Source organism: Pyxicephalus adspersus, chromosome 2 (genome assembly GCF_032062135.1).
Source record: "Pyxicephalus adspersus chromosome 2, UCB_Pads_2.0, whole genome shotgun sequence".
NCBI lineage: Eukaryota > Metazoa > Chordata > Amphibia > Anura > Pyxicephalidae > Pyxicephalus > Pyxicephalus adspersus.
Genome location: NC_092859.1, coordinates 119,336,448 through 119,408,536, shown reverse-complemented (window position 1 = coordinate 119,408,536; position 72,089 = coordinate 119,336,448). Strand labels below are relative to the sequence as shown.

General features: G+C 37.1%; 1 long non-coding RNA gene across 1 annotated transcript; it reads left to right on the top strand.

Moving 5' to 3' along the window:
• The first annotated feature begins 48,019 nt into the window (after positions 1-48,019).
• Positions 48,020-64,525, top strand: LOC140322159 (uncharacterized). The gene is made up of 4 exons (XR_011919156.1): positions 48,020-48,653; positions 49,929-49,969; positions 63,092-63,247; positions 63,846-64,525. It is a non-coding gene; the product is annotated as an uncharacterized lncRNA (long non-coding RNA).
• The last annotated feature ends 7,564 nt before the right edge of the window (positions 64,526-72,089 follow it).

The following is a 72,089-nucleotide window of genomic DNA, read 5'->3' as shown; positions in this document are numbered from 1 at the left end:
ATAAGGGCCAGTTATGATGCCAATAAAATTGGCTAACATTTCCAATAGCCAGGTGTGCATTGCAGCTTACAGTGTACGCTTAGCATAGCCACAGGTCAGCAGATCAGCAGTCCTAATGATGAATACTACCCCCATGGAAAAGCATCCTGATTGGGCATGTGAGTGTAAGAACTAGACCATGAAGCAATGGAAGGAGGTGGCCTGAAATTGAACCATAAATAAGGTAGTATAAACTAAAGCATGGGTCGCCAAGCCCTGGTCCGCAGCCCACTATTGGCCTGCCAGCATCTGACAAGTGGGGCACAGCTCTGGCCGGTGAAGCCACCAGTGAGGTCAGGCGAAGGGGGGTGCACTGGCCAGAGCCGAGGACCATGCCCACCATACGGATCACAGGCTGAAGGCGGTGGGCGGGTTGTGTCTCTGGACTGCCCACTCTTCTATCGTAGGCTCAGATCTGTGATGGGAGAGTGGGCAGGTTCTGGCATCATGTCATCACTCTGGGGGAAGTTCCTTACCCTTTGAGTGACACATGGCTCCTGGCACATGCGTGGTCAGGAGTCTGTGAGATTAGTGGTCAGTGAGCTCTAAAAGGTTGGGGACCACTGAACTAAAGGTTCTGCTGACAAAATATTGGTATCTGATACCATAGCACACCTTCACTGGTTTTATGGAGCCCATGCCCCAGGAAGTCAGAAATGTTTTGGCAGCACAGGTGCAACTTGCACAATATTAGGCAGGTAATTTTAAGGCATTGGTATGTACTTTAGTGTTAGGACATGCAAATGAACATAAAAAAAGTAACACTCATTAAAGGCATTTATGGAATTGTGAAAAATGGGGGGCACCCTTGGAGAGAATAAGAGTGCTGAGAAATGTGGGCCACATGGCCACATTATGCTGAACTGTGGGTGTTACGTCAAGTGGAAGGGGTAAGGCTAAAATAAATCCCCATTGTGGTGAGTGGGCTTTTACCATATTGTGCAAGCTTGCACAGTGCTGCATTGGCATTGGTTTATTTTCCTTGACGGCCATTGCTGACATGTTCACCTGGTCAACTGTCCAGGTTTTCCATATTTGTTGACTGGATCAAATTGACATAACCCCTAGGCATATGCATTGGAATCAATGTGTTCCACCACCTAGGGCATACTGAGCTTGTACACTAATATGTGCATGCTTGGCTAGGTGTGCAATTAAAAGAACGTTGCTAGCAGGAAAAATAAGGCGTTTTTATTGCAGAAGAGACATACAGAGTCTCTTCTGCAATAAAATGTCTAGCTACCAGCAATTCTTAAACAAGCCTTTGGCTCTGCTTTAAATAGAAGCCGAAACTACTTGCTGTTTACACAGCAAATATATTCCACAGTCCTTGTACTCAAAAAAATGCCTTACTGTCTGTGCCACAAGTAATCTTCTCACGGGCACACATTATACCCATAGACAAAGGAACTTTTTTTTAAAAATATGTAACTCTTTCATTACCTATGCTCCTCTGCACACAGAATGTGGTTAGTAGTGAAATGCCCCTAACTTTTCCCATTAGTGCCCTTTACTTTAGTGGTCAGTAAAGGATTGCCGCTAACAATGGCTGCCAGTTCTATGCCCAATTATGTTAGTAACCATTTGTGCATGGATTCTTTTTATTGATGGTCAGGGAAGAATGCCACCCTCAGATTTTTTTAATTTTATGTTAAAAACAAAGTCCAACCAGACTTTTTTTCTTTGGGTTCCTGGGGTTTGATAGACAGCAGAAGAGAAATGCATGGAGTCTGGAAGGAGTATATTGGAATAGTACAGGCAAGGTCAGACTGGAAATCTGGGCCCCGGTAGAAGTAAGCCAAGGGACTCACTATGGTGCACACCACAGTAAAATATCAGCATGGCATATTGTGAGGAGCAAGGTTAAATAGACTTAATTTAACAAATGCAGCTATTATTATTTATATGTAACATAGACTATAGTTATAGACTACTCAAATATTACAAAGGACTGCTAAAGTGTAACAGTTCAATTACATATGCTTTTCTTTACCCATAATATAGACATAGAACTAATTTCTAAGTCTACCTTTACAAAGAACTTTGTTAAAATTGCTTGGAAATACTTATCAGCCAGCAAACATCTGAGACAATAACAGGAGGATGCAACATATTGCATAGCAGGGTTTAGGGGTTCCTTGATCAATGAGCAGGTTGTGACTCTCAGGTCAGCTTAACTGACACCAATGATGCGTAAGAGTGACATTGTACCTAATGGCCAGGAATGTAGGAGGCATTCTTCCCACTGACCGGCAGGCTAATGTACTGTGAGCTTTGTATATAGTAATTATAGCAGTTCCCTGAAGACCTGACAGTTATTTCATGGGACTCCCTCATGTAAAAAGGTTGAGAAACACTGATGTACAGGATGCAGCAATTGGAACTAGTACAAATGTACACATTTATACTTTCTATCTCATTTCCAATCCAATAAAACAATCAGATCTGAAGGGAATTAGGAGGCTGGTGACCAGTAGGCCAGCCCAGTACTGTGAATGGATAAGTTATTTGTTGTTTTGCTGTCAGTAGGACTATTTATATACAGATTGATTTAAATTTTGTGTATGATATAGTATATTGATTTTATAATCCTCACTAAACAATGCCTTGCATATACTGTAATTCCTTATGAAGAGGTGGACTATACATCTAGGAAATGTGTTGAGGAGGTCAAACAGTATTTATATAGCACCAGCATATTATGCAGCGCTGTACATTAAATAGGGGTTGCAAATGACAGACAGATACAGACAGTGACACAGGAGGAAGAGAAGACTCTGCCCCGAAGGATTTACAATCTAAAGAGACTCCATTATTTTCTTTGTTTTTGAACCCATTGAGCATTATATATTATATTTTAGCAATTTTTAAAGTTTTCTGTATTTAATTTGATGTCTAGTAAATCCCATTTCAATCTGTAAAATTACAATTTGGCTCATCACATCTACCACATCATGGAAATGACAGTCATGGCCTTATGGGAACATCAATAGAAATGTGTTTGCCATGTTTCTAGGACTGATTGTTGAAAACTAAAGAAAATGTTACTAGTTTGATTTTTTTTCTCATATTCTTCTTAGGTTCTTCAAATTCCAAGGGCTGTGGCTCCTGCAGACATTCTAAAGTGCATTTAAATTTTGGTTTGGCTATATTGTCTCAGGTCATGATGATGCTGGGATTCTGGTGCTATTATGCCATAGCAAGAGGATATCAGGTACAGATGCAAAAAATGTTGTGTTACCACACATTAACACATATCTGGGTATGTCTCTGGGTAAGTCTGGGTATGATGGAATGGATTGTGAATAGTTCAATGGCCATTTAAACAGGCGCCATTTTTATTTTTTGCAGGTATACCTTTAAGAATGCTTCTTCTCCACACTGCCCGAATATTTATATGGTAATTGTAGGAGAAACTGCAGGGAAGTCATACTTGTATGTTTTGTTTTACAGAAAATCAACAATAATTTATTTTATTTTGCAGTTTGTCTGCATTTTGGAAGTTTCTGGATAATAGATTGTAGATTTGAAATGTTCCTATATAAGAAATAGTTTGTTTACTTTGGTTGGATTACTTTGCTACTGGAATTCAATTTGTCTGTAGCAACAACACAACAAAGTAAAAATATTAAATATAAATATCTAACTTTACACTTGCGTTTCGTCTCCAGTTTAGCATTCCCAAAATGTAATTTGCTTAGGTCTAGATGAAACTAATAACCAACATTTTGCTGTCTATATATGTAGCTGGGAGAAAAAGCCAATAATCAAAAATCCAATCATCTATGATTGTAATAATTGATTATTATTACTATGACTTAGGATGAAGAGATGACATGTTATATAATGCATAATATTAAATAAAAAAGCCATGTAAAAAAAAACAAAACACCAGCCTTGATGATTAGATATAAGGTTTAGACATTAGTGAGGGATGAAAAGATTGTACTGAGCTAACCCCACACATTACAATCTTGTTTAAATTTACCAACAGCTGTGCTGGGACCAATTTGGTTGGATATAAATTAAATAGATTGTGTACATAGACCTTCACACTATGGTCTTGATTTATTAAAGCTCTTCAAGGCTGGAGAGGATACACTTTCATCAGTGAAGCTGGGTAATCCAGCAAACCCAGAATGGATTTCTTCAAAGTTATTTGCTATTTGCTAGCAAATGTTTTGAATCCTGGACCAGATCCATTCCAGGTTTCCTGGATCACCCAGCTTTACTGGCGGATGTGTATCCTCTCCAGCCCTGGAGAGCTTTAATAAATCAGACCTTATGTAGTTGTTTGTAAATACAAGGGAAATTCTATCGAAATTATAAATCATATGGGAAGCTTCAGAAACTCTATGTTGCCAAGCAGAAATATCTGGGAGAATGAAAAAGAGAATTAGATGGTGTATGCTAAGTGAGCTAAAGAATAAGCAGTCAGGAGAGGTCTACAGAAGTAGAATAGACCCACTATGGGCTACTGTGGGTCAGTCCACAATTTCAGACATAGATACAGTGTATTGTGCCAGTGTCTGGTAAGAGGACTGAGGGAGGACCAACTCTATAACCAGGCATGCCAGTGACATTGATCCGGTTACCATGTAGAACATGGTTTAGGTGGATATGGTAAGAGGTATTCAAATGAAGATTTAATAACCCTGCATGACTTTTGGAAAAATGTCCAAATATTCACTCAAGGATATTATGCTGTTGAATATAAACTGATGGGAAAAATTCAGGATCCTACATAAAAATACACAAATGTTATACAAAATAGTTAAAACATTATTCATCTAATTCAAAAAGGAAATGGGTGCCCCCCCCCAAAAAAGAAGCATTTACATATTTTCATTTTAAGTGCTTTCCAGAAGAGGGACCTCACCCATGTCACTCTTTTAAGTCTGTGGGAGGAAAGAAGAACAAAGATTCCCTGGCTGATGATTATAATAATATATTTTTAGAATATCTGTTTGTGTACTTAGTAAAAGTAACCTCTTGTACTAAATGTAAGAGAACAGATGGAGGTCAGGAGAAAGGTCTCAAGCCCTAACAAAAGGAAGCTTTAAATGCATTCTAATTGTCCAAGAAATAATATTAAAAAACAAATAAAACATAACGAAACCATTTAAACTCTAAATTATTTATTTAAGTAAGCACATATTTAGATATATGATTAAATACATACTAGTCAGATTTACTTGAGTATTTCATTTTCTTTTGTGACTTTTACCAAGGGGAGTATGAAAGATTAGATTTGATGTAGATTTCAAAAGCAGAGGATTCCACCTATTATTTTTATCAAGAGTGGCAGTAACAAATTCATATAACTCAAAGTGTGACATGTGTGCTTGTTTCAACTTATGTAACACATGTGTTATATTAATATTAATTACCACCTAATAAAAGTGTGGGCTACGGGGCAAAACCCTGCTGGAACTGGGCATGTTTATGTGATAAATTATTCATATTAGTCCGGCCATGGACTGAATAGGCAATATCTGATAAATATTCAATTAGACTTCAGGTCAAAAGGGATTACAGTACTGAAAACAGATAACAGAATAGCCATCATAATTCTTTTTCAGCTTGTTGGAAGATTGTTTGAGGCATTTTATCACCTCAAACAAAAAAATACACATATAATACACATAACAAAAATGTAAAATATGCTTGATATCTTTCAAAGCACAGAAACAACAAAGAAAAACACATGTTGCTTTATATTTGTTCCTAGTAATTTCATCCAAGGATGTTTGGTAAATTAACATAATAATCTTCAAATCTTTCCAAAAAATGGTCCCAACTATAATCAGATTAATTTAGCTGATTACATATTCTGATCTCATCAAATCAAACCACATCACAAAGATTCTCCATGGGGTTAAGGTCTGGGCTCTGTGGTGGCCAATCTATGTGTGGAAATGATGTCCCATGCTTCCTAGACCACTTTTACAATTTGAACCCAACGAAACGTCTTGGAATATGCCCATGCCATCAGGGAAGAAATAATCCATTCAGCATATACAGGTGGTCACCTAACCTCATCTCTTTTATTACTAAACCTAGATCTCACCACCTGAAGCAACCTCAAATCATAAAAACATCACTTGCTCTCAGGTTTGGGGACTTTTTTTGCCCAGGCAGTATTCCTTCTATTTAAACCATCTTTTAGCAAAGTTCACTTTTCACTAACATGGGCATCCGAGGAAGAACCATGTCAGAAACTAGCAGAGGAAAAGAGAAATAATGAGGCTGGAGAATAACTACATCATCACCTTCATGTAATAAAAAAATTGGTTAGATTTGTTTTTTATCCTGGTGGTCAGGGGGTTAGGGGGTGAGAGGGAGGTAATACTTATTCGGGAAATCAGCTTCAAAGTGAAGAGTGTGAAGGCTGACAAATCTGGAACAAGAGTCCACATAGAAAGCTTTGGCTTTACTTTGATTATTATTATTATCGGTCACTAAATTAGAAATAAAAATGTAGGCAAACGATAGCCAGGGAAGAAGTACAATTTTCAAAAAGCAACCGGCATTGGTGCCATCCACCCCCACTTCCATTTTTCTCTCACTAATGATTTACTTCAAAGAATGAATGTAGACCTGAGTTTACTTACCTTTTCGTAATCTTTTATACGTAATTGCATGCGTGGCATAACAGGATGAAAACCCATGGCAGGTAAGTAAAGCATGAAACCCACTAAATATTAATTCAAAGGGAATTACTGCTTTATATTTACCTACTTCCCATCTTACCTAAAAATAAACTGTGCTTTTATTTTGATTTAAAGCTTCCAATGTCCTTCCATATCATCACATGTCTGTGCAGGCCGGCTATATCAGAGGTTATCCAGAGGTCTGTGGATAACATCTCCGGAGTTATACCAATGGGGATACTAAAGTTGGATTTTTTCACAGGGATGCTTGCTCAAAGGTTTGGGACACTCTGCATTTCCAGTTATTACAATGTGTTGATGAAAAATATAATGCAACTTCTAATACCTACAATCTTTAATTCTACTCATCCGGTTTAAAAAAATTTGCATAGTCCGATGCTTTGTGCAATCTAGAGTAATTCCATTGGGATTTCAGCTGCCCGGAAAATGAATTGCCAATTTAGTTTGTTTTAAACTTATTCATAATCTGGATACTTTTATTAGTCCCTAAATCCAGCTGCATGAGATCATTGCTTCGACTGGCCTCCATCCAGATAAACCCCGGCAACCGATATACATAAGAAACTCTAACAAGAATCTGCACATGCACACAGCAAAATTTTATACATTAATGTCTTCTTCAGACAGGCTGATGAGTCCCTAGTTAGGTCATATATGCAATATATGTTGCCTACATTACTTCCAGCATGGATTTTGCATCAGAGGTTCAGGTATCACATTTCTAGCCTTGACTGTACATAGTATGGCCCCTCTCCTGTACTGTCATGGCATGAGTCCAGTAGTTCACACAGAGCCTCTTTATGTACCAGATCTAAAGGTATTTAGGCTCCTAACTGCTAAGAATTGTGCTTATTTTCAGTGTGGATACACATGTGGGGGATGGAGGAAACGAACAAACTTAACATTCTTAATTTCAGAGCACATTTCTTACAAGGGACTTAGGTATAATTTTTCTGAGATAACATCATCTTTTCCTAGACACCATCATCCACAGAACACATGTTAAATGCTGAATGATTGCCTAAATATCTTCATATAATTTTATATAGTTCTAAGTATAATCTGAGGTTATGGTTAGGTGGGCTAAAATGGAACTATATAATGCAAAACACAGTAGAGACTTCATAAAACTGCATGCCCCACTTCTATTACATATTAAAAATAAAGGCTTATTCCTTATTTTAGAGTAGATAGAGCTATGCAAATATTTCCTTTGTATCCGATAATGGCTATCAAGTCTGAAACAGTATGCAGTTTAAAATAAAATTATTATTAATATATTATTTAGCTGTATATGTGCTGTAAACAGAAGTTTTGGATAAACTGTTGGTTCAAGAATAAAAAGAAATGAGTTGTATAGTTCTAACTTCCATCCTGAAATTAGTAATAACCCTTTATTTTTTTGGAATGTTGATGGTAGTGAGACATACAAATGCTTTCTGTGTTAGGAAGGCTCTACAAAACTTAGCATTTAGTTGTAAGGAATGCATACCATGGATATCATAAACGTTTAGGGAACTTTAAAGAGTCTCTTTGCCTTTGGTGGATACAGTTTGGTAGGTTTAGATCCCTAAAATCTGTGACACCACTGGGCATATCTTCCACTTCTCTGATATTCATGACCCTGTTCTTAGCTGTCTGAATTGTGAATCCTACATTGAATTTATGTCAAAGACACTTACCATAAATGCCATCACTGTGTCAGTATGAGTATTGCTACAGTATATAGTCAGAGAATGCAAATACCCCACAGGAGATATCCAGAGACTAATGCCATGCAACATGAGAGGGTCAGATACTACAAACACACCACAGGAGATAATAAAGGTCTGGGGACATGCTACAGGTGTGACTGAGGGCAAGTTACGTGAGACTGCTAGAGCCCTCTTACATCTACAGTTCAATGATCCCAATTCTTCTAAGGACTTCTGGGGAGAAAGAACTGCAATAGTGCACAACCATTAGTATACAAAGGGGCTGTGTGTAGACCTCAGGCAAAAGATTGGGCACCAGGGATTTGGAGTGGGTAAAATGGGTAGCATATGCATACTATTTAGGGGTACTTGTGATGAATGGAAACATACCAGATAATATTTACTATTTATAATGTAATATTTAAAAACCTCTTAGCAAGGCTAAATTAACAGAATGGTGGACACAGCTAGCCAATTCATGCGGGGGAATTCCGCCAAAAAGGGACACTCCCATTTTCATTCACATTGAATACAACCGTCTGCACAGCTTGTTGCAATCAATTCTAATTTGAGCACAAAATGTTATAGAGCTCATATTCTAAAAATAAATACAACGTACCCATCAGCTGGGTTACTCATAGATATTCGATGATTCTGCATGATCTGGCTGAAATACAAGAAATGGTCATATATTTATGAACAAGTGGTGACCTCTGCAGACAGCCCTTGGGAAAAGTTGATCATACAGAATGGATTTTCACAAAAACTACATTTTTTAAGAATAAATTTTTTTTTCCAAGATAAAGCTAATGTTGGATTATGGCTGTTTAATACACAAACACATATGTTTACCAAAATAATTGTGGGTGTTTATGGAAATTTCTTTGTCAGTGAGAAATTTTCAACTGCCATGTCTTATCTATGACAAGCCTTAAACTGGTTCTGCTACGAAAGTATCAATTTCAGGAACAATCTTCAAAGATAATTCTGGGAGCTTTTTTTTATAGTTTTTGCATGTTTTTTTTACTTGCCTAAGCCTCCTTTGTGTAGACATCCAGGATGCCCAAGACTACTGCTATTTGCCACTTTCTTGGATAAGATGTCAGCAGTGCTAGCAGACTCTGAGCTGTCAATCAAGTGCCATTCTAATAGCAGCCATTCCCAACCAGGGTTCCTAGGGGTTTCCTGACCCTTGGCTGACTGACCCCCATCTAATGGTGCCTGCATAGTTCTGGGTTCAATGCCATTTGGCAGAAGCAGTAAAATGACATCAGTGTGTCTAGGTGTGATCACAATTGAGGACCATATTGGGGGCATTCTTCTCACCAACTCTAAATGAATTTATATTAACAGGACTTCCCAGGGACCCAAAATTTAATAGGTAAATAGGTTGAGAAAGGCTACTCTTTAGTAATTCTCTTCACTTCTTTGCTATCAGCTGCATACAAGGCACTAAATATTTAAGCTATCACCAGAGTAATTAGACACTTCAAGGAGATGAATCATATATTATGAGAAGGGTGCAGGGATGTGCTGAACGACTGACTAGTCAAATTTTGTATTAAATATAAAGGCACATATTTAGTGAATAGAGGTTCCTGGAGCAGAAAAAAATCTGTATTATATAATGAGCCCTGCTCTACCTGGTAGGTGTAGTAAGGGCTAACCAATCTGACCACCGGACGATGACAGAGGTCATTGTCATGCAGTTAGATTGGCTAAACCAAATACAACATTCATATGTTGGATTCAAACTTGGATTGTTCTGGTTCAGGAACCTTACACTTTATAGTATGGGGTCTATTTAAAAAAAGTGAATCTAACATTTCCAGAAACATTCCCTGATGGATAATTAATAACTGCCATTGAAACACATGGACCTGGAAGAGTCTTCATCAGGTAACTTTTCAGTGGATGTCAAATTCAATGCTTTTTAAATTGACCCTTATGTGTGTTTACACTGTGTCCATGACTTTTTAGAAAGTATCTAATGTTGGTAATATCATATCATATAATATAATAAAATTCAATGCACAATATTTCTTTTTGTATGGTCTCACATACACATTATTTCCTGGATCAGCTGCAGGATGAAGTGGTTTATTATAACAGTCTACGCAGTTCATGTGAGGCAAAACAGCACTGCTGACCTCCAGAGGCACCACATGACATTCCTATAGCAAAATACCATGGACGTGACCAAATAATTGTATGATTTATTTCTTCACCACTTATATATTGTGAGAACTTTTAATTATTTTCCATTGCATCAGCAACACATTGTTTGTTTTCCGATTTAGGGGTGCTTTAATTACTATGCTATCTTTATCCTTTAAATAATCCCCTACAGCTTAACCATTTCTCTTTGTGACCAGCTAATAATATACATATAAAAGTTTCCAGACTTTATCAGAACTTTTCATAACCGAATAAAAGTATTGAGCTATCATTTTTACAAATTTTCTTTTCAGTAATCACAACAAACAAATATCTTGGACAATGTTTCAAGATTTTACAGACTGAGATTAAGAACAATCCATACAGATCAATGCTTTGTATTATTACAGCAACACAACAATGCATAAACCGTAATGGGTTTCAGAACACCACAATGTACAAAAGTGCACTATGGAAAAAATTGTATGAGCGCAGCTTAAAGCAGGTCCTGAACCATCCTTGATTCTGCCTGTGTCCCGGCACGGAGGTACCGCTGCAGCGGTAAAGACAGAAGAAAAGGGGCTTCACCATTTCTTTATTTAAAAAAACAAGTTTTAAGCCGTCTACCACTTAATGTAAAGTACAAATTTTGGTGATAGGTCCACTTTAAGAATGTGTTAACACAGGGCATTGGACTGGATAAATCTGGATAGACTCCCATCAATGCTTACTCAATAGCATTTGGTTTGGTAAAGAAATGTTTAAAATATCATTTTCACACATTTTTGGTTCTTTGTTGTATCCAAGGGTGTAGTCGTAAATTCACCCCTGCCTTTGTGTCACTCAAAGGGGAAGAAACATCCCCCCGAGTGACGTCATTATACCAGAAACCTGAAGAGTGGGGGGGTTGTGTTCAGAGAGACAACCCACCCATTGCCTTGAGCCTGCAATTCCATACAGGAGACGTGGTCTGCCGTTTTGGCTGGTGCACCCCCCCCCTCAGTGGGGTCTTTCTCCTGACCCCGCCGGGGGGCGGACCAACCGGAGCTGCAGAACACCAAAGAATTCTTTGCAAAATAGGAGTGGGCACTTATGCCTATTACCAAAAAAAGTGAAGACAAGGTGTATCTTAGTACCTTCTAGAAATTGTTTGCAGCCACATTCTGTCTGCATATAAGCATCACATGGTTGCATGCCATTTCTCAGCGCAGGTTTCCACGACATTTGGCGTTCATTGAATTGACAAATTGTGGTATCAATCTAAAACCTGAAGAATACAGCAATTGACAATGAAGGAACCCAATCGAGACAGGGACAGAAGGTTGCCACCCTATACCAGGTAGAATCTGAACAATAATAATAATGCCAGGATCACCGGGTATTAATTTAACGAAAGCTTCAGATGATTTAAAATGATTTCAAACTATTTCTGAAATGACACTAACACATATTTATTGTTTAAAAAGCACTTTAATAAGAGGTACCAATCATTTACTCTGCTGTTTGATATTTTTGAATTTGGTAAAAGACTCCTTAGTAGCAGTGCAAGCATGGCCAGGAAGTTTTGCTAGGACATCATTTTATAACCAGATCCTTGTGCGAACATCAGCCATATATAACGTAGCTGGCAATCTCTCTTAACACCATTGATTTGTCACTATGACGGGGCTATAAACAGACAAAATTGCCAAAGTAGAATCCCCTGATAATATTTCTGAAGATGCTGAAATGATAAAATCATTCGAGCAAGGCAGGTGTCATATACTTTTCACTATGCAGCCTGTGAGTGGCATTATAAAAGCTGTCTTTCTTTACTTATTTAGGGGCCTTTGAATGGTCTGCTTACTTTTCTGTCTAGTGACTAAAATTAGGATAAACTAATGTAGGGATTGCATGAGCCACTCAACTGCAGCTTGTACCAAATGTTTACAGTGGCTTTGGGCCCCAGGATCACTATTGTGGGGGATTTGGTTCCTAAGCTTTGGCTCATACACTCACAGCCTAATAATATGAGGGTTTATATTAACTTTTTAATTAATTAATCATTGTTGTTCTTGTCCAATGTCTGTAGTCTTTAATGTGTCATCCCAATTGTCCCTGATTTGGAGGATCTGTCTCTTTTTTTTAAACCAAGTCAATCTGTTCCTGTTTCCTCCTCGGTTGTCCCTTGTCAATATGTATCAATGCATTATTTAAAGCTGAACTCTAGCCTGCCTCAACTTTTTGCACACTTGTATACAGTCCTCTTTTGTGTTAAAAGTGATTAGTCCCATTTCCGTGCACACCGTGATTTCCATACAACAAGCATTGGAACCTTCAGCAGGTATCTCAAACCTACCTCATTTTTTGTATTGGATGATGGATCCTCCAGCCCACTCCTTCCCATCTGTCCTGTCCTGACCCTCCCTTTTCAGCTATTTGCTATATGTGTTATCAGTCATTTAGTCTCTGCTTAATGTATGGACATTTGCATGTAGTCTGCATGCAAATGTAGTCTGTCGCAGTCTTATGCAGTGTATGAGAGGCAATGATGTAAGCTGAGAAATCCCCTGTCCTTCCTGAAGTTCATTATTCTGCATTCATGGTGTTTATTTCACACAGACGTCTGGAACACTTATGCTTAGTGGAGTCACAAAGCAGTTTAGTGAGTCTTGGTACTACAGGACTGTACCTCCTGTGCTGCATAGACACAATACAAGGGAGATGAGGTTTGTGATTTCTTTTGCTGTCAACAGTGGCAGAGGAGAACTGATAAAGATTAGTAAAACTATTTGGGCAATGAGCTTAGTATAGGGGAAGGTATGGGGCAAGTTTTAGATTTGCCCAGAGTTCAGAGTCTTGACAAAAACTTGTTTAGGCACTAGGCCTTATTCTAAAATTAGTCATGTTTATGCAGAACTGACAGCGTTTATCTGTATGTGTGCCCTTCCAACAATTATCCTGTACAAATGGGTTTTTATCTCCTATGCAGACAATAATCACTGTATTTGTCTGTAGCATGAATCAATTTCTTTATAAATTCCTCCATGTACAATCAGGACCTGGAGGTTTTTAGTGACAGCAACTATGACACTTACAGAATGGACTGGTACATCCCATATTTCCTATTTAAAATACAGCAGCTAACACAAGCTCTCAAATTAAATAAACATTTGCATACCTATGATGACTCTACGATCTCTGCATTCTTCCTCCACTCTCAGTACATAGTATAAATTTCTGGCATGGACAGACATAGACTGTGGGTAGCCTTCTAGTTGTAAAGAACTACATGGCTCAATATGTCTTCTATGTATATACACATGAACAAATCACAGCCCTCCAGAAGGGAAAGATTTTACCCAACATACCACACTGCAACATTTAGTCTAGTGTACTAAGCAGTGCAATGTGACAATGTTGGAGGGGTTTTGAAAAGGAAGGTTTCCAATTAATAAATGTATAGTTAGTTGAAAAAATGGCTGGAGGACAGAAAGTTCTGGTTTTGAGAGTTTCCCTAATCAAAATGTGATCTACAGGTTTTCCATACTCCCTAAAATGTTTGAAGCATTCCGGAGGAGCAAGTGGAGGTAAAGAAAGCTAGGCGAAGTTCTGCTTTGATGTTTCTATGGTAAAAGTGCCCAATCATGCAAAGTGGACTTGTTATATTTGCATTAAAGGGACAAAATTGTATTCTCTGAAAATGTTCCAGCAAACCTTTGAAACTGCACTTAGTATGGACATTTCCTTATTTCTAAAAGGTGCAATGTGAGAGAATATCCTGTGGAGGAACCTCATGGAGAAGGTTCTGAAGAAGCTGTATCAGTGTGAAGAACTGGAATTTCCTATAGAATTAGATCAGAGGGGCTGGACTGTGATAGACAGGAGGTGACCTGATTAGACACTTGCTGCACTTATGCAGGTGGATAAAAAGCCTGTTGATCTGGGTAAAGACGCAGTGAACCCCTGAGGACTAATTCTTTCTTGGTGCTTTGGGCAGCTTTTTATAAAACAGAATAGAGATGCTAGAACCACCAGGATGCCACTATATTCTGCAATTATATCTTTCAATTTGCCTGACTTCAGTGGAGGCAAATATGTCATACACAATTAATTTTAATGTCAGAATTATTTTATAGTTATGTTTTTCTTTATTAGTTACTCTGCTTACTTCATTATTATTGTGCAGATATTTGTCACCAGCCATATTGCTGTTTCACTTGCTGTTTTGTGTGTTTTCTTTTTACTCATGGAAATTATAACTCATTAGGCATGTACTTAATCTTTACTTTATTTTGGATACTAATGCACTGAGAATTTTTTATTGTTTCCACTATTTCATTAATCCTGATCATCTCATAGCCTTAATTCTGGGAAGAAATTCTTTCAGAAGTTCCAAATGTTCAAGCACTCTCCGGGATAGAAGCTGTAGATATAGAAGTAGTTAATCTTTGTGGTGGGCCTGCACACATGGATATCTCTCATTCCTCTGCTTCTTGTATTATAAACAGCAGTTATATGTTACAAACAAAACCATTTAAAGGCAGGGAACTTTATAACGACGTCATGGTAAAACAACAAGACCCTCGACAAGAGTGTTACCTTCTGTGCTAAGCAAATATAATAGTGGTACACACCAAAGCTTTAAGTGGGTATTACACTGAAGCACATCTGTCACATGTGAAATAGGAACATAACCTTGCTGAGTCTGATGAGAAACGCAAGAATTCACGCTGACATTGCAAAAGAATCAGCAAAGGAATATTAGGAGTTCTAGTGCCTTTTATTAAAACATAGAGAACTTTGCAGCATCCAGGCACATAGTACTACTTATTCAGCTCTGTGCTTGTATGCCAGGGCACATTAACCATTGCTCATTGCTGGCTGGAAGTAAACTGGCACAGGCCTCTTCTTTTGTATCCGTAGCTGTGTTCCAAAATGCAGGTCCGCCACCCACCATTACTCCCTCTGCAGCATCAGTTTCCTGACCACCATCACCGACCTATAATACAATGATTGCTTTGTTGCTTTGTAGATCATCTATCCTTACTACAGACAAGGGAAATTACAGTATGCTGTGCCATCTATATATAATAGCGATAGCCTCAGCAGGGGTGGGTGAGCTAACAAAGAGGAGAATTGGTAAGGAGGCCAATGAGTGCTTTAAATCAGTAATCCACAGTGAACATCCGATCAATAAATATTGGTCTGGTTTAGTACAAATCCTATTTCCAGTAATAAAGCAGATTTGACTATGGATATGGTAAAGCGCTGCATAATATGTCGGTGCTATAAAATTACATAATATTTATGTAATAAAATTTATAAAAAGTAAATGAAATGATAATAATAAAACATACAATTCAAAAACAATAGTTTTTTAAACAATACTTTCCTACCTAGCTACGTTTTGATAGCGCCAACATAATGTGGTTCAAACTTTAAGATATGTAAGAGCAATTGAAGCATAGCTGTAGCACAACAATACTTCTATGAGTTAAAGTCACAAGCTAGCTATTGTGCACAATGCAATTTAAATTACCAGCAAACCCATCCTTTTTTTGAGTATTAGGAGTACTTTTTAATCTGGCCTAGCCTATCTGTTTCAGAATCTATTTATGACAACGGAAATTAAAAATATATATTGTGTCTGCAGGTCAGTGGGAAGAGGACTGATAGGTTGGAGTAAAATGTTCTCTAGTAAGTCACCCACATCATACACCCAAACTATATGGAACTACTCCTTCCATGTGTGTTCTGTGTAATTCACAAGGTGGCAGCATTTATTTAAATTCCTCCAGTAATTGGTACAGAGTGAGATGAATAAAGATGACTTAAACACAAGAGGGAGCTGATAGAAGAGGTTATTTGAAGATGCAGTAGAGCAGAAGCAAAGCTACAGCTTACAAGAAAGCAATACAAATTTAGACCTATAAATATTGTGCAGCAGGAAGCCAGCCTAAAGTTTGTCATTTCCCTGTCAACAAAAGACCAACAGTGTTTAGATTAAATCCATGGATCATTGATGCTGATTCTTCTGTTTGAGCAGCAACAAACAATACCAAGGAATCTAGCTATATTTCAGCAAGTAAATATATTGTTAGGGCAACCAAACACTTTATTTTGCAGTACCTTAAAATCCCCCTTAATGTAATATACATTGCCAGGGACACTTTGCAACAAATGTGTAATCCATTTTAAGGGCTTTAACACGAGCGAGACAACCCAAAAACCACAAGCCCTCTTTTAATTAAAGAATGCTTTATAATGGTATTTTTAGGCTATTTGGGAAATAAGTGGTTGGCATACAATATACATGCAGAGGAGGCAGTTTGTTGTCCTATCACCCTGTTAAGTATTTAGATAGCTTTTTTTAAGCAACTAAAGGACATTCTTTCATATACCCCTTTGTTTCCTTCTCAAGCCTATCACAATGTTTCATAAAATGCCTGCCAAGCACTTTAAACAACCAAGGTCTTCTATTTCCCATATCCCTTTTTATGTCTTCCTGGTACCTCTGTGTAAAAATTTCCTTTGTCAGTGAAAATTATTACATTAACCACATTCCTCTTGCAGTATAACATGGCATACTAGCTATAAGTGCTCTGATTTATGTAAATTTATGTAGGAACAAATATAACGTAAGCCTAAGCACTGTTGTATCTTAGCGATTAGCATGTTTGCCTTTCACCATCATGATCCCTTGGGTTCATTTTTCTTGTAAATGCAGTGTGGAGTTTCAATGTTCACTTATGTTCATGAATGTCCCCTAGGTGTTTGTTTTCTCCTTTATTCCAAAAGTAGAGTAATTGATAAATTGTTTTTTAGCCAAATTGGTCCAGAGTGTATGTAAGACCGTTTTATGGACAGTAGATTGTAGGCTTCTCCAGTAACTCTGACTTCTGATGAATTTTGCAGGTCCAACGTTGTCACCAACAGGAAAACTTCCCTAAGAAATGCCATGCAAACATCTTAGATGAATGCATGCACATTGGATATGGCTGCTTTAAGATGTAACAAATTGTGAGAAAAGGGTAAAAGTATTACATTTTATACAAAAAAAACATACACTTTTAGAAACTATGGGCCTAATTTATTAAAGCTCTAAAAGAGTGGTCGCCAAACCTTTTTGGTTTCGAGTTCCTGACCGCACATGCGCGGAGAGCCGGGTGTCACTTAAAGAGAGAGAAACCTCCCCCATAGTGATGTCATGATGGCATAACCCCACCCACTTCCCCATCGCAGATCTGAGCCCGCAATGGGAGAGTGGGCGGGTTGTGTTCAGGGACACAGGCTGCCCACTTCCCTGAGCCAGGGATTTGTAAGGAGGATATACAATATGCCGGTGCATCCCCCCAGCGGGGTATTTCTTCTGACCCCGCTCGGGGGGGGCACCGGCCAGAGCCGTGGACCACCAAAATTTTATTGCGGACCACCGGTTTGCAATCACTGCTCTAAAAGACTGAAAAGGAGACACTTTCATCAGTGAAACTGGGTGATCCAACAAACTTGGAATGGATCTGATGCAAAAAACATTTGCTAACAAAAAAACATTTGCTAACAAATAACAAATTACGTTTAAGAAATACATTCCAGGTTTGCTGGATCACCCAACTTCACTGAATAAAGTGTATCCTCTCCAGCCTTTGAGAGCTTTAATAAATCGGGCCAATTAACCTAGTATAGGAGGAGAAACTGCTTTTGGGCTCCCATCTACCTCTTTCCTTCCAGTACAATATTAGTAAATGCAGCTGGACCCCCTCCATACACAATAGTAAGTACTCCAATCAGAATAACCAGAGGCGTACAATACTCACACACACTCCAAACTATGGGTAATGACAGCTGTGCATTATACACGTATGAAAGCCCTGTATTGTAACCATAGTTAGGACATGACGGCTGAGCTTCGTATCATATGGCCCTTTAATTTGACTTACTGGGTTGGTAGAGTTTTGTTACACTTAATTGCATACTATCAGTTAGAACTACTAAGTTACTTGGAGATTACAAGGCTCTTGTAATGACAGTAAAGACACATTAGGATACGCTTGTTCACATGCCCCCAATAATGGTAATTTTTTTGCAGACTTTAAAGTAAGACTTTAAAGTAAGTATTAAAAAGTAAGTATTTACAATGTAAAAAATGAGATTTTTTGCATTGTCAATACTTACTTTTTAATTTTTTGATAGCGACACCCCTGTGACAGAAAATAGGGTAAAATAGGGGAAAATGTCAACTAGAACAGGCAACCCTGTTGCAAAGATTTACCCTTACATGCGTTCTGAAATCAGCTGTACAATTTTGGATTTCATACCTTTTTCTGTCTCGTTAGCAGTGATTACAAGGAGAAATAGAGAGGGTTTGTCTACCTGGTGATAAACTCTATAATTCTAATCTTCATTCCTCTATCCACAAAAAAAGAACTGTGTTGCTTAGTACACATTTCTAATGTTGGAATATTGAAGAATAAAAAATTTGGGGGGTTCTGGCCATAAAGTGTTTACAATGCTAGAAGGCCCTTGGCTCTTGGCCCAGCTTAGCCAAGGATTTGGACCTTGGACTGCTGGGGGGAAAGCAAGAAGCCTCTTGGGGTCTGGGACCTTTAATGCCAAGCAGAGGATTCATAGAGATGGGGATCCATTGGAGTTCCCAGACAGGTGTGGATCTTTCATTGAGGCCTTTAGTTTAAGCCTGGAATATGAATAATGGGTTTCCCTCTTTGTGCCGTAATGTTAAAGTGCCCTCCAGAGTGGCACCTGTGTGCCTGACGCTCTGCACCCCTTAACCTTATCTCCTGCCCATAAGGTTGTTTAATAAATACTCTTAGGCTGAGGTACGGATTGAACCTGTATGTTTATTTCTGTCTTACCTGGAGAATAATTAGTCAGATGTGGGGATGATGCTTACATTGACATTGGTGTTCAGGGTTGTCATCTATTCCTATTACCACTCAAACAGACCTTGTTATTGCACTGCAGAACAACACATGGCAATGCACTGCTGTGTATTGCTGTGACCTGATCTTTTAAAAAGCACAGCATGCACAAAGTTAATGGGCTGCCCTAACACAACATACACCAATGTGATGGGTAATGTACTGCGTTTACAAGAACACAACAAAACCATACTGGGAACAGGCCTTAACACTGAGTTGCTGAGTGACACGTCCAGTTTAGAATAAGTCAAAGTGAAGTGACTACAATAGAGAGAACAAACATTACAGAGTAATAATTCAATCATCTATAAATGATGAAACTGTAATCTAAAGCTGCGTTTGTTCCACCACGGTACTTATTTGAAGACAAACACAGAATGCAGATAGACTTGGTGTGAAGAATAATTGTCACACAAATATTACCACTACGAAGAGCTAGGCTACTGTCATAAAAAAGGTTAGAAAAAGCAACTTGGCAGATAAATATATATGGTTATATGGAACAAGAGGAGGAACTGAAAAATGCAGAGCAATAGGAGGAGTTAAAAGAAGCATTTACAGACACAATCTGACAGAATTCTTCCTCCAGGTCCTATGGCTCCTCAAAGCGTGTGATATGAGGGGCTTGGACAAAATTGGGCTAATGAGATTAGTAGCCGGGAGCAATGGGATGGCATTAATACGGAGGGGGTGTTAGACCAGCGTCTATAATCAGCAGGATGGGGGCAGAAGCCCTCGGGGGAAATCAAATTACTGCTTATCCCAACTCGTGTCAACACAGATAGCGAGAGCTTAATATGCTATTAAAGAAGCACAGAGAAGATGCTCTTCTGAGAGAGACCTTCAACAAATAGAGCTTGCAATTTGAAATATTATTCTTCAGAAAGGCAGACTGCAATTTCCCATGTAGAATGTTTGTAGGTAAAGTTCATTCCTTAACAATGTTTCTGGGTAAGCTGTACACTCTGCAGACCGAAGAGTTAAAACACAGCTCCATCTATTGTGCATTGTTGGGTTATTTTTATATAAAATCCTTCATTTAGTTCAGAACTATTCAGAAAAATGACTATTTTCTATACTATTTAGTAGAATCTATAACTCTACTTTGCAAAGGGAGCCATAAAATTTTATATATCTGCTCGATAAAAGACATTTACCAGAATAAAAAGAAAATACATTCAAACTCTTTGTGCAGAAAGTTTGGACTTTAAGCCATACCAAGTGATAATCTGGGTATTAAAGATGCCCAAAATCACTTTATCAGTTTTTTTACAATTTGTATTTAATTAAATTCCCTTTAAGATTAACAGTCAAAATGGGCTGTCCCCATGCAACTACCATGATTTTTTTTGTGTCAACAACTGATTTTTCGACTTTTATTGAGTGCAGTGGAGGTTATAGTGTATTTCTTGCTCCAAAGGCGGAAAAGCAATGGTAAGGCCATAAGTGACTTGTTGCTTTATGAAACCATACCATGAGACACCACAGCCACATGCAAATAAGGGCCCAAGATGTTTCCCAACCGCTCCCATTCAGATAAATGAGAAGAGTTGGGAGTGTGGCTGGGCCTGTAATAGAACACTATGGTCAACTTTAAAACTCTGAAATGGCCCTAGAGGATGTAAGAAATCTCTAAAGCTTGCATCTTTATTACCCAAGTTACCCAAGGGGTATCACCTAATCTTCAAACTTTCTGCATTACTTGATTGCTGACATACTATAAGTACTATACTGTATTACAAATGAAAGAGTTTGTCCATTTATGAAACCTTGGTTTAGATACACTTTACTTATCATGAAAAAAGTGCATCCCCAAAAGGTTAAAATGCCAAATGGATGGACGGAGTAATTTAGGTTTCTTCCCATGCATAGCTGTAGTACACCAGTCCAGTGAACCTCCTTTTGTTAATAATTCTTGCATGCAAGAGAACAATTCACAGAAATGCTCACTGTATGCTCATTGTATCCCAATGTAAAAACAGGAGACGAAGAACATTTTTCATAGCTACCAATCAGGTATAATACTGCCCTACAGTTTTATATTTTATTGATGATACAGAATGCAGGGGGTGAAACAATTGAACACCATTGCCTTCAGGAAGTACTTTTCTACAGACTCTGTAAGATGTCCTCTTTATTTTTGCTGCAAGGTTTTACCTTGCGCTAAGAACAAATTAAGTGAAACAGCTACTGTTTGTTGGTTATCACTAGGTTAGAAATTGATTTCACTCAATTCTAATTTTGTAAAAAAATTTGCTATTGACTCTGGGAATTGTTCTATTGTTCTGCTGTTTACTGGACACATTATATGGATCCGTTTATTGTCATCACTGATTTCCCAACCATATCACAACTCAATACTGCTGTATATCACACATTTAAATACCCCTGCCTGTAAATAAAAAAAAAAATCTTTCTAGCTGTGTTTCATGTTATTTTCCTAGAAAACTAAATACAAATATTTAAATAAAATTTCTTTTTTTTTTATCTCAATGTCATGACGAGCTTTAAGTGACAAGATCTGTATCTCCTTGAAGCTGTCAAAGGCAATGCTGCATTAAGCAAAGAAAACAAAGTGGCTGCCCAACAGCAACCATGAGGCCGCCATCAAGCATGAAAATAGTAATTTATATTCCTGCATGGGTATTTTACTTTCAGTTAATATGTAGATTGACATCATAGAGATAAGCATACCTCAAGTTTGTAGGAGTGCCAGCTCACCTCTTATTAATATAAGTTATGCACCCCTTTGCCTGCTATAGCATAGGGTTATACTGAGAAGATGGGGAAACTTCAAAAGAGTGGCTGTACATGGCCTGATTCTGCCTCTATGTTAATGTGTCAATGCAATGCTTAGGTAAGGAATGAGTTGCCTAGGGCTATCCCAGATGGACATTAAATGAATCAATCATCACACAAAGATTTTCCAATTCATTACGTTCAACTGCTTGCTGAAAATTCCTTGTGAGACCCTTAAGTAAACGCTGAACTTTCTGCTTTTATTAATGGTTAGCATGGTGGTACAGGATTTGCTACTCCTTTTCTCAGTGAAAGATGGCATTGGCAATCTTAGTTGTACATCCATTTGGCCAGAAATGCAGCAGTATACCCTAGTAGACCCTAGCTGTACAGAGAAAGGGCAGTCAATATTACACCCATTTTCTGCAAAACAGCTATAGTATATCTGTCTCAGAGACAAATATAGGATTTTCATGGTGGAGGGGTTCCAAAATTTACATTGTAGCTAAAAAGTGGTTGTGGACACCAAAATTAGTGTTGGATTCTTATTATGGTTTGCTGCAGGTAGGTAACACTGCTGGGTCACATCAGTCACCCCCAGTCTATGACCAATCCAATAAGGATCAGCTTTGCCTTATCCCACTGCTCACTCCTCCTTTCAGCTTGTTCTTTCTTTCTTTCTTTCTTTCTTTCTTTCTTTCATTACAGGCGTACACAGCAGACTTGGTTGATTCTAACATGACCTCTCCCACTTCTGTACAGGAATGTTAGTAGACTAGTACAAAGTCAAATTTAGGCAAAATTGCATTTTTGAATACTTTTAGGCCCCTTTCACCCTTCCAGTGGAAAACTGCAAACTTAAGAAAAAGCACATAGGAAAGATTGCACTGCTGGTCAATGGACCTAATTTCCCACAGCTCTCCAAGGTTGGAGAGGATACACTTTCCTCAGTGAAGCTGGGTGATCCAGCAAACCTGTAATGGGTCTGGTCAAGGATTGAAAATATTTGCTAACAAATAGCAAATTACTTTTTAGAAAACCCATTCGAGGTTTGCTGGATCACCCAGCTTCACTGTGAAAAGTGTATCCTCTCCAGCACTTGAGAGGTTTGTTAAATCTGCCCAATGTGTTTCCATGGATTGCCTTGCACTTGAGGTGGTGGTCCAAGCATATGGCCGGAGGTGACATGTCACTTGTAGGAACTATGCTGCATTTGGTTGAAAAAAAAGGTGTGGGGCAACACCTGCTGTAAACCTCAGGTCTGAAATGGTCCTCAATCTTTTTAAAAAATTAAATTTTGATAATTGTTAAATAAAAATTGTTAATAAATGTTTTTATATCTGATGGGTACTTTGCTTTAGCAGTAAATTTTGATCAGTTAAGAGGCCGGGATATAGGCACATTCACTTATCAGGACACATCCTTTTCAATGGCCATCAATAGCTGGAACCAGACTTCAGCAGGAATGTATATCCGGCTGTTGATTTTCATGTCCTCTGGCTTATAACATCAGATAGGCAAGTCATCTGTATTGAAAAGACATCATCTACAGCAACTGTACTATAATGAGGCACAACTAAGTGATTGCTTCAGGCAGCAAATTCAGTCAAAGTCAGTGACTTGGGACACAGGACAAACCCCTTAATATAGTGAGCTGGAAGATAAAACTAATTAATGATGCTCTGAATAAACTCTGCTATCCTTGATATGAAGAAAATTTCAGCCAGTGCCATTCACTTTATTTAATAGCAGACACATTTTTTGTAATCTTTATTACCAACAAAGCACACATACACTGTAATTCTAGATATTAGCTTAATATCCTACACACACAGATTTATTACGGACAAAGATGACAGAATTGAAATTGTTATTAATGTATATCAGTACTGATATTGTTGACTTAAAATGAGAAAAGGACATGCAATTCTGTATACTATTCTGAAATTCCTGTAGGAATTAGTATCTACAAGATATTGACTTAGCTACCTATACAACTGGATACATAATATATGTTATTTGTGTAGGAATAGAGAATTTCCAACATGCAATTTCTTGAATTGGGATGCAAATAACAAATAAAATTGTAGTGCAAACTTAAGGTGGTGAATAATCAAAGATCATTTTCATACTGAACTAGATTTCTCCATCATAAACATCTTTGCGAGTTTCTATATTAAAGTTTGAACATAGTACACTATCTGCATAGAGTTTTCATGTTCTACCAATGTTTGCATGGGTTTCCCCCCGCATTCCAATAACATGCAGTTAGGTTACTGACCTTAGACTGTGTTAATGACTAATGACCATGGAAGGGACATTAGATTGTGAGCCTCTTTGAGGAACAGTTAGTTAAATGACCATGGACTTTGTAAAGCACTGTGTAATATGTTGGCACTATATAAACGCAAGATAATATTTATGAACTCCTTTGCAGCCTCAGGTTTGTAATCTGACTGGTAGTGGACAATAAGCACCCTCACATTATACGTGCAGGGCATATAGGCTTTTTTCATGTTGATTAGAATAGCCCTGAGCTAGAAAATGAAAAAAATGACTTTAAGGCAGACATTAAACTATAGATACTTTGCTGCCAAAATTTGTTGTGCAGAATTCAATAATTTGCAGAAAGTATATTTTTAAGGTTAAAAACCAAAATTCAAATATTGAAAGGTTAATAAATTCAGGTAGCAATACTCTGAAATGATAATTCCACATTTCATTTGTATTTATTCTCAAAAAAAAAATATCTAGGTGGTTTGGAGAACTAGGACAGTTTTTGCATTCAGATGGCTAACTGCTTGGTACCTTTGGCACCACTTATTTCCTTCAGAAATAGAAGAAATTATCTACATTCATCTTTGTATTTGCTTCATCAGTGAGGTTAGTTATAAATCAGCTGAATGACAGGTCTATTGTCAGCTTCTAAATACATGACAGTTTCTATAATATTTAGTTTATAGGGGACTAGACTTTCTATTCAAGAGTTTGAGCATTTTATATCATTTCCTACGTCTCTAGAATATTGAAAAATCCAAGAACAGGTTCCTTATCATTCCTGTATCTAGTTCAGTTATGTAATGGTAAAAATGTATATATATTGTATATTAAAATTGTAATTGTATATTTTCTATTGTAATTAACTGGAGAAAATGCTGGTGACTATAAATAACAGATTTTTTGTATTTAACACAAAATGTTTTTTTCTGCATTTATTAAGAGACATAGTTATTGATTGAGGAATAACCATATACAAGTGGGTTATAATGTCAGTTGCAGAAAAAGAATGCTAGATGCACAAAATAATAAATGGGCAGCTAGGAGGACAGTTCCTTAAGGTGGCATAATCTCCCACTGTCAGAAAGTGACAGCTAGTAGCAAGTAGTACAGAAAGAGAAAACCACATAAACCTGGTGAAAGGCCAAACAACCGGTGGGAGCCGTCAGTGAACAATTTCCTTCATTGTGGTATCAGCCTATAGATATAATAAGAGGCAGACATACACTAACAACAAAACAGGGTGTATGCCCACCCAAGGTGAGCCCTAACCTAACAGTAAAAGTTATACTAATACCTGCTTGACTTTACATTCAAAGCTAGCACCAGCCTGTATAGTTTTTTTTTTACATCTTTGTAACAGGATGCTTTAAAGACTAAGCCTTACAATTCTTACAATCTCTTCTGACATTGAAGCATGATGACAAAAGCCTTATGACCTATAGTATAAGTTGAGGGAACAGTGATTGGAAAAGTAATCTTTCAAGCATAGGTAGTAGTGGAAGAGAAAAACGCATGTGTCTTATCAGAACCATCTGCAACCAAAAATAAGTAGTCTATTTTTTCTAAAGGATGAAGTAGTTTCTAGGGAATTTTAAGTTACAAAACAAAGGATTGTAAAAAGACAACTAATGTGGAAACTCATCCCGGTATAGTATGCCAAACACCAACATCTCCAAATGTTCCACATCTTGTTAAACATAGGATTTTTCTAACAGAAGTATGGGAATGCATCTCCAAAGGACCTGTACCACCTAAGCTTTCCAAGTGCAATAATAAAATATACAGGAGATAGACTTGCATACCTTTAACATGGCAGGAATCAGAATTTTTTGAGGTCCCTAGCATCTGGATTCAACATCCATGTTGTTAACAGCCTAAAAGAAGAGAGGGGTGGAAGACTGGTTATGATAGGAGATTTGGTCTATCTGATAGTCTATCAGTAGAAAAATTAGATCCATGGAAGCCAGGGGCACATCTGTAGGAAAACTAGATCCACAAACCCAGCCCAGAACATTTTTATGCATTTGAGTAGTAGAAGCCCTTGTTCTTGATGTTGGCCTTGAGAATGTTGGACACCAGTTGAGGGGGAATTCTTATTGGAGCTCGGTGACAAATTTTCTTTTTTAAGAGACAATATGCACTGAAAACGATAACAATAAATTTGTGTGCAGGGGCTGAGTTGGAATGTGGCTACAATGACATCTTTAACTAATGGTGGGTCAGACATTGGGTGGTGTGGGCTGAAATTCAGTAATGCATTCTGAATAAACAATTACTTGAACCGTGCATCTAAAATATACCTGACATAAAAGCTAGTGAAATATGTAGGTCATCCCACCACCTTGTAAAAAGTGGGAGCAAATCTCCATGCTAAATTTGATTTATGATCACTCCTTGAAGATCATGTGTAATAGTAGTTTGTGTAAAAGAAAAGAGGAAAATTAATTTTTATTGGCTGTAAAAGAGGGCCCTGACTTGAGTCTACCATCCTTAGATTTATCTGTGTCTGTTGCAAAAAACGTGCTTTGCATCCAGTAAGTTTATTGATAATTGTATGCAGCATTGGACAGAAAAGACAATTGCCAAAAGGCATATCTGTCATAATTTTGCTGCGGGCCTCATCTACTGACTGATACTTCACAGGATTCCTCGTGGAGGACCCCAATTTTAAATAGACAGTACCATAAAGTTTATGAAAGAAACAGTACAGGGCTCACCTTAATACCCGAACAAAATCTTCTTTATACATGAAGCCTGGGGAGCCGGAAAAAGGTAGGATGGGGATCGAGTGTGTGCTTCCGCTTCCTATCTATACCAGGCCCCATGCCTTACCCCAATAGTGGGGGCCCATAGAGAAAAGTATGTGTTTTTATTTCACTAAAATTATTTTTTCCAAAGAATAAAGAGCATTATTTACCTCTGGACTCTGTCCCCTTGGCAAGGGTGTGGCTATCTTGTGATCTTTGTTAAAGGGAACTTCCAGATTCTACTATAAGCTCCCCCATCCATTCCACACTGCCATTTGGCGAAAAGATTTTGGGTAAAAGGCCCTGTAAGAAAATGTGCAGGACTGCTCATGTGCCTACTCATCTGGCTGAGCATGGTAGTAGGAAATGTGCTTGTGTGTCTGCTCGTTCGGCTGAGCATGGTGCATCATAATGCAAAGGTGAACACATTTCTGCACATGCCACACACAAACATGTATACACACCCATGCACTTGCTACCCACACTGACACCATGCAGACTATTTAAATACCTCCATTGCTTAGTGGTCTCCAGCTTATCCTTCACTTGACTTGACCCAAGACTTTGGATTGCTCATTGAGAATTGAATTTGACTGCTCACCTGCTTCTTGGATTACACCTGGTTTTGTTGCTTCAACTCTGACTCTCTAATCTAATCTCAGCTTGTTACTTCCCACTGCTCCTGCTTGTCACTTTGTACTATACCTGCTAGCAAGTCAATAACCTTAACCTGTAATCTGAACCTGCTTCTACCTACTGTCCTCTACCTTAAAATTCAGCAAGTTGATAACCTCAGCCTGTTCCTGAACCACTGATCTGTGCTTCCTTCTGATTGAAAGATCTTGAACTAGGCTACCTGTGACTATGCTGTTCCTGTGTGTGTTTCTCTGGCATCCTCGTGCATCTTCATTACCAGGTTTACCAGGCCAGAAACCAAGAGTGACTTCCCTCATCATGGGCATCCACTAGTTATGCGATAGACCCTGTCCATCCACTAGGGATGTAACAAAGCTGACCCCCATTTTCCTATTCCCCCAGATTACACTGACCATTAAAAAGCTTGGTCGGAATAAAGGGGAGCCTTGTCCCTTAATGAACAAAAAAGAAAAAAGGTAATAATAATTTTGAAAACATTGACATACTAGCTAATAGAAAACTGTGGAGTTCTGCAAATTTAGCTACTACAGTTAATATATATAGCTAGGTAAAGACGTTAACACCGCCAAAGCTACCTCTAATTTTGACTATATTAGGAATGGGAGGCAGATTGGCATAAGGAAAAGCAGGATAGTATAAATATTTATATATATAAATATATATATATATATATATTTATATATATATAAAACAACCAATGAAATTGAGGACTCGCAAGCTGGGCTGGCATAACATTATGGATTTTGAGTGATTTAAAAATCTCTTCCCTGCCAAACAGCCAACATCTGCTTATATGTGCAGTCTTATTGATCCAGCAATCATTTCAATAACCTAGCAAAATGAATTTCAGATTTTTCAGAATGTATTACTCACTGCCTAGATCTAGCCATCATACTGTACAAAGCATACTATCTCCAAATCCTGTTCCAAAGATCTGTGTCCAATTCAGTCATATGCAGAATATAAATGTACTTTGGCTATATTACCATAGAACCTAAGGATGGGAATTTACCAGTTTATAAATAGACATAAGGGTCTATTTATAAATGTTTTGACCAAAGATTGCCCTAACATTTGCTCAATATGTACACATTTTTAAAATTGACTTTAATTTGAAAACTGTATGACTATTGGATTCACACATTTTCTAATTTAATCAAATGTAAAATTGTAAAATTTTTTTTGTTTAAATTTTAAGATTTTTCCTAACATCAGTGCTACGCTTGTTTGATACAGTAGATTATCACAGTAAAGCAGTGAGCTAATGTATTCTACCAAGAAGAGTGACCCAAAATTGGGAGCGAGTTAACTCAAAATTGCCCAGCCTGAAAGAAAACTATGCAGGCAGTTTATGAGTGAGAGAGAAAAAAAAGACAGGCTTTTTTAAATTTGATTTGTACATTCTAAAAACTAGACACAGGTCTCCTACGCTAGCCCTAGGCTAGCCCAGCTACACTAGTCTTATAATCATGAAGTAGTAATTTCATAGCACATCAAATTTAGTTTACAACAATAAACTTGTTTCCCACCTGACGCGTTTTGCCCTGCAAGGGTTCCTCAGGGTATTGTAGACCATCAGTTTGGTATGTTTGGAAAGGTATGCAAACATTACAGTAAATTAATAGTACTATAGAGCTTACCTGGTGATATTGCTGAAACTTTTGACCGGATAAGGAAAACTTGATGCCAACTACTACCTGAAGATACATAAATCATAAAATCCAATAGTGATTTGGATGTACTGAAAGGAAGAAAGAGAAAATATAGAAAATATAAGTTGGGATGTATATTTGAAAAAAGCTTGTATAATAATCATGTATGTATGAACGCACACAATGAAAAGCTTTATGCTAGTTGGTTTATATGTCAAGTCAGATGTTTGCCTTGTCATTCCTACCTGTAGATGTGACACAAATTTCACTTTAATATGTAAAATGGACAGTTTCAGCTACAGAAATCAGAACGTTGTCAGGTTTAACAGAAATATTCAATATTCGGTGTTTTAAATTGTTATTATGGCTGCCAACAACATACTAGTTCTAAAATTATTTACTTGGCCATCAAAAAAGCTTGTGTGGGTATACTCCCTTTTAAAGGCTTATGTAACAAATCTGTTTAAATTGTGTCCAAGAACAAAAATGTAATATATTGAAGCTTCCCAGTCCATAGATGTGAGGGCTACTGTATATTCTTTTTGTTTTTTAGAGTTTTTTACCCTTTATTTTTACCTGGACATCATGCTAGAAACATGCCTCTAGCGTTCATCATTATCACCCTTGACATAAACTGTTAGGGCTATAGAGCACATTCCTTGGATTCAATACATTGGGTGTTCTGTAGGATAAGTATAACAATGGATCAATAAAAGCTGGCAGTGGCTGAGAGTAAAGAAATATACCATTCAAATATGTAAAAAAAAATGTTGATCCCACCATTCATTCTGACAGTTTGTGAGATGATATATTTCCCAAACCAAAAGGTATTATTAAATAAAACGTAATTGTTTGCATACACTTAAGGGGAATTACATTCTGTATGTTCACTACTCTATTTCCTTTAAGCTGGTAGGATCAATGTCCTTGAGTCCAATCATTTAGGAATACAGAAAGAAGCATTTGCTTCCTAAGCTCTTTGAACTCATCCAGTCATGTTGTTGATATAGAGACATAGAAGATCCATGGTTTCTGTCCTAAATGCTTTGAGTAAAATGGACAACTAGCTTTAAAACTGTAACACTTTTTAAACAAATATAAAAATAAAATTTAACGGCAGAAATATTCAAGTCAAAGGGAGTAATTAGAAAGTGTACATACCTGTTTATTACCAACCCCCCTTAAAAACGTATCACCATATTGATAACTTTACCAAAAGCAAGAGTTCAAATTTACCTAGGATGTAAAAAAAAAGAAAAGCTGAGGCTCTATTTTAATTTTTCATTTCTGGAATACTGGAAACACTGTAATTTCATTGTCCTGATGTTGCTGGATGATTCCTGTTTGGAAATCAAATCTTCTGGTTGTGAATTGATGTGTAACACTAAATCCGTCACTCTACAGTACTCTAATAGATAAATGCATTTCTAGCAGAAAATCCATCATTCTGTTCTCATGAACTGATGCCTGCCTTACAATAAATCTCTAATGCTGCTTTCCCACATTGCTGCCTGGCATGAAGTAAGAGCTTCTTAGATTCTGAATCTAGTTTGTTTCAAGCCAAACCCATTGCAATGCTTTCTTTGCCTTCAACACTAATAATGGCGGGATTGCATGTGCTAGGTGTCCAGCCGAAGAGATCACTAATGAATGCAGTTTATTGACCTTTTTGGATACAGGGTTATTTACACATCACCAAATCTATCATTCCCTATGGAATGATTAATGCCAAGCTAGAAGAAAACACTCCAAGCATACATAACACAACAAATGCAGCTAATCCAAGATTCGCTCCCGCAAACAGGGCCGTGTTTGGAGTGAAAGTTGGTTTTCTACAAATCAATGTGTTTATAAAGTAGTGCGCTTAGAAAAACACTGCCTTTGATTATCACAATGTTCTGCTCCGCTAAGCTAAAAGAAAACACCTTTGTGCCTGAGGAATGGATGAGAAATATAGCAGAAGCAGACACATTTCTAATAAATTCTACTATGTGACTGCTTGCTGATTATATAGCTTCCACATGACCCCTGTGATATAAAGGCTGCCTTTATCTCATGAGTTACATTTGAATGGTTTTATGTTTGCATTACAGTGTTAGCAACAGTGAAAGTAATGTTTACAAAGTAAGGAGCAGCCCCAGGCTATGTGGAACCTATGCTGTATTATTTGTCAGCTTTTCTGGTATAGGACAATGGCTGAAATGCAATGGACACCCTGGCCTACCTTATGGGCTAACAGTGTGTGATGGTTTGTGATAAAACTGTAATCTGTCATCTAACATAGTACTAATATCATCAAGTTACTTGGATAATTCAAATTGGTTTTATTTATTTTAAATCCATTAGTTTACACTTCTTTGCACAATTTTAAGTTTTAAATAACTAAATTTTTTGTTGACTTCAATTTTTAAGCTTATTTACACTAAAATAGGTATGCTGATTCTGAAAGTGCAGTTAGTTTTCTTCTATCACGTCAGGTTTTTTCTCTACCGCCTATAATAATGCGATTACTGCAGCGTGGATGTGAGGTTGTGTTGAGAGGTTGTGCGCTGCTCTACGTAGTGAATAGGCAAAATGTATTGTTCTACTTACACACGTATTTCCTTTCTTTCAGATCATATCTAGCTCTGCTGTTTTTCGTCATAAGTGTCTAAACAACCCTGATTCATTTTGTTATATCTGTGACAGTTTCACTATTTCCAGTCAAAGGGTGAACATCAGCGCATTTGTAGATCAAGCCTATTTGGCATATTTCAATGTTAAACTTGGTGATCAAGATAAGTCTTGGGCCCCTCATAAGGTGTGCAAACAGTGTGTCAAGGGTTTACGGATGTGGACAAAGGGAATACGTGATAAGATGCCATTTGGTATATCTATGGTTTGGCGAGAGCCAGGCGATCATTTCAGTGACTGTTACATTTGTATAGTGAAAACTTCAGGATATAACAAGAAAAATAAATGCAACCTAGAGTGAGTATCCTAGTCTACCATTGGTTATACGCCCAGTGGCTCATCCAGATTAAATCCCAGTGCTGGTTTTACACTACCCTCTCTTGAAGAACATGATTATGGTGATGAACTAGGTGGCAACAATGATGAAGAAATTGAAAATGATGAGGAGTTCAGTGATTTGGCATGTGATTTGGGACTATCGAAGAAGGCTTCAGAACTCCTAGTATCAAGACTGCGTGAGAAAAACTTACTTAATAAAGGAAAGAAGGTATCGTACTTTGGAACCAGAGAAATTGCATTTCAGCAGTACTTTAGAACTGACAGTAGCTTTGTGTATTGCCATAACATACCTGGTTTAATGGAGGAATTGGGAATTCCAATCTATAACTCAATTGAATGGCAACTATTCATCGATAGCTCAAAGCGGAGCTTAAAGTGTGTCCTCCTTCACAATGGCAATATATTTGGGTCAGTCCCTATTGGCCATTCAGTTTCTCTTTGTGAAGAATATGCAGACATAAAGAGATTCATTGAGTTGTTGCAATATCACCAACACAATTGGGTCATCTGTGTTGACCTTAAAATGGTATGCTTCCTTCTTGGTCAGCAACGCGGATACACCAAGTATCCCTGTTGTCTGTACATGTGGGACAGCAGAGCTTGTAAGAGGCATTGGGTGGAAAAGAATTGGCCTCCAAGATCTGCCCTAAAACTAGGGGATCCAAACATTCTACATGAGCCACTTGTTGATAGAAAGAATAATATATTCCCGCCTCCGCTCATAAAACTGGGTCTGATGAAGCAGTTTGTTAAAGCTTTGCCAACTGAAGGAGACTGTTTTAAGTACCTAATTTTGGCATTTCCTAGCCTGTCATTTGAAAAAATAAAGGCCGGTGAGTTTGATGGTCCACAGATTCGGCAGCTCATCAAAGATGAACATTTCATTAGGACAATGTCAGAAGTCGAAAAGAATGCTTGGTTATCATTCAAAGCCATTGTCAAGGACTTTCTTGGACACACACAAGCAAATAATTATACAGAAATTGTCCAGAAACTCTTGGAAAGCTACAAAATGCTTGGGTGCAATATGAGCATCAAGGTGCATTTTCTGCATAGCCATCTTTCTAACTTTCCGGAAATCCTTGGTGCAGTCAGTGATGAGCAAGGTGAACGATTCCACCAAGATTTGAAGGTCATGGAAGCATGGTATCAGGGTAGATGGGATGTACATATGATGGCTGACTATTGTTGGAGCATCCGGCAGGATTGTCCTAACACTCCAGGAAAAGCTATAAGTGTAAATTTTTACCTTAACTGCTTACCCGATTAATTTTAAAATGTTTTACTGTAAAAAAATGTCATAGAGTAACAATAAATCTGTTTATTGAACAAAAGAAATTTAAATAAACAGTACATTCAAGTTATTTCATTATTTTTTCGTATATAATCGTTTTTTTCGATTATAATCAATAGCCATTTCTACTGGCTGCACAAAAGCTCTTCTGGGCAGTCATTAGGCTAATTTGATAACAGCTCATACATCTGTTATGGAACACAAAGCCTTTCCTGCATATGTTTTATATGATGCAAGATATGCGGCTCCTATAATGAGTAGTTTTGTCTGATATCAATTTCCTAAACATATTAAATAACCAAGCTCCACTAATCGATACATCAGTGATAGATAAAGAATTATGTAAACATAATACTATAGGATTAGTGTGTTTCTATGGGCATTTTAGTAATTCTTTGTAGCAAATATGGAATCCCGATTTTAGCTAGAATCTGGGGTTAGGCGCTTTTCCAGTGAGTAGGTGGGTTTCCTTTATTTAAAAGCAAATGAACTTGCCTGAAGCTGGCAGGAAGTGATCTAACAGAAGGGGGGAATTGTGGCACAGCCATGTGTTTGGTTAAAACAATAGAGCTGCAGAATGAGGACCTGTAAGCAGCAACTGTCAAGTCACCAAGGATTCAATATTAGCCATCATAAAATCATGTAACAACCATCAAAATTGATCTGTTGATTTGTTTTAAAGTTGATTAGCATTTAGTTGTTTATTTTATTGTTATATGCTGAAACTATGGTAAAAAGTTTGGGGTTGAATTCTTGTATGTGAACGTGTATAGTCAGATTTATAGGTTTGTGTCTTTTAACTTGTTCCCCTGTTTTATATCATATTGATATAAATATATCCTTTTATGCCTTATTTTCTATATATATGCTCTTGAAGATTGCTGTACAACCTGAGACAAATATTCAAACCAAACCAAAAATACTGCCTTTGGAAGTTTGTTTCTAGTCTTTTACACAGTTTACCTTGATTCTTAAGTGTAAGTTGTGGCATGATTTTTGGTATGGAGACCAAAGAATAAAAATCTAGTAAAGCTAAAGTCCATCTTAAATACACAGATTAAATGCATTTAGATGAGCTCAAGTTTTTACCCGTATTCCTATTTAGTTTTGAGATTTTCACAACCCTGCCCTACAACCACAGCCAGCTTGGTGACCAAGTCAAATCTAAATACATTTTTCATTTTTTTTTCATTTAGTTATTATTATAATGTACCTTGCAGTTCTAAGTCTCAAACCTGTGCATCTTTTTCTTTTCCAGGCGCAAACCTTCCCCCCTAAATCATTGGAAAAAATGTTTTGGTGGTGCTGAATACACAAGTCGGAAGGAAATGCAGTTTTTTTTACTTTAGGGTATTGTGCATGTAAATATTTTATAATTATAAAAAATTTAAAAAATTTACAAATAATGGCCAAGACTAAATAAGGATGGAAAATCTGCTTAGAATTTTTCTGAAAAATATTGAACTGCACATTAATCTGCTGCTTTGAAATAACACTTGACATTGGCGTTAAAGAAAATAACTCGGAAATTGATGCCTGTCTTGGAAAAATGCACGGGTCTTTTCACATGAATGACAAATTCCCAGCATTAAAACAACCACTCTGATTTCATGAAATAATGTCAAGTAAGCAAATATCTATATATCTGCCTTCTTGTACTGTTGCTTGACTTTCAGAAAATACATTAATCTTTCCTTGCGTAGTGATACATGACCATCAATAAATCAATCATTCTGCTTCCATCTATTAATGCCTAACTAGCATTAAATCCATAATTTTTGCTTACATGTATTGATGCCCAGCTAGCAATAAATGTATCTCTCTGCTCTCATGGATGGAAGCCTGGCTAGCAATAAATTAAAGGAGCACTAAATCAAAATGACTTAGTAAACATGCCGAGCCTTTGCCGTCAGCCCTTCCTTGTGCACAGATATTTACACAGGGAAATCATTTCTCAAGCTGATCACCATGTGATAAAAATGCACACACACTACAAGCAGTGGTGTCACAATCTGTAGAATTTATTCCAGTGGCTTCTCCACTGCTTCAATTCAATCCCTGACAAAAATAATGGGTACTCCCTTATTAATGGTAACTTTGCTCTGAAATGTCACAAGTTTGTCTAACCTCATAAAAGTAGTGCTTGCATGAGAAATTATACATTACTTAGAGGTAATAAAACCTAATTGTGCTTTCTCTAGCTATTAATCATTGGATTTTCCTCCAGTGATATTTTAGGCGCAAAACAATACTTTATGTCTGCTCAGTCAAATGACTACTGGTGTATTCTCTTATTAATCTCAGTTGAGCCCTATGACTATGGGAAGCTCTTTTCTAATGCACCTTATATTTTTCTCTGTTTACAGCAGCAAGAACAATTCCTAAGCTTCAGGCGATTGTTTCCTATCCATGGAAAGAGGTTTTGTGATAGCAGCCATAAGACTTTTGGGAAAAAGCTGCTCTTGCTGCTCCCTGCAGAAACCTCCCATGTGGCCCAAGATATGTAGATCATGCAGTGTGTGATCTATCCTACTGCAGTTATCTTCATACTAATATTTATTATATAATGAAGGATACATTATTAGCTACAACATTTTTGTACAGTGCTGCGTAATATGTTGGCGCTATATAAATATTGTTCATTATTATTATTATTATTATTATTAATAATAATAATAATAATAATAATAATAATATACACAGTAATGCAGTGGTTGCCTATCTTGGACTTTGCAGTATACAAATCGATCTATGCCTTCACATAAAACCCTATACCACAAAGGTGACCACAAACTTGTGTGTCATCAAGGCTTGATGCTGTTTTGTTGGCAGCACCTCCTAACAGGAAACTGAGCGCCTGAATGACCCTGAATTATACAAGAACTCTTGAATAAAGAGTGCTATGTAATAACACCCATATTCAGCTCTGTACTGGTATGAAAGTTTATGCCGCACTCTATACCAGCACTAGGCCTGGTAGGGGCCATCTTTGTTGAATGATTTACCAAAGGGGTCCCCAGCCCCCAGTCCAGTGGGCCGTGGCTGTCTGACAGGTGGGCCACGGCTCTGGCCAGTGCACCCCCAGCAGGGTCAGGAGAAGGACCCCATTTGGGGGGCGCACCAGCCAAGGCCGGGGACCATGTCTCCCGTATGCATCGCAGGCTCAGGGCACTGGGCGGGTTTTGTTTCTGGAGAGTGTGCAGGTTCTGGCAATATGACGTCACTATGGGGGAAGTTTCTTCCCCTTTGAGTGACACACAGCTCCCTGTGCATGCGCGGTCTGGAGTTCGTGCATTTAGTGGTCTGCGAGCTTCAAAAGGTTGGGGACCACTGATTTAACACATAGATGGTGCCTATTTTTGACATTTTCTTACCAGCCTATTCTTCAGCACACATAAGACATTTTTATGTTTTTTTTTTCAGGGTTTCATTCAATAAAATGGTGGCTACAGTGCCAACACCAATAAAATCTGAAGGTTTATTTTTGTGCAGGATTTTACCAGTAATTGATTCAATCCATTCACAGGCATACATTAGAACAGAAACCACGCTCTTCCAAGTTTATATAATAACAACATGGCATGATTTCAAATAGTTTCATAAACAAGTTCGGCTGTCTACATTCCACCATGCTTGATCTCAGCAACCCTGATCTAAATTTACCAAGGAGGAGTAGAGTAATGTTTCTCAGCCAGGGTTCTGTGCAATGCTGGGGGTTCCTCCAGACGTTGCTGGGGGTTCTTGAAGAATGAGCAGGTTGTCAGTTTTAGTGACACTAATGACCTTTTTGGTAAGGGTGGCAGCATTTCCACTGGTCAGCAATGTAAGACGCATTCTTCCCCCTGACCACCACACCAATGTACTGTGTGAGCTACGGATATAGTAATTATCAGAGGTTTCAGAGCTTAAAGTTATTTCAAGGGTCCTCTTATGTTAAAAGGCCAAGAAACACTGCAGTAGATTAATAAACACCCCCATTGACAAGATACTTTAATGCCTTAAAGTGTTCTCCTATTTGCTCCTTTTTGGTTTATTAAATGTACAACTGAAAACATTTAATTATATTCATGAAATAAATATCTATTGATCCTGACAAAAATCTTCCCAAGACTTTCTGCTGTAATGTAATGTACAATGTAAGCAGTACTAGATGCAAATAATATTAAGAAAATTTACTCGTAAGAGAAAACACCTTAAGAATATTCACTCAGAAAAAATATACCCATTAACTATTGCTCAGAAGAGAAAACACTTAAAAGTTTTTCTGAACAAATTTGGCTTAAACAGAAAAGATTCAACTCCACCATTTTATCACACCTAATCTAAGTCAAGAAAACCTAAAGAATACTATCTAAGCTATTAAATTTAGGGACTGAAAGCTGAAAGTACAAAATGTTGTTCCTGGGTTTTTCTGTTTTTTAAGGAAGTGGGAAACCTAATATTATGTCCCACTATTGTTGTCTGCCAGGGTTCTCTGAATCCTTGCCAATCCGCATTTTGCTGTGAATGTTTTTGGCCCAATGCAGCCTGGCTTCAAAAACCCATTGAAGGAAAATGGTATTACATTGAGCTCAAATGATTGTGACTGACTACTAGGTTTGTCCCTCAATAAATGTCTTAATTGTATTCATTTTTATTTTCTGTACGAGATGTTATAAATTTGGCAGCCAGCATGTGATAGCATAGGTCAAGTTTTTTTTATAATTTCAGTCCATTAGCATTATGCAGAGGACACCAAATTTCTGGACCTGTGACACATAGTTAAAAAGTTTGCCCAGCCAGCCTAATTAATTTAGGTTGATGGTATTTACAGTACAAAATACAGCATAGTGGATATTATGTTATTATTTTGCTGGCTCTCAATGATTAAATCCTGTTTACACCAAGATTGTTCAAAATGATAATGCTTGATTCATACAGTGAATACTCATACAATGTGACAGTACTAATAATGATTAATAACTCTGATCATAATATTAGGTAATAGTGATTCCTAATGTAAACCTGCTGATCAGCTAAATGTTTTTCTTTTTCGATCATCAGTTTTGCTTCAAGCTTTTTTTATTGTGTTTTTTTAATTTTCTTTTATTATGATATAAATTTAAAAACAAAAACTTGAAATTTAGGAAGTTTATTGTCATTATGGTTATTCTTTTGAAGTTGCAGGCTTGGGCCTATAAAACAGTATTCGGAAGTGTCAAAGCTAAACAGAAAATACTTAAATTATTCTGTTTTCAAAGACACTGCCTGCACTCACAGTCTTCTGACATGGCTGTATTTATGCCACACAGGAGATCATTGCTCGTTAACTCTGATAACCCCCATGGGGATTAATTTACTAAACTCTGATCACTTTGCAAAGTGAATGTTCCCTGAGGCTAAACAATTTTAAACTTTTTTCGTCCAACCATGGAAAATGTTGATTTTTTAAAATGTCCTTTGAATATGACTGGGCATTCAAAACTAAAAAAGCTTCACTTTACTGTCCAAGTCAGTGAACATTCACTGTGCCAAGTAAATAACCCCTGCTGCTTTAGTTTTCTAGTTATCTAGTTATTAGTTATTACCCGAACAGTTCAATAAGCTCTACCTATGTATGGTGACCTTAGGCAGCTGAATACTCATCACTGAAATTTTTCTAGTGGTTATTGTACATTATTAGTCTTTGTCCAACATTGTTTAGTAATCTGAAATAATAATAAAATAATTTTGAACTATTTGAACATATTTACATACTCTATCTCTTTAACCCACCATACATATAAAAAATACATAACATTCTGTTACTGCCTAAAAACAGCAATAAAATAATGTTGCATGTGTAAAGACATAGAACACACTGCTGAGTTAAATGACCATTGTCTAGCCATCACGCCCAGGGCTTAGTCTTTGTCTGAACTCAAAAGAAACAGTTCACTTGTTGCGGTAGACATGAAAGTATATGTTTATGGATTAATGTAGAAAAAAACCCTGCAGGTTTATTGAGCTCATAAATTCAGTACTGGTAAATACAATTCTTCTAAAATAATTAACGGAAGCAAGGAGACCACTTGATGAAGATTATTTGAATAGTCTTGTTAGCCTCTGTTCCAATTATACTGCTCATCTTGTGTATTTCTAGTACTTGTGTCTTAAGCTGTTAATATTACAACACCACTTTTACTGGAATAAGAACTGTAAATGCTAAGAGCCTCCACTACATTTTTACCCTTAGGGCTCACACACACACAAGTGCTCATGCTCTTTACTGAATGCTAAGAATTGTTAGGTAAATGGGTAATAAGTGGATGCAAAGTAGAACAGGTTTGGCCATACACAAGTGGACATGACGCGTGGTGGAAGATCTGCCTGTGTTCATGCTGCACAGCCAGGCCTTAAAAAATGTATTTTCCGAACTCTAAAGACCTTCTAGTATAAGTCATTAGGGTGCTTCAGAAGGGTAATACTAAACAGTGGCTACGTTTCTCATTATAAGCTAATTATCCTAGATTAGAGTCCCCAGGGCCATTCTCAAGGAGCCATGGTTACCATACCTTGATCAATGATGCTCAGATAGTTCACAGATGCTGATGCAATGCTAAATGTGGAGAAATATGTTCCTGGTTTGCTGTACAAAAGTACAATTTTCAAAGCAATACCATAAGTTTCCAAATGAAAGTGGCAACACAAATGAATATCAGAGACCCTTTAGTGCCACATTTTTGTTTCTGGTCACCCCCTCTACACCTTTGTAGTCTGTTTAAAACCTCCTACAACTTATTACACTGCATCTATGTGACCTTTTACTATCCAAGTTTTGTCACATGGAATACAGGGGGTATGTTAAGCCACATGCAATTTACATTTCAGAACGTTATTATATATATGGTCTTTTGGGGTTAATGCAGATGGGAGGTGGGCATGAAGTTTTCAAATATAGTATGACATGGCACTGTACTTTTCCTTTTATTAAACCAAATGACAGGTGTACATGGGTGTATTTTTTATCTATACCAGCATACCAGAGATTAGTAGTGATTGCATTTTGTTTTTAAAAATGTTATGATAATTTACAATTCTTCACTATAAGCTGATTAACTAAATAGTTATAGAAACATCCACAACTGTTATTCTACACTGTATGCATTTTTAAGAGTCTATAAGGACATTTTAAACCAGTATATGTGGCACAGAGAAGTTAGAATAGGGAAAATACTTCATGTTATGTCATGTCATGTTATTGGGGGAATTTTGAGAATTTTTGGGCATGTGGAGGGCATTTTTGGGCATTTATGGGTGGTTTAACTGCTTCCAAACGTTGCAGAATGTGTTTTCTTTACAGCCCATCAATAGAATCCCCTAGGGTGGACTGGCCCATTGGAATGAATAGCGATTTCAATCATGGTGTTTAAATGCTCAGGTTAAACTCTGGGGAAACTTAGACTACTTAGAGCACAGTGACAAAGTCTTATGATAGCCCACCTTACCCCAATGAAGTATGTTCACAAATCCACACCTTGCCCTCAGCTATGCCTTCTTGCTTTGTCATATGAGGGAGTGCGTGACCACTACATGACATTGACCTGTGTGTCTAATCTCACTGCCATGCCCAAACACCTAAAGCTTACCTAAGCTCACAATTTTCACTTTACATAAAAGGGTAGACAACTCTTTTATGTAAGGTAAAAATTCTGCTTGTTTTTTGTTTCATAAGTGCAACACCCTTTTTTAAAAAAAATAAATGCAGCACCGGCCCTTAATGGGAGCGCAAAGCCTCCCGGGATAACTACGTCACACATTCCAGGAGGCTCTTGGGTGCTCCTTCTGCGCATGCCCAAGCATCTCGGGAATGTGCAGAAGGAGCTCTTTTGTGAGATCGGCAAGTTTTTTTTCCATCTACGTCACCCGATCTCACGCCTGTGTTGGGTGGCGTAGGAAGAAGAACCCGGAAAAAGAGAAGATGGCAGCTCCCAGCGCACCAGCCTGAAGATGGATGCCGGGTCAATGCGGGACCCAATGGAAGAAACCTCTGGACCCATCAACTGCTCTGCGGGATTGAAGGTAAGTGTATTTTTTTTTTCGTTTTGGGTGAGGTTTGAGTTTAGTTCCTCTTTAAGCTCCAATATCTGAATTTACTCCAGCTGTGAGGGAGCTAGTAGGAGTAAGTATGCCTTGTGGGGGGGTGGAGTAGGCACTCATTCTTTCCATACCATGCCAATGACAGTGTCTCTTTAATATATGGAATGCTATTTAAACATGCATTAAGTGCATAGTTATCAGATTACAATATTTTTTTGTGACAGTACTTTTACAAAGGTGTGTTTTCACAGATAAACAGAACCTAATGAGGTGAATGCTAATGTGAAAATGAGATTCTAAAGTGATAGTTCAACTAATGCTCTAAAGTAACAGTCAGTATTTTACAGCTCATGGGGCTCATGAAACAATTCCTCAGAGTTATCATTAGCACAACCTGACAGTGATTTAACTGGTAGACCAGGCTAATCAGCTCTTTCCTGAGTTAGTGAACCATTATATTTTAGAGATATTGATGAGTGGTGTCATTGTATTAACTTATAGAGTAATGGTAACATTGGGCTTGGTTTACTAAAGCAAATGGCAGTGTGTTTTTCATGCACCCACAAGCCTGACCGAATAGCCAAAGCAAATGCTCATAGTATTTTCCATGCATACACAATGTTCATTGACAAATATGATGGTCTACATGCATGGCTAATTCACTAACAAATGTGGCTTGCTAAGTAGCGAACACTCACACTCCTCCATGTCATACTGGTAATGACATACCTAAAATAGATGTGATGTGGATCTGACATATGTTAGCTACCAGGAACAATACTATATTAAGTAGGAGCTGATGTCAGGTATTAAAAAAATGCTTAAAGTAGAATAGACCATAGTACATGACTTCAGATGGTGATTTCTATTGATATAGTGCTGGCATATTACCTAGAGCCATGTGACTGTCTGCCTCTGAAAGGGGGTCACTAATGTCCCTATTATAGTTATGTCATTAACACAGCCTAAGGCCAGTTTTGTGGGGAAAGCCTAACTACATGTTTTGGGGATGTTGAAGGAATCCAGAGTGCCTGGAGGGAACCTGTGTTTGCATGGGTAAGTACAATATATATGTACTTAGAGATCACAGTATACATATGAGGTTTTTTTTTAGCAGCTGTTACTTTGTTTGGCACATATCCTTTTACACCTTAGTAAGCAATCACATTGCTTGTCACATTTTTTTAATGCAACATCTGAAAACACATTATTTGGTTCACCTTATATACATAAAAGGCACAAAAAGGGTATTTGGATTTGCACCCTTCAAATAGAGAATGCAACATATACATTGATCAGGAGTGTGTAAGTTTATAGCCTGCAACACTGTTATCTATACAGCTATTTCTTACAGCTCTTGTACATTCTAATGTGTCTAATTTTTGTACTGTATATTAGGAAGAAAAGGCTAGGGTAGATACATTTCTATGAATGCTTGCCTAATCTTGCTCATCCTGAAACAACTGCAAAAAAACAGCAGCATTTTCATAGAAATTACTGCATGATCCTATTGAGCAAGAAATATGAACCTTTTTTAAATGTTTTTTTTGTAGCACACATTTAAATGTATTTTTTTCTAATGATTCCATTTCCTTTTCATAAAGAATGAAATGTGCACACTATCAATTTTTGTAAAGCACAAATACCACTTACAGCCAATAATGTATTATGCAAAAGAATGATTGAAGCTGAACAGTCAATTAATTTCTAGTGTACGTCTGCAGTCCATCTGTATGGGCTGGGCTGCGTGTGATTGTAATCAGATTGCATTTATATTCAGAATGTAAAAAACGAAAATAATAAGTAACGAAGAGCAAAACATAAAGGGAAATATAAAAAGTACAGGATGTTATCTTAATCTGATTTTTTACAAAATTGGCTGTGGCGCTGGTTTCTGCTTTATTGTTTGTCAGTTTCATATAGTTTCATTGACTGGCTCCTCACATAGGGAAAATACTGTGATGATTGTATGTAGCTACTGCAGATGGTGCAGGTACAGGCACCCCACCCCCTTCCTAAAGAAAATTTATACTGAGAGAATATTTTAGCTGCCAATGCTGGCCTCTCCTCCTGAAAATGCTAGTTGTATGGCAGAAATGCTAATCCAAACAGCCTGATTTATTAAAGCTCTCCATAGCTTGAAAGGTTACACTTTCATCAGCAAACCTGGGCGATCCAGCAACCCTGGAATGAAATTAATAAAATCATTTGCTGTTTGTTAGGAAATGTTTTTAATCCAGGACCAGATCCATTCAAGAATTTTTTTTTTGCACATTTTGGTCACTTTATCATAGTTTGTCTTTCCATGGTTAGTTGGTCTAATTAACAGTTGCCTTTTAAAATGAAATAAAAAAGAAAAAGTTTTAAATTCTTTTATTGTCAGTTTTAGTAATTCAAAATTATTTCTGTAAAAACAATGAAATTATATCTAAATGAGAAACAGGTGATACAATTAGATTGCAATATTGCTTACCCTACAATGGTATTAGGTAAAAGTATTAAACTATTTAAATGCCAATCAGCCACCATATTACCCATTTTATATGTAAAAAGTTTGTGAGATGTTTGAAATGTTATTAGCTTCTCAACAAAAATTGATTTACAAATCCCTCAGCATGGCTATCATTCTCTGGTTTCCTTTCTCAGTACAAGCTGCTTACTAGAACAGCTGCCAAGCTGAAGGGAGTGAGAAGAGCACAGGACAAATTATGTTCATTGGTGCTCTTCTGAGCTGCTTGTAGAGTCAGACAACTCATTCCAATATGGCTTGATTGCTCCAATGAGATGCAAACCCAACTCTTCAACAACATAAACATCCTCAATGAAAGGATCCTTGTTATATCAAGATATTCTTGTAGATGGGTGTATGCATACTTGCTGTATTCCCTGCTGTTTACAATAGGCCTCTTGTTTGGTTTGCATTTGGCAGTTTGTAATATCTTTAGGTATGATACATATATACAGTGGTACCTTGGTATAAGTCCTTAATCCGTTCCAGATCCTTGGACTTATACATGATGTATGTATCCCGAGAGGCTCTGCGCTCTGTAAGGCACTTACCTGTCCAGCGAGCCCACATCGTCCTTGTGCACAGGCAGCGAGGGAGACGTTGCTGTAGCAGGCAGCGTGGCCGAGGCTGCTTCCCTGCTAACAGCGCATCTCTCCCTGCCATCCCCAGCATCCTTATGGACATAAACAGAGATGTTCTTGTTCTCAGCACTCCTGCGGACATGCAAAGTACAGCATGTCCCAGGGGTGCTGTGGGAAGAGGTGCACGTTCTGCCTGGCCCTCATTAGGTACAGGGATGAACCTGCCTTCGTGTTCTCTCCCTTTTTTCTTTTATAATGGATGTTTAACCATGAAATATCCCCCCCTCCTTGATCCTACATTCATGTACATTGTTGCCCCTGCATCTTTTCTTTTCCCCTTTCTGCTGTTGTATTTCTACTGGCAACTGGTGTCACAGCTATTATTATATCAATGTTCCTCGTATACTATTTTTTTTTCTATAATCATGGAACCATTGCAGTTCTAAATCTTTGAAGTTGCCTAAAGTTTGAAGCTATATATAGTTTACTTGCCTAACCACAATAGACAGTATAGACAGTATAGCCCCAACCTCATGGGATTGGCTCAGATCCCTTACACACTGCTGCATATGACTGTGCTGTGTTTTAACATGTTTAACATCACGTAACAAAACATTCTTCAGAATAAAGAGTTGCTAGAATGTTTTTCTATTCACCCAACTGTCACATTGCCTAATACTGTGATTAAGACCTCAATGCCCTTTTTTGCTGTTCAGAAACTCCTCTATGTTTTAGCATTGGCCTTTCCCTGCTTGACATGTAATGCTGGATAGTTGAGGCTCAAAATGTAAGCCCCTGCAACCCTTTGGCAACCTTGGTAGGTAACCTCCTTAACCATTCAAAAACATCTATTAATAACGCTACTGTAATAGTTTAGTGAGCAAAAAGTAAAAAATCAATTGAACATTTAGAATGTATGCTGGAAAGATAAAAAGACATGTGAACTGAATTTGGTCCTAAAACAGATGATAATTTTCCACTTTATGTTTTCAGTGCAATTGTGAACTTTCCCAATTGTGTTGGTGTATTTTAATTCTGTGCTTTAGAAAAGCAATATATTTGTGTGACCTAGCTAAAATTTCTCATTTACATATAGGAAAGCCTTCCATGATAAATCCTCTAGTTAGCACATTATACTAAAACATTAAAACTTGATTCAGGTTCTAGTTGTAAAGTTAGTAACAAGGACACAAAGGAGTTCTTTGCATGGTTTGCTAACTGTAATAAAATGTTTTATTATTGGATTTGCTCTGGAAATAATGACATGGGCTAACCTTTTCTCTTGTTCTCTGTTTAGAAGGTAGGTTATTAGTTTTGCTTAAGGTACAGTATGTTCATACCATAGGATAGGCATGAATTTGAAAGATGCATATTTATCAGAATACATAAAACATTAAATGTACCTCTGTCTGTTGTTCCAATATAATACAGCATGTCTTTCCATCAATACAATAGACAAAACAATGCATTCCCCTTTTTGTTAGTCTGTTACTGTATTATCTATGCCCTCTATGTACACGGCCATCTCCTTTCTCTGCATTGACCTTGGTTATATTTATAGCTTTCATATTCTCTCATAAGCTCTCCTTTTCTAATGTGATTAAACCAACTTTGGCTAGCTTTTCCTCATAACTAAAATCTTTAATTCCCTTTCTTATTTTTTTACCCATCTTTGGTCTCTCTCCAATTCCATAATGTCTTTTTGATGGACTGATGCCCAAACCTGTATCCCATACTCAAGGTGAAGTCTGACCAAATATTTCTAAGAAAGTAAAGTTATACTTCCTTGCCCTATATTTGTATTGTGTATCATGATGATTTCAGCAATGTCATTAATGAAGAGGAAGCAGAAACTCAGTAGACATGTTTTAAAATATAGTTGTTTATGTCAGGTAGGCACCAATGAGACACTGGATTTATTTAGGTGTGACATGAACAAAATTTTACTTATTGTTTTTTGGGCTAGGGTCCCTTGTGTTGTTTTTTTTTTTTTACTAATAGCTAATTTACCCGCGATACTCAAGCAGGTACCTGGAACCATCAGGGCTATATTCAATCCAGCACCAAGTCTAGTGCTTTAGGTAGCGCCAGTATTCAAAAGAGAGAATTTTGTTGGAGGCATTTGGAGCAAGATGCCAAAATTATTTGAAAGCGACAATAAAATAATACCAGTTTGAGAAATAATTCCAAATGAAAAGGTAAAGTAAAAAAACTGAGTGACAGAACAGATAATGACTAAGGCTAAGAACACACGAACAATAATTGTCCTTGGAAACAAAGATCTGTTAACGATCGCTCGACAATCGTTAACAGATAAATGCACAACGACGCCAATGAACATGAAATGTCGCTGGAAATAAATGACCGTCTCGGCGGATCGTATTGGGCTACGATCGTTCGCAATCTATTGTGTGTATGGTCGTTCACTGATCGTGGCTGGTTCTTCGCTATACTTTCTCCGGTACATGTCACTTCCTGCATCGTACAAATGATCGTACCGAGTGTGTGTACATTGTTGGTGGATTATATTGGAACAATCATATCATCGTTGATCTGTCGTTAGTCATTCTTTTTCTAATGACAATTTTTGCACGTGTGTACCTAGCCTAAGCCAGAGAAAAACCTGGGCAGTAATCAAGTAATACAAGTTGAGTTATCCTGAAGCTAACAGTTTATCCCGAGGCAATTGGCCTGTGGTAATCAATGTTGATGAGGCAATAGAAGAAGATCTCAAAGACTGTGGAAGTACCCTGTTAGGTACCTAACATAATCAAGGCAGAATCTGCTATTTGGCACAGTAAGCCTGTAAGCAGTAGAGGCAAAAAGATGGATTTTCCTTGTATAATTTTCAGCTAATCATTTTTCTCATTACAGGTATTCCCTGAGTTAAGGACATCCGACATACGGACGACCCCTAGATACGAACGGGGCTTCCCTGCTTGCTCGTGTGCAGGACAGAAGCTTGAGGGGGCAGTTATCATTACTTGCAGAATAAATCTTTTGCTAAACACAGCTAAGGTTGTGGATGAGCTCTTCTGCAAGCTCTTGTAACTCTTTAATGACTAAGACAAACTCTGAAGTTGTTTCTTTTTGCATCTTGCTCCAGAAGTTAATGAATGTCTAGGCTCCATAAAGTTTTTTTTTTTTTTGCTTTGTGATTAACTTACAGTGAGAAAATGTATCCAGTAACTGACACCATGCTGCCTAATAATATGTTGAGACAAACATCTGTCCTAATTGGATTTATAAAAATAATGTACCTGTTCCAACTTACATACAAATTCAACCTAAGAACAAACCTACAGTCCTTATCTCGTATGTAACCCAGGAACTACCTGTATTAGTTTAAATACAATGATAACTTTCAGGCTTGTTTACCAATTGCTCCAATTTTGTAAGCCAAGTTAGTAAAACAGAAACATTTTATTTATAAAGTGGTAATCCTGGCAGAAGAATGTTGCTTTGGGCTTTAACAGTTTTGTATTAACTGACTCCAGTGATGGAAATACCACCCGGCATATGGTTGAGATTGTTGCCAGCACTTAAAAGAAAGAAGACGAGGTAGATGGCAATGCCTGATGCTTCCTCAAGATGACAAGGGAACCAAATGAAGACAGCACCAGAGGAATTGTGGGCTAGTTAGTGAGTATGATTTGTTTTGGTTCCCACTTTATAGACCCTGGTAAAATTAATCCATTGCTGTGCAAAATAATCAGTCAGGTTTGTTGTACTAAAGGACTTCGTTCTTCTAAAATTGTTAACGTGTAGTCCCAAACTAATATATACTATGTCTCTGAATATTTCCCACATATGTGTCCAGGTTGAGATGAGTGTGGGAAAGAAGGTTAGTGAGTTTTTTTAGTTTTGAACAGAAAAAACAACTGATACACCAAAAATCAAATGATAAAGTACAATATTGCAGTAAAATTGTAAAATTTCTGAACACAGTATTATCACCAAAATTGCTGATGATGTCAGGGCAACGTGTGGCAACATTGTGTGGGTTCCCCAGTGATAATAAAACTGAACCATTCCAGGTAATGAAACCTGGATACTTAAAAAGGAAGGCAGTGGGAATCACCCAACACCACTTCTGGACATAAAGGCCTCTGACTTCCCTAAACAGTGTGGGGACAGAGTTCCTGGCTGGTGTAATGTAGGTACAGGGCTGGCCATGTGGATGTACATTTGTATAATCTGTCTACTATTTCAGGTAATCAATGAGTCATTGATGAATTATCATCAACATGGTCATCCATTGTAAACAACCCGGTAAATGGTGTGTTTATACAGTTTACAATAACATTAGATTTCAATAAATTTGAGGTCTAAGGCTGCATACACATGCCAAATTGTTCTCGCCTGAGATGAACAGTCTCAGACAAGAACCTGACATGTGTATAGTGGTCCCCCAACATTGTTCATTGATCCTTCCTGGCAGATCAATGAACGACCGAATAATTACGACCACAGTGCATAGGAGAGCTCAGTGGGGTAATGCCCCCCTTCATAGAACTGAATGAGCACAGTGTGTACAAAACGTATTGATTTGCCACTGTAAAAGATCGTTATTAATAACAATCATCTCTCATTTGTAATATTGATATACAAGGCATTTTTGCCTGTCTCTATTTTCAAGCACTAAAGTTGTGAGGGTCACAAAAACACATATGGTTTAAATTTTTTTTGGAAAATGAGATGCACAATTTGCACTAGATTGCTGCCATATTCTGATTTGCTTGATTGAAATGGATCTGAAGTCATGAAGAAAATATTTGCATTTTCTTCCTACCACCTCTTTGCTGTAAACCTGCAGAGTGATATTATCCAACTGATGCCTGACTGCTGGTCTCAGGAGATTTGAAGTCAGATTTGGTGATGTCACTACTGTAATGCTCACTGCTCCTTCTGTTCTAGGCTCTGAAATGATGAAGCTGATGCCCTGACTCTACCAAGAGGTAATTACTATGCTTATTTATATACACCTGTACTTTAAAGCTGATCATGGTCATGCAAGTTTGACTAGTTGACAGTTGTCATCTAATAATTGAAACTTTTATATCAGTGATGTATAATGCTTAACATTGGATTGCAATTCTACAGTTAATTAGTGTTAAGAACCCTAATACTGCTTGGAATAAAATATAGCAGATAGCAGCCTGAAATAGGCATTAAAAACCTAAATATTCAAGAAGGTGGAAAGGGAACTACAATATTAAAAACCATCAGAGGGCTGCTCATTTACAGCCATGTGAAAAAGAAAGTACACCCTTTTTCAATTGTAAAGTTTTATGTATTGGGGCATAAAAAGTCATCTAGTCTAAGCAGAATAGGTAAAATTAGGTAAATACAACCTTAGAAAAACAACAGTACATGACATATTACACCGTGTCATTATTTATTCAACAAAATGCAGCAACCCTAGGGTTGCACAGAAACACAGCTCCTTCTTTTTTAAGCAAGTCTCTCTATATTTATACCTGTAAATACATTATCTGAAAATACATATCCCCTACCATATTTTCCCTTGCTAATCATTTCCTCAGGCTTCTGGCCAGATAGCATGCTTAGTGAAAGCAGAATCATTGACCACCTGATATGCTAAACATGAATAAACAGGCTGGAAACATCCGACTGTCAATCACAAAGATAGAGCAGCCATCTTATGAATATGCAACCTATTTGTGCCACCTGTGCTTGTCTATGTGTGTTATTGCATAGACGTGTATTGAGAAAGGAAGTTTGCAAACAAGCAGGTCAGTATGTTTTATTGCAGAAGAGAAAGCCTGCCTGTCCCTTCTGCAATAAAAACCATGACTGCTGGCAAATTTGAAATTAGCGCTTTAACTTCCACTTTAATCGTACAGCTCCTGCCTCTCTATACAACAACACTTTGTCGTTGGTTCTACATAAGGTTGTGCCTGCCACTTTTCCACCCCTCCATGTCCCAGCCATGGCACAATGATCTCACAAAGTATATGCAAAAATCTGCTTCTGAAGCTAAATGCAGATGGCGAGGTAACTTTAAGGCTAAACTGCCTCCATGAGAAGGTACTGTTCTTTACTCCAATCATGCACCTTCTCCACCCAAAAATAGCCACCTACTTTAAATTAAAAAAATCACAAACGGATGTAATACTGGCTGTCTGCACACTAAATGCCCCATCCACCTGTAACTCTCTATTCTCCCCCTTCATCATTTTTACTTTAGATCACATTCCCATTATTTTTTCTCATATTTCCCCTTGTCCATCTTTCTATTCAAGCCAATACCTTCTGACATACTCCGGCTACTTTTCTACATTGGCCTTTGTGCTAACCAACCTTTCGGTCTCCACTGTTGTTCCCTTGTACATTTTTTGTGCATGTTTTAAACATGTATTTTTTCTAATCTTAAAGAAATTCTCCCTCAACACACCAGCTCACTCCAGCTATTATCCTTCTTCTCATTTGATCTCCATGTTTCAAGAAGACTAACAAAATGTCTTAACACCAACACACTACTTGGGACTCTTCAGTCTGACTTTCGCCCCTTACTCATCTGAAACAGCTCCTACAATAGGGCCAATGACCTCTGGGAGCTAAATCAACCTCTGCTGTTGACATTTTCATCACCCTCTTTTACTCTGGAACTTGGAGTTATGGTATTGATATTGGTATTATGATATTGGTTACAATGTCTTCTCTTGATGCACTTTTCATTTATCTGATCACTCCAAATCTTTTCATGGATAGCTATCAGGTATCTGAAACATAAGTTATATAAAATTAAACCAATCACTCTCCGACCCTAAACCTACCACAAACTTACCTCTTTTACTGTAAACATCGCAGTCATTTTCATCACCCAACAGGCATTCTGTCTTGAGGGCACTTTCAACTATGCACTTGTTCTCACTATACTTATTTGCCACCTCTCACTGAAATCCCTACACTGGCTTCCATTTCAGCACAGAATAATATCAAAGCTATTATAGTTTCCTTTTAAATTCCATTTACATATCCAAACATATACATAAATACACCCCTAATCACCCTCCTTGCTTTTCCCATGTCCTACCAATAACTTCATAATATTTTTCCAGGTTAGGTCTATCCCTTACCCTATCTCTTATGTCACATTGTTAGGGCCTGGAAAATGTCTGTTATGTGCAAAGAATACATAAAGGGAGGAAAGTACATAGGCCCCCGTATCTAGAAGTATGGAGGTATTTCACATCATTTCTAATAGAGCAATGGTGAAGAGTTGGAAAGATGGACAAATGGATGAGAGGGTGCAGTTTAAAGAAGCTCTGTCACTTTGCCCTAAAATATGTGATAGGTTGGTCAATGATTTGCACTAAACTACATCCCAAAGTATGTTCTTCTTTTATAAACAAAGCAGATTTTTATGTTACTTGCTTGTCTCTACAAATCACATAGCGTATGCATAGAAAGTGACATCATTTATAATGCCTACAGTACAGCATTTGCAGAATAACAATAGTAATGTTGAAACATTTGGCAAATAGATTGTAGAATATCCAAAAAGATTTCTTTCCTCTCGTGTACACAGTGATGAAGACATTTTACTAAAGAGTTACAAAATTACTGGCAGCTTGTCATCTTTTTCTACTTTATTTCTTGTTATTAAAGCTTCCCTAGTGCTTTATTCACCTTCTGGAATGACCAAGATCAAAGCTGCTGATGAACTTCCGCCAGCTTATTCGGCAATAACTAAAACTGCAGTGTGAATTTGTCTCATTTTTACAGCAATGTGTGAAATGTGCAGACTAGGAAGCCGACACAACTAATGGAAAGGATTGTGGTACGCCATTAAAACAGCGTGATTCATTGAAAACTGCATGAATGCAGCGATTGCTCATGAAGAGGCAGGTGAAGTGCTTCAGAATAAAAATGTTTGCAGTAACAATCACTAGGAGGCCTGAATACAGAGGCACCCATTCTGCAACCAGCAAAAGAATTATTTTACTAAACCTCAATTTTAATATTTTATATTAGACTCCTGTATTGCTTTTTCTGGATGCACTAGGTCAGTCAAATTGTAACTGTTCAGAACTTTAAAGAGCTCAACAAACACTACAATACGTCCATGAACAAAAGCAGAAAAGGTCTATATATAATAAATGAATGTGAAGAAATCCTCTATCTGAACACAACCAATGTATCCTGATCACATCAATTCTGCATGGATGTAAAAGATTTTTGAGCTCATAGCTGATGTCATTATTTGCATATATAAAATGCTTTAACTTATAAAACAACTAACCAGTGAGGCCACAGGAAGAACCTGCAATCACAAAAACCCATAGGCTACAGGTTTAAAACTTTTAAAATGATTGTAGAATTCCAAGTGGCTTATAGCACAGTTTTTAATTAAACCAGATTCCATCTATAAAATGGTCTTTACTAGCAGACGTGGGGAAGCAGGTTAAAAAAAAAAAAGAATGGGGTCAGGGTAGCAACTTTGACCCCCCCAATATTTCAAATGACATTGACAGGGATTGCAATTGGAACAGAGAAGCTGCCCCATTTGTCTTTACTGTCATAGCCATGTCAGACACCAATTGTCTACAAGTTCATCCTCCATAGCACAATTATGACCATTGGTGCAATCCCTCTGGTTTTATTCTTCTCTACCAACATATACTAATGATCTAATAAACTGAATTTTTATAATTATATATGTAGGTGTGACAACTCTTTAAAATACATTATAATTTAGAGGCAAAACTTTCTTTTTAATATACAGTAAGATATATTATCAGTAGACATAACATATATTTAGAGATAAAGGATGATTTATTTACTGCTTTCTTGGGGTGGCAAAATTAGTCTCCTGAATATTACTGGGGACTTCCCTGTATGTCAAAAACTGCAGAGACAGATAGGGGATTTACATGGGCAAAAACAATGGCACATGACCAGGAACCATACATGTACACTCCTGGTTCCTCATTTACTAGCTGTAAGTTTTTTCAGTAAGGAGATTGATCCTTCTCTTCCTCATGGTTCATTGCTTCACACTGCTATTAGGATTCTCCAAACATTCCCTGTTTCTTTGATGGGAATAAATATTCTTTGTTTCTAACTCAGATAAGTCATCTGAGGAACAATGATATCAAGCTTTGACAATGCCCACATAAATAGCCCTAATTTATATGTAGAGGGTTGCATTTGTAGTGCTTGAATTCAGTTTTCCTTATCTGGTTTACTGTATGTGTATGTAAAATGATTACATCTTTATGTTACTGATGAGAGTAAAAAAAAAATATTGACAGGCAGAGTTTCAATACCTGTAAATGTCATAATTACCTAGTTTTCATATTTAACAAAAACTTTCACATAATCCTTGGAACATTCCCATTTCAGTAACAGATTGCCAATATAGAACCCATATCAAATATTAGCATTACCGAAGAAGTATCCACCGCAAACATTTGGAGATCCTCCTAACGCCCCTATAGATGATAGCAATTGAGGGCAAAACTTTGCCACTGTAGAAGCTCTGAAAGTCAATAGGTAGTAAAACCTCTCAAACATGAAAAAAATTACAAAAAAAGTACTGGTCAATACTCCTCATGGTATATAGCAGAGGTCAGCAAACTTTTTTGGCTGCTAGGCGATTTCAGGGATAGGCAGGAGCACACTAGGCCGGACTCTCTCTCTCTCTCGAGTCCCGCCCTAATGGCCCTGCCCCCGTGAGGAACGCCCCCTGAAGGGAAATCCCTCTCCTCGTCAATGCATATGGAGGAGAGGGAATTTTCCCTATTTACCCTAGCGGAAGTGTTAACGCTGGCCGTGGTAAATAGGGAAGGGAGCCACCCCACGAAGCCATCACACAGAGCTCATGAGGCTCTTGCTCCGGTAGTTTGTTCTGGCTCCACCGCGGGTTGCCAGCCGGCATTAGCCTGGATCGACCAGGGGTCGTTAGGCCGGAGCAAACTACCGGCTAGATCGTATCTAACCTGAAGGCCTGAGTTTGCTGACCCATGGTAAAAGAATTAGGATGATGCCATAGGTATTAAAGTGAAGTAATGCGGTGTCCAAGAATAGAGGGCCTCACACGCAAAAGAAACCCAGTGGAGATCCTTTCGCCAAGTAAGCTCAGAAAGTTCACCTAAGACTATTTTATTATCCTTGATATATCTCAGAAAGCAGAGCACCAGGGGTTGAAAAAAAACATCCATCTTTCCTGCCACTCTAATAAGGAACTGATTCCTGTAACAGTCAGACAACCCCTAGAATATCTCTAAGCTCATGTAGATGGCTGACTAGGGGATTGTAGATAAAAAAAATTGATGTATTTCTACTAAGAACCCCTGAAAAGTGCCATATTTTTACAAACCTTGGAGGTCTCACCTAATTGTCCAACATCTCCTCTTATAGGCATTCCTGATCAGTAAATTCAGTCAATCTCTCAACTGTAGCATTGAATTTCACCAGAGTCATTCTCATTTATTGCATATTCAAAAGCATTTTCTCTATTACGTCTTTGAAAGCATCTACACCACTTCTGAAATAAACAGGATAGAAAACCCTATCCTCCATTTTTACTCTATTAAAATAAACAGCATTATGTTCAGTTTTAGATTTACTGCAGAGTAGCTCCAGGCACAATAAGGCTTAAATCTCTTTGAATTCAAAAGTGATCATCTGTTCATCACTATGACATTCTTCTAATGTAACAATATTCCAAATATCACCTATACCAACCTTTTAATTTTTTGTGTACTGAAAAATGTTTGGATAAAATATAGCTGCCTAAAAACCTGTTACTATCACACACACTGGATCAAATACAATAAATCATAAGTTTGCAAAACTCCTTCAGAAGGAAGGGATCTGATGAACATTTCATCAGACAGAATGGTCACATTACCTCCTTGTGTGTCTTCACACACTGTGCATAGTACTTCCATGAGGTTTCCTCTCTACTTTTCTGCTCCTTTTTTGTTTGACTTTTCCTTTTATTTAGATGTTCTGTAATAACATAGCTTGATACCATTTTTGGAAGTTTCAAGCCAAGCTATCCCAGGAGAATACGGATCCTACCAAATCCCTGGAACTGGCATGGCTGCTAGCTTCAATTACATCTGATGTTTCTGATTGTACATCCAAAGTTTCAAAAAAGATAAAGCTCAAATGTTTCCTAGGGTTCGTCAAAATAGAGTGATTTTATTACCATAAATATACATGTTTTACTAAACATCTTATTCTCAGTCGTACACAGAACATAAACATTGCTGATAAAACAGTTCAAATCGAAGTCTATATTTAGTGCTGTGGGTGTGCATGTTTTTATTTCATATATTTAGATTGTTTGAATATCTCTTCAACTGCATTACAGACCCTCTATTGTCTTCTCTCCTCTGATGTCATTCCACAAAATATTTACAGGGAAGGGTCTATTATAGAATGTAATAAATGTAATTATAAACTGCTTTTTGTATCCTCTGCTGAGATTATAAATGTTCAGCAATTCTTGTTTTCAGCTGTCTTTTGGTTCGTTCAACATATTGTAGCCCACCTATGCATTGTAATAGGTATACAACACAAATAGAGCTGCATGATATGAAACCTTTAATAGTGTAATTCCCTCCTGTCATCTTCATATTCATCATACTTGTGGAGTCATAAAATATTTAACAGTTTTGTTTTCTTTTGAAGTTTTGCAAGCCTACATCTAAAAGCCTATCATCTATAAAAATCCTTTGCCATTAAAAATAGTACCCTCCCTATAATTCACGGGATCTATAATGTTCCATACTACTTTATCTTTTAAAGTCTTTGGTTTGCTATATATAATTGTAGGATTATATATGAAAGGTCAGACAGGGCTTATCCTTGTTTTAAAAGAGGCCAGTATTCATAAAAGCTTCTCTTCACCCCCTAAACTCTATCTTAGAGTCAGTGATAAAGACCATATCTAATATCTTATTATTATTATCAGCCTTAACCTTTTCGCTTTTCCTTACTACTTCTGACCTATCAGTCTCCTCCAGTTATAATATTTAACTCTGCTATACCTTTTATCTATAATGGTTTTAGCTTTAACTTTAAATTGTGTGATTGTTAAAATCGTTTCCCTTTCTGCAGTTTATTTTAATGCTCACATATGTTTTGTAACCATGAACACTGATGACTGCTAATAATATGGATATTAAATTGTTAAATATGTTAGTATAAAAAATTATAACATTTTGACATCAAAAAATTCAATATGGCTTCTATCATCATATATCATGATATATGATGATCATATATCTATCATATTTGTATTTGAATTCTTTATTTCTATTGTTTTATTCAAACCTGTAAGAAATGCCAAAAAATTAATTTGTGTCCCTTTTCAAATATAAAAAAGAACATTAAATAAAACTTTGTTAGCATAACAAATTGGTACTATCCACTTATAATTACTCTCCTTTTTCCAATGACTAAAGTGGAAGCTTATTTACTATTCATTGTTACTCCAGGCTTTTGAACATAATTCTGCCTCCTTCCTAACTATAAATGTGTGTTAATCAAAATTTAGTGCTTGGAATTTTTTAAATACCCATCTTACTGTGCCCAGTCCATTGTTACTTATTAATGATACTGAAGGTGCTATATAAATAAAATTTATTGATAATAGGGGTAGAAAATATTTTGCCTATTCTTCACTCAGCACCCCATTTTTTCTATTAATTTATACAACCCTTTTTTTTATGTATTAGTTGGACCTCTCTGTATTTTAGCATTATGCCTCACACACATTAGCAGATTCGCTGCCGATTTTGCATTTGAGCAACCAATATGATCAATTTTTTGATTGGTAATCAGTCTGAAATCCCAAAACAGTGTGCATATGTTATGTTCCCTTCTTCTCTTTATCCTTTAGAGAAAGTGATTGAAACTCCAAACAGATTTGATTGATTGTTCGTAGAAATACAATGTGTACTTACTAATATTATTTACCAACACATGTCCATTTACTTCAGGTCTGATCATTTTATTGGGTTGGAAGTAAAAATCAGCCAGTGTGTACAGCCTAAGTATCACCATCATCATCTTCAGTTAAAATCCGGCATATGTACAGCGATCCCCCAAAATCATTTATTTATCTGTACTGGCAGATCAGCAAACAACCAAGAAGGGACAATTACTGTATATTACTATAGATGAGAGTGTGGTGTGGTGCCTACCTCCTGTCCTACCCATACTCCTACCCATAGAACTGAATGGCACTGAATGAGTACAGAGCTCATTCATTCTAATGTCACTGCAAATGAACAGATGAAAGATGTTTCCGAGGATATTAATCTAACATCTGTATATCATTTAAGCATCTCTGATTATAATCTTTATTAAAAACAACAATCTCTTCCCTTATCAGCTAGTCTAAAAACCACATTATTCCTTTCTTCAAATTGCTCTTATCATTCTCTGCTTCTCAGTACATCCACAATTTCTTTAAATTAAACTTCCATGTACATTTGTGGGCATCAATGTAGACATTAAACATACTTATTAAAACATATTTATACATCTGTTTGGTGATATCTTCAGAGCCAAACATAGTACTATACTTTTCTAATTATTTAATTGTACAGAGCTAAGCTTTTAAATACCACATTCTACTATTCCCTTTGCCCTTTTTTTATTCTGCTAAGAAACATTTTATTTAAAAAGAAAATAACAGATTATAGACCTAATTCACTAAAACACTAGCACAGCAAGATTACATTTTTATGAGATTCACTTTCAATGTGTCCAAAGAGATTCAAAAATCACAGTTATATGGTAAATGGCATTCCTATCCACAAGGAGCTGAGCCAGTGTCATGCAATGTGTAATTTACCAACTGCATAGGAAACTACAAACTTTACTTGGTGCATGTACTGAGCCATCTAATTCATTTGACCCCTGACCCCTAATGTTAGGGAGCATTTGGAAGTGTCATGAATGTGCCTGTTGTCAGCTGTCAGTGTGTATGAGGATTTCAACTTCTCATCCTAAAGATCAGCCAGTCTGACCCAGGGTTCTGTGGAACTCTAGAACGACTCCAGAAGTTTCTTGGGGTTCCTCAAATTGCGGATGGCTGACGTCCCATATGATGATGGCTGCATAGTCCTGGGGCCAACACCACTTAGTAGAGCCAGCTACATGACTCTTATGATGTTTGTATGTGTCTATAAAGGGGGTGTTGTAACCACCATTGTGGGGAAGACTTTTTTTTTTTTTTACAGCCTTTTTTTTTCCCATTAACCTTGCAAACAATTGGTTTTAGTAGGCGTTCTCCAGTACCTAGACATTATTTCAAGGGGTAAAAAGGTTGAGAAAGGCTGCCCTAGATGTTAGATCATTTATAAATTAATTTTCTCTTTGAAAAATAATTTCAAATACATTTATCTTTGCTAAACCTTTGTGAATTCAAATAGTTATTTTCTAATAATTCGGATACATTTTAGGTTAATGGTTCTTTAAATACTTTAAATTACCAACTACATTTCTGAAAGCCACTCGAGTCACCTAAATGTTTGCCTATAAAACACAGCTTTGTGAGTTTAATTAGGAAGTTGCCTTGAAAGAAATGACCTTTTATTATTACGCTTATATATTAATACTTGTTCCTTTACAAACTGTAAGTTAATTATCTTTCCCATTAAAATAGCAGAGCCAAAATACCACTGGTTTGCTTGTTGACTTTTATTATTTTGTATGTGTAAATCCATTCATATTCTTGTTTACAAGATCCGGTGTTTGTTTTTATGAGACACAGAAAACCCACAAGTGCACAGATGTAATGTAAATGTAAAATGCATTAAAATAATATAAAATGTCAGTCTACAAAGCACACAACAGTTGCTATCTACAATGGTAGTCCTACAATGGAATTTTCTGTTGTTTTCTTTTGTGCACCTGTCATGGGACAAACATGGAGATGACCATTGCTGACCTTTTCTTCTGAAAACACTGGCTGCATGGCTGTCATTATGACCCATCTGGCTAAAACATTTGAGATAGGACCTATGTTGACACAATTTGTGCTTGTGTTCATGGCACCGGTTTGACATTCGCCATGTCATTTGAAATGAATTTGACCTGCTTTAAGTGGGTTTTGCATCCTTAAAGATTTATGGTCTAGCTGTCTCTGGCTTCAATATAGAGCGAGAATACATTTCAAGAAACTCAGAACAAAGTTACTTCTACTCTTCTACGAGTTCTTTTTAAAAGAGCTTTCAGAAAGAAAGGCCAGGAGCCCGAGAAAGGGAGCTAGGCGTGACCATGAGTGGGAAGGTTGTGCAGGGCAGGATAGGGTTAAAGGTGAGGTGTGGGGAGAGGTAGGTGGAAAAAGTAAATAGTGGGTGGAGAAAAAGTTATATAGGTATGGGGGTGAAGGGGTGAAGTCAGAGGCTGGACAGCAGGGAAAAAGATTCCAACCCTCAACAGTTTGAGGTCCTTGAGGGCAGTGCCTGGAGATAAAGATGGAGCGGTTTGGAGAGTCATTTATTGTATAGGGTCATTTATTGTATAGGGTTTCCTAATGGTGTAATTGGTCAGCAAGTGGGTGGTAATTTGTTTAGGGATAGAATGTTTTATTGATATAGTTCTCGAGGAGGTGGAGTTGCGCAGATCCCTGTTTGATGCTGGTGAAGTTAATGCCTTCGAAGACCTGCAACCTAATGTGGTCGGTTATGTTGGAATATTGAAACTTGTAATTTTTAATGCTATAAGGTTAATGTAATGACAATATGTGAGAATGTTTATTAAGAAATTGTAATAAATAGCTGAGATGCCATTTGCCAAACAGGTGTCATTATTGGGTTGAGGGTTGTAAGGAGCGGGGGTGGTGCCGGCAAGGGGCTCTGATATATTGCAGTCAATCTTCAACACTACTTAGGACTTGTTGAAAGCCTACTAAAGCCTGCTCTTAGTCCTTGAGGAACAAAGGTGAAGTCAAACCCAGCATTCCAGTTAACAACTGTATTTGACATCGCCAGATTGAATGACTTCACCAAAGCTGCTTAAACCCTACCTAAAATTTTTATAAAAGCTTGCTTAAACAAGCCAAAGCTTACATGTAAACGATCAGAAGTGTGGTGCACTTTTATACAAGGTTGGAAAATTGTTTTGGTACACATTGGACACACATCGGGGCTGATTTATTAAAGTTCCTCAAGACTACCCATGATAGTCTATTTTCTCCAGTCTTGGAGAGCTTTAATCATTAAGGCCCATCACCTGCTCATTTGCCCCTTTGTAATTAATTTTAAAGCCCATTTGTCACTAGTGCATGTGCTGCCATGTACACCACATCTGGATCATAAATAATTTATTAGGAAATATAGGTGAGAGTAGCATTGTTCCAAGAAGCCTCTAAGGGTCAATTCTCTTGATCAGTCATTTCCAAAATGTGGAGACAAATGGCGGACAAATGATGGCAACTGCAGGAGAATTAAGAAAGATTATTGCACATAGATTTGTCTGCTCCTATGAAATATTTTTGTTCTTTTGAACAACAAGCAAAAGTAAAGCTAATACTATTTTAATAGGTTAATTGGTAGAGAATATTGTTCTAATGAATTACTTGCTGTCAAGGTGGGGGTGGACAAGGCTAAAACATCTTGTATGTTTCTAAGGTAACCAAAAAAAAGATGATAACCATTTATCTTTTATTAGTCAATAAAGTATATGCCTGGACTATGGAAAGTCTATTATGAAACATTAGGACATAAAGTTTGAATCCAAAACTGGTCTATTATTTGGAATCCAGTTTTGGTTTAATTAGAAATAATCTCAAATATGCTTGTGCATAGTAACGTTGTTAACAACACTAACCAAACAAGCCATGTGTTATTCTTTCATCAACATCAGGTATCTATATATATATATATATATATATATATATATATACATACATATATGTCAAGCACTTTTTTACATTTAAATTTAAAGGTATTATAATTTTCTGATAATGTACCAGGGATTCTTATCTTCCTCAGTAGTTATTTTCTGATGTCACCAGCTATTTTTCTTCTTTTACAGCAAACATACATACATGTGTCTATAGCAGGAACCTTTTTTCTAATTAACTTTTAACAAGGTTTTCCAGGCAACAAATACCATAATGCATTCCAGCACATTGCAGCATTGCTAACATCACAAGTGTGCTCAGGTTACTTTACCATAAAATGCATCTACAGCATATACAGACCATCTTACCAATGCATTAGGAATGTGTTTTAAAATGGATGCATCTGTATGTGAGGGGTAACAATCAAATATGTTCCAGGATTTCTAGATTGCCGACACAAAGGTGAAACAAAGATATTATTTATAAAGCAGTAAATCTGACATTCACTAAAACATTCTCGGCGGAAAATCAATTGCTGCCATTTAAACACATGGATCTGGAAGATTCTCCAACCAGGGATTTTTTCAGTGAATGTCAGATTCAGTGCTTCATAAAAAAAAAATAATCGGTATTAAGATTGTATTTCCCATTAAATCCATTAAATTGCAATTGTGAAACAAAGGTTGGTTTTGATTTTAATACGATGGTTTTTTATACCAAAAACTTTGACAAACAAAAAATCACTGTCTGGTCAGTTTTTTGTTGTTATTCTGCCCCAAAATTAAAAAAATGGTAAGTATGACGGTAAATACATTAGATTTAATTGATTTTTGATCAGTTGAATGTTTTTGTTGAATTACAGGCATAATAGATTGGAAGTAGTGCATAGTGTATGTCTATCTTAGGGCAGATAGCTGCATTACTACAACGACTTGATTTAAAGAAAAAGCCCTGAACAGTAAGCTGTGCCCCCTATATGCATCTCAAGGTTTAGATTGGGCTGGTGAGCACTTTATATTTATTTTTTAATTGGAGGATATGAAAACAAGTACATACCGTATATATGTTCAAACAACATAATTTTTTTTTACATTGATAGCATTTATGGCATACTTATTCATTACAGGTAAACAAAACATGGAAATAGAAAACCTCCCAATAGTCAAGCTACACATGCGATTTCTATACAATAAGGTGGCAATTAACTGGGAAAAAAGGTTGTTTACCTTTACCTTCGCAGATCTGTTGATTCCTCCTGGGGTTCCCTGGATCGGGTCCTGCGTTAAGATCAAGCATGCCCAGAAGGAGCAGCCAGAAGCCTCCTGAGATGCGTGACTTGAGTATACCGAGAAGAGTCAAAAAGAAAAAAAGGGTTTAAACCCCCTCCCCAAAACAGGTAAAAATAAAGTAAAAATTTTAGTCTAGGTCAGCCTAATTTAAAATAATGGGCTGGTCATTAGAAAGTAATCTAAGAATATAACATGATGTCTGTTCAAATGATTGTTTTTAGCCTGTTTTACAGGGTGAGGGTGGTGAGTACTTTTAAAGTGTCCCCATGGACAAAGCACAGACAAAATCACATTAGAATAGATGACTATTAAAGCATTATACATTCCTTGTTACAAATGTGTCAGGATTCATTTGTTTTACTAGTTGGCCTAAAGCTCACCAGACACAAATCAGTTTTTCCATCAGTTCTATATTTAATTAAACTAAATTTTGTTTGCTAGTATTTTCTTTTGACATTCTTTTTTGTTTTATTCAATCCTAATAACAATTCAATCTTAATTACAATTGTAAATATGATAGTTTTCAATAAGTCATTTTTGTGGTAAAACATCACATTTTAAAACAAAATCAATACGTATGCCACGGGCACTGCAAACCCTCCAAAACTCTCAACAATTTTACAACCTGCCTGAAAGCTTTCATTTCATATGTACACATGAAAACCAATGATATAACCCCTGGCAATCTTTTTTTCTTTTTATTAGGAATATGAGAATGTGCAGATGATTGAAGGGTCAGATTAAAATGCGGATGTCTTAAGGCTTCTAAGGTCTTCACCTTCCACTTGTGTATGTTAAAGGGAATTAAATTAGCAAAGAGCTCACAAGATCACCATCAGATGGAATTTTATTGGATTTTACTTTGCAGACCTTGTCTCCCTATGACCCTAATGAAGAAGTCAACAATAAATGTTTATTGTTGTGATTCATTTCAAACATACGTCCTCTTCCTTCCCTCCTTCCTCATTTATAAGAATGTTTCTTTCTTTCCTTGACCACAGTGCATTGGTGAATTTTTTCTAATGCTGTCCTTTGTTCTGTTCTTAGAATTATTTTCTTTTCTCGTTTTTTGCTACTTTAGTTTTTAATTTGCATTTTGTTATTTTCCAACCAACATGCTTTTTTTATTATTTATAATCCTGCATTTTTCATCACTAGCTGTCTTTTTTAATCCTATTATTTTTGTCTTTATAGCAATAGCAGAGTTTTGTATCATGTTAACTATTGATTATTATACAATGTTTGGAGTATAGATCCCTTTTTCAGGCTTTACACAATTTTTAATACAATTGTATAATGTCTCAAGAAGGAATCTGAGTCAAAATGAAAGCTTGCATCTTTAATAATTTAAAATAATTAGTTTTAGCTAATAAAGGATATCACTTTCTGTATTTCCTCCTTTTCTTTTCTCTTTTTTGTATTGTATTCATGTGTGACTTTTTCTTAAATGAGCAGTGTGTGTGTGTGATAACAGAAAATATACATTTTTAATTTTGTAGCCTATTTTCACCTAAAAAATAAAATTTGGTATTACTTGTTTTTGCTGCGACCATAAGTATTCAGAGAGAGAGTGAGAGAGAGTGATGCTGCCTTACCTAGCCCATCCCCTTTCTCAGAATAGACATCTCTTTTATGTAAGGTTAAATTTCTGTTTTTTTTTAAAAAGGGTGCAGCACCGCCCCCTAATGAATGGGAGCACAAAGCTTTCCGGGATACCTGCGTCACGCATCCCAGGAGGCTCTTGGATGCTCCTTTAGCGCATGCCCGAGCAGGAGGAGCCTTTTCGTGAAAAGGGAAAAAAATTGGGGATCCCACTGCGCATGCGTGTTTTTTCTATCTACATCACCAGATCTTGCGCCTGGGTCGGGTGACGTTGGAGGTGAAGATGGCGCGCCTGGAGCGCCGGCACAAAGACGGATTCTGAGGCGACGCGGGTTCCCATGGAAGACCCCTTCAGACAGGTCGACTGCGCTGCGGGATTGAAGGAAAGTGAATTTTTTTGTTTTGGGGGACTTTTGAGTTTACTTCCTCCTTAATAGGACATGATCAGACCTCTTTTGTAAACATTTTGACAGCCTACAAACACAAAAGCCTTTTCTCCTTTTTTTTTTTTTGATTACTCATTTCCTGCCATATATTTTGATTTGTTTGTGTCATCGCTTTCCAACTTTGTTCCACACTTATATTCTGACTGTTTTTGTGCAGTGTTTATTATTAAACATGCCTTTCTCTGTTATCCCTCCCCTGCTCGTTCCATTTATTTGATCCTGCTACCTTTATGATATGCCAAGCCTTTAAATAATGTATGTATGTAACTTCACTTTTCTAGATTCTAGTATTTAGCCACAGTTTATTATAGCACATTGTTGGTGCTGAAAATCGATTGCTGTGCTATGAAAGGTTCAAGCCCACAAAAAAAGTAAAACAAATCAAATTGATTCCAACCCTAAAGCTTTCAGTAATTCAAAAAATAACCATTACCTTGGCAATAACTTTAAACCTCTAAGCTCACCCCAACCCAAGTTTGCTCTAACTCTGAAAACTAACCCTTATACCCACAAATGAACCTAACATCCACTACAAGTTATTCATAACCTTATCCTCTAACCCCTAACTTTCAGTTACCCATATTGATAATGTTTTATTATATCACCTACTATTATTTATATACCATTGGTTAAAGTAATGGTTAACCCACTAATACTAATGTAATACTCTTACATTTCCCTTAACACTCAACCAACATTACTGACTGTATCCCCAGTCTCTCTTCCACAACAACCGTTTTTTGACAGTTTCAAATGACTTTCCCCAAATGACAGGCTGCAGTGCCACAACCTACACATTGTACATGGACCATTTTGTATATCTACATCACCATGTTGATGTCGACATGTCTGTCTGAGTGCTCCAGTAGTTATTGATGGAGGATGTTTTTTTAATGTACCTGCTTGTAGTTAAATGTTTGTTCTTTGAAAAGGAAAAGAGAACTTCGGCTGTTCAATATTTCCTGTTTTTTTGTACCTCTATAAAAGTCAACAAAGTTTAATCCCTTTTTAACTGCAAATTGAGCCTGGCTAGTAATTTATTTCTTAGTGTTGCCAGATTGTCAGGTGGGGCGGTTACAGCGTCCTAAACACCTAGCTGCTTGTAAGATTCCTACTGTTTATTTCTCTAATCAAACATGGTTGTAAACTTCACACGCACCCGGGCAGCCTGGGTTTATGTACACATTTCAGGGAATGGGGTTGTAACATTCCCACAGCAATATCTTTCCATATTTATTTGTCATGTAAGCCTGTAAAAATAACTACAACATATTATCATCATGTTTATACAGAACACCTTTTTTCCTTTCCAATAAATGTGTAAAACAAAGATTGCCAGCTGCAGTGAAAACAGATTAAATGAGCATTGGGTCTGCATTCATCTGAAATACAAATGTTACGGAAGGAATCTATATTGTGGGCAAAGAGACATGGAAAACAGCGATGACATGCACAATTGTGAGCACAGCAGCACTAAGGAGTGAAGCTTCTACTTATCCTTTCCCTCCAGTTATTAAATCTTAGTGGTGGGAACTGGATAGAACAAACTGATCCTATGGAAAGCGGTTTGTATTATTTTTTTTGTTGAAATGTGTATATTTTGAAGGTAGCTGTTCATCATTCATTCGGTAGAGTGATATATCAAGCAAGGAGCTGACAAAGTCAGGTACTTCTCTGGCATAAATGTAGATGTCTTTCATTTATCACAGGATGTCTGATGTTTTTCTGTTTCAAGTGATGCTAGGCAACGAAGTTCAATAGTTTTGTAAAAGCTCCTCGTAGGTGAATCATGTTTAAAAACAAATGAACCCGCAAATGGTCACGTTTTATATTAGTGTAGCTTAGCTATAGGTAGCAGAGGAGGAGATATAGTGGAAATAAGACCATGATCTCTTTGTAAATCTGCCTAAAATTATTTTAACTGAGTGTGGCTCAAGGTGAATTTTCTATACCAAAAGCGGTGACCCCGAGCTACACTCGGGGTGGAATTGCCAGGGAGTTTAAAAGTCCTACCTGGTCCTACCTGGTTCCACCAGCGGTAACTGCAGCATCCTCCAGCAATCCATCTGCAAAACCTGGCGTTGCCTGGCCGGCATCTGCTCGCGAGCCTTAGGCTGGAGAATGGGACCGTTGGGCTGGTGGGACCAGGCAGGAAATTTGAAATACTGCTTCCACATTTAAAAATACATACATTTGAAAGCCGCAGTTGCTGAATTGTATAAGGCTGCAGACTGTCATCTGGATTCATATTTTACCATGCAGGGTAAAGTGAATCAGTCTCTGCAATGGGCCCCTTGGAACCCAACTTACCAGAGATCTCTTACTGATTTTTCTTCCTCCACAGCATGCAGCACTACCCCATACTACCAGATATGAAGGAGCATGTGGCCTTCTGTGTGGCAGTACTCGGGTCTAACAGTCAATTACAAGACCTGATTAACTAACTTCCTGATTTTTATCAAATCCCAAGGTCGTGCATACCCCATGATTGGTGCCAGCCCAGAATAGAGGGAAAATCAGCTCTAAACTGTGGAGGGGAGAAGGGGAGTACTGGAGTCTGAAGAAGAGTGTAGGGGGAGCTGGTGGAGTTTGAAGTTAAACTCAGAAATAATACGTTTTTGTCATTGATATGTTGTCCGGAGGTTTATGTATGTCTGGTAGACTTTCACTTCAGAAATTACAAAATATTGTGTGGATACAAAGGCTGCAGCAAGTGTGAGAAGACTACAAGTCAATATCAAAAACACCCTTTTAAACATACCTAATAATCAACACAATGTGGTCATACCCCATTTCCATAAAGGAATTATATACACATGGCATTGTCCTTTTTTTGGCTCTCTCACTTTATGCAAGCCTAAATTGGGCATCACATGGGGGCAAGATGTCACCGCTGCCGTCAACAACACCAGTCATTTTGGTGATGGCCTTGTAGGAATAAAAAACAAAGGCCATTTCAGACTTGTGGTTGACCACAGAATTCTACTGCAGTCTTCACTGTGCTCCCAGTTATTTCTATTCAACTGAATTGAAGCAACTGGGAGCCATTTGGGGTTGTGCTTGCACATGTCTGAAGTTGATTGCAGTGCGCTTACTGAAACTCCACCTGAACTACAACCACACTAAACTGTACCACAAAACAGTTGTAAAACTCTTCAGTTGAAAGCATTGCAATTAAAGAGGGGGGGCTGGGAGTGGCTCACAAAGTAGTTTTGAGTTGCAAGTCGGGAAAGGGGACTTAGGGAACATTGGAAGGGTGATATTAGAGAGGTAGGGGAACCTTTGCAGAGACGTTGGCCTACATGATCAAAGTGTCATTTGTGGAAAGAACATTTTCAAAAAATGACAAGACAACCAAATATGGGTATTTCCCATATGTCTATCCTTTCCAAATGCTGATAATGTTGCTATTCTGTGCTGGCTTATTCAGTTTTGTCTTTTAAAAGTGAATACAAGCCCTAGGCAACATAAGTAATAACGTACACATTGCACAAAACAGTTTCTTCTAGCACTGGAATCTTAGCACTGGTTAGAAGCTGCTGGCAATAGATTAGATGAGTACACCTATAGAATGAGGTTAATCAATGTAAAGACCATGAAATTGGAGTTTTGGGCTTGAGATTATTATGCATGTATATTTTTTGGGGATAAAACAGACAAACATTTTAACCTCTGTTAAGTTTTTTAATATTAATATTACTACAGAGACAGAAGGAGATGGAGAATCCAAAGTTAAGAGTTGTTACCAGAATGAGGTGAGGCAAAAAACAGGACACCTTTGAGTTACAAATGTCTAGTCACTTTGCACTGGGTTACTCTCACTTCCATTTGCATCTCTGGAACAGGAAACTATGAGAGATGGAACAATGAAACAAAGGCAGCATAAAACAAACTGACTGGGCTTCCCTAATATATACATAACTACAAAAAAAAGTTTTGACTTTACATAAACATTGAGTGTTTATTTATAAAGCCGCCTTCCCTGGTACAAAATCTATTACCGCCATTTAAAACACATGGACCTGAAAAATTTTTTACAAGCTAATGTTGCTGAATGTCAAATTGTTGCTTCATAAGTAGAATCCTAAGTGCTGAAATGTGTCTAAACTGCTACAGAATTGCTACGGAATGAACAGGGCCAAGTTGAGAAGCATTTTGACCAGGGGTAGTGTGACTAATAATATTTCCATGGATCAGGACAGGTGTGCATAAGACTAAGAGATGAGGAAAGGGATGGGGAACTACAATATAACTTCAACAGTTACCAATATGGTTTGGTTAGGTATTAAGGTTCTGTTCTGTTTATTCTGTTTATATATTCAAATGTATCTTTAAATTTATATATATTTCCATAACAAAGGATTGCCAAAGCACTAAGGGTTAGCTAAAGTCGCAAAATAGCAAAAAAAGATTACACTAAGACTTCATTTGTAGAAGATTTATATGTTTAATGTTTTATCTTTAAAGAAAATAATTACCAAACTACTATAAATTACCTTAAGTATGTATAATAAGGTAGGGGAATAGGAAATCTTATTTGTCGATGAAAGCAACAGAGCAAGCGGTTCATTATTTAGCCCAGAAGACATTACTGCATTGTTGGTACCAGAAACAAAACTATTGTGAAGAACTTAATTAACATACATTGGATGGAAACAGGTCAGCTATACCTTCAAATGGCAAGTGTGATGTTGAGCTTGCATGAATAACTGGTATCTGAACTGAGATCCAGTGAATGAAAGAGGCAGGCCAGGGATAGTCATGCTTGGTGCAGGGAAAAGAGCTGGGCGATGCCATAAGTCCTCCAGTCAGGCAATAGGGAAAGCATTCTTTGACTTACTGCAGCTTCTAATAAACACCATGCAAAGCTTTCAGCATGCAAGTAAAAGAATAAGTAATTTCAGCACAAGAGAGGAGCTTGAATAACTGTGCACGACCTAAGGTAAGGTTGTAGCAATCTAAGACTCTACATTGTCTTTATATGACTATTGTATATTTGTATACTGTGTATTTTTTCAAATTGCATTACATACATGGATTTGCACATTAGCCACTTGAAGAAAATCTATAGTTCAAAGTAATCCCTATTCTTACCTGTTAAGCAGAAGCTGTGATACCAGCCACACAGAGTAAGAATTGTTTAGGTGATCCTGACCAGACCTGTAGCCTATAGAGAAAGACGAATAGTAAAACAATGCAGCTACACATGAAATTATATATGCAAACATATCATTGCAACTATACATAAAGAAATATTTACAGCATTAGTACAAACTGGTAAGATTATTTATTAAGTATGTAGGTCACGTTATGCTGATCATTTTTTCTTGTATTTAATAAAGACATTATAACACTATAGTTTTCTTCTAAAAAAAAAACTAATCAAAGCCATGCTTTCCCCGGCTCCTTTTAGCCAGTCACACCACCCGGCACTTTTCAGTGACCACCCGGCTGTTTTTGCTGACAAGGTAGTTGTTTTTATAATTGGCTCTGCTAGGAAATTTATACAAAAAAAAAAACATTTTGAAATGTAGAGTACATTTCTGTGTAGAGATTTGATTTACTATGCATTGGTGACTTTTTACACTGAAACTATAAAACAAGCAATGTTTCCTTTTTTGAAGACCTGTTGACATCTATGGAGCCATGATAACAAGACCACTTAGATATGTGTAATCAAACATTGTGAATATTGATCCACCAAGTACCATACCCTAAGTAATATATAAAAGAAAATTCCATCATGTGAGGGGTTTAAAGGGTAAAATGTAAAAAACCATATAAACTTATAAATTGTTAAAAACTTTTCCTCCAATGAAACAAAAACAAGATTTATTCCGAACAACGTAGTATTTAATATGTAACATGATACCCTAACGCAATCCAATAATTGGATAAAGATATTATTTCAAAGAAAAACTTCCAACATGTATTATTCTCCTCATATATTGTTTTAACCTACGTGTTACATTTTGCTTCATCATTAAGAATAACAAGCTATCAGCAGTGAAGTCCACCAGCTGGTCCAACAAAAAGTCACATATCCAGTGTCGAGTGGGGTCAGGCAGTCCATTCATTTGAATAGGATACCTTTATCACAGCAGCACAAAATCATTTATACATACACTATTTACTTTTACTGCATGCTCTGTCATTCTTTGCATCACAGGTCTATTGGTAAGGTGCATTGGGTTTATATTCAGAATGAAGTAATGTTTGGTGTCACACTTCATAATTGTGAACCCAGAGTTAAATTACCACATGTGTTCCAGCTCCTATGTTAGCCCCTTAAAAAAGTAGTTATATATATTTATATGAAATGAACCCTTAGGAGGTTATTTTAGGCAATGGTTTGGTCATTTCTTATGGTTTTACATATACTAATACAGACATTATTGAAAACAGCTTATTTTAAAACATTTCAAACAGTTCATTATTTATACTTCACATAAAAAATAAACACACAATAGCACAATACAGTAATTATAACAATATAAATTACTTAAAAACATTTTGTTTTGTGTTGGTTATAACCATCCTCCATTTTGTTTAATTCACATTAGGAATACCATTACTTAACGTGTTTCATTTCTATACAGAAACTTTTAAAGAAATTTGTAATGTATTAATAACTGTATTGTGCTATTGTGTGTTTAATATATGTGAACTATAAATCAGGAACTGTTTGAAATGTTTTACGATAAGTTGTTTTCAATAAATGATATAAAAAGAACATTTTTACCTGGTGGTTCATAATATAAGCCAGTAAAGCCCCAATGTCTGTGTATTACTGTTTGGATTTGTAAAAGTTAAGGAATGAGGCATAATTTGGCCAGTAAATTGGATCCAAGCTTTAGTGTTGTTATACGCGTATTATGTTAGATTTTGGTTATCTCTTTAA